Source organism: Neopelma chrysocephalum, unplaced genomic scaffold (assembly GCF_003984885.1).
Source record: "Neopelma chrysocephalum unplaced genomic scaffold, ASM398488v2 Primary Assembly neopelma1_26, whole genome shotgun sequence".
Lineage (NCBI taxonomy): Eukaryota > Metazoa > Chordata > Aves > Passeriformes > Pipridae > Neopelma > Neopelma chrysocephalum.
Window position 1 is genome coordinate 12,019,680 of NW_020897695.1, and position 60,989 is coordinate 12,080,668.

The following is a 60,989-nucleotide window of genomic DNA, read 5'->3' on the forward strand; positions in this document are numbered from 1 at the left end:
CCATACATTTAAGAAAGCATCCTACTCAAATCAATGATAATTTTGCTTTTGCAAGAATCAGACTCATGTGCAATGCATCGGCAAAACACAGTATGTACTTCTTACTGCCAGAAATATTTTCACTGAGAGTCAGGATACCTTCACTTATATATAGTTTCCAAATATTGAGTTTATTGAAATCATAAATAAAATTCTATTTTATCTTCTCCTTATGGAGAATGCCCTTGCTCATCCAGTGAAGCAAGAAAGCAAGAAGAACAAAGGAAAGTGCAGGGAGTGGAGTACTCTCTCCATATTCAGGAACCGCTGAGGTAACAGAACCAAAATATTTTTGGGTTTGTTGAGTTTGTTTCATACCTCCAAACAATGCTGCTTTATAAGGTCAAGTTCTGTTTCTTGATGGCGGTATCATTCCAGCCACCATAATTAGCTCTTAATCTCCTAAACCTTAGTGTGCTCTTTATCCGTGTGCCATCCATCTATAGGCATGTAGGGGACTTGGGTTCATTTAAACTGCACAGTTCAGAGTCTACACCCTGGCTCTCCCATATCATTGCTGATTCAGCTGAATCAGCACCAACAGCTCAAAATCTTGGTACCTACTTTGTCCACACAGGAGTGAAATGCAGCCAGTCCTAAGCAGTGATAGCTCCTAAGCCCAGTGTGCTCTGGTGGAAGTCAGTCTCAGAATTCGACCCGATATTAGCAGAATACTCCTCCAAGCCCCTCAGCCATCTTGTCTAAAATACCATATTTGCTTCTAGAGGTTTTCCAGAGCTTTGCTGTTTCCTTTATGCTGTCTGCTTCCAGCTTTATACCTACTGACAATTATTTGTCCACCTATTCAAAACAGAATGCAAACAAATGCAAAAAGTGCTTCCAAAGCTTTCTCCCCACAGTCAAAGAAGGTCTCTGATGATGAACAGCAGCCTGTTGTTCACTCTAGCTACAACGGTATGTTAATCCACTGAGGGTGACCAGGGAAACTGGGAGTTTTCTACTCTCATAAAAAACCTCAAGTGCCTAGAGGAAGCAAAACCCTCTCCAGTCATTTTATAACATCAATTAACTCTTTAAAAATTCTAAAGAAAATATGTAGCACATGTAACAATAATGTCAGACAGATGGAAAGAATGTATTCTATGGACACATACTCCAAGACCATGATGAAATATTTTCAGAATCTACTATCCACAGGAGACCACATTTTTTTTCTGTTATTCCTTGTTTGTTTCTTTTTTTGTTTTGACTTTTTTTTAATAGATCCCAGTTACTTAGAAGGTTTGGTAAAGACGTGCTCTAGTCAATGAGTACCAAAGTGTTGCCAGCACTAAATGGTTGATGACAGTGTATGATTTTTTCATCACAATTAAAACTAAAGGATTCTATATTTATTTGCAAACTTTGTATAGAAATGGTGGCATCCAGTGAAACGTGAAAAAAAACCCCACCCAAACCAGTCAACATTCAAATTGTATTTTCAGAATCACTCTCAAAGAACTGCATCTAGCATTATATTTAACTTTTGATGTCAGAAGTCTGTTTCAGCCCTGAAATATTTATCTTGGCCTACATTTCAGCAATATGGAACAGAACGTAAATACGATCTTTAAGGATCCTTAATATATGTTAAGCAGCAATTTAGTTATTTGAGTTGATTGAGGTGGCTACCTCTGTTACATTCCACCAAGTAGTGAAAAGATTTTTCCCAACAAAGGCTTTACTTTTGCTGGGATGACTGACATTGCCTTTCCCAAGCTAGTAAAATTGATAAAAATCTCCATCCAGCTTATCAGAGTTTATGAAGAAGTTATTAAATAAGTTTTATCAGAATAAAAATAAAGGAAAGCAACACACATGGAGCAGATAATGCATTTTTTTCTAGTGCAGTTTCCAAAAAGGAAAAATCTTGAACTTTTTTTATTGCTAAGAAATGAGAAAATATAGAAAATTATAAGGAAGTGTTGGTCAGCTATGGACCTAGTTGGAAACAGCATATTTTCCACTGAAGAAATTGATGTGTATGTAAACAGGCAATGATTCAATAATTAATGTCAATAATTAAATATTTCTGAAAGTAGTTTGTCACTACATAATTAAAGGGAGGAACAATTAATTCTAATTGATTATTTTTAAATGAAAAGTAGAATTGCACACTGACTTTTTGAAAATACGTAAGAAAAAATCCATTGCAGTGAATATTTGCATCTGATGACCCTGAGATTACTTTTGGAAGACACCCAGTTGTCTACAGATCAATGGAAAACAAACATTTGTTTTCAGTAGATGTTCCTGGCACTGTACTGCATGATTCAGCAAAGCATGCCAAGAAAATTCAGCTTGAAGGTTGCTTCCAAACTATGTAAGGCATCCCATTGCATTTCACAAGTCATGTGCCCACAACATGTGAAGTCCTATAACCTGTATTTCTGGGGACATTAAAATGCTTTTGAACTATTGAAAAAGTATACATTAGATTAATCACCAAAACTTAAGGTCACTTCGTCATTTTTCTGCATGGAGGATGAAAAAGTGAGGATGATGGAAACATGTACAGTGACTATGTATAAAATGTATTTCCTCAAGAGTCTTGAAAATGGGATGCTTTGATCTTATGGCTGCCTAAGCTGAAGTTCATGCAACTAATAAAGTCACAAGCATTGTGGCAAGAATTGATGATAAACTGCTTGCTCACAAGTTTTATTTAAAATCATTCATTTACCAAAGCCATGTAGAAAAAAAAAACAAACAAAGGAACTTAGTTTTCCAGTACACTTCAAGTATAAAACCAGCATAGCCTATTTCAGTTGCTGTGAAAGAAATGTCCTTTCAGAGAATCATATGCCTTACGGGAGGGTTAAAATCTGAAGAGGGGAAACAGTCTGCTTGTAGAAGGAGCTCGGCGCTGGGAGATAGTGTGCTGGGAGTGTTAGGAACCCCATGCCCCACATACCCCCCACACCCTGCCTCAGGAAGCACTCTCTTGTTTCAGTTTCAAACTCGCTTTCTCCCAGTCTTTTATATTCCATGGCCTTTATTAATCCCTACCTACATCTTTCACAGAATCACAGATGCATTTACACTGGAAAAGACCTCTGAGATCATCGAGTCCAATCTTTGACCAAACACCACGATGTCAACTAGACCACGGCAATAAGTGTCACATTCAGTCTTTTCTTAAACATTTCTGGGGATAGTGACTCCACCACCTTCCTGGACAGTCCATTCCAGTGTCTAATCACCCTTTCTGCGAAGAAATTCTTCTAGATGTACAACCTGAACCCCTCCTGCTGCAGCTTGAGAGGATGTCGTCTTGTCCCTTGACCTTAGGGATGAGGATTTTCCTTCTGCCAGCTGGTGAGGGAAGAAGGGGGAAATCCGCTGCTAGATTTATTGAGTCTGACTTTCACATTTGCTTCAGTTGTCCATGCAAAGAGCTTGATGAACTAATAAGCAAACCAGGAAAGAAAAAGAAAGAAAAAAAGAAAAAAAAAGAGAAAGAAAAAAGAAACCCCATCCATATTGAATAGTCCTAAAAGCAAGCAAGTTAGTATTATATTAAAAAGTTATTGTATTAAAACAAACAAACAAAAGTTATCATATGAAAAAATCTTTTCGGTGGTGCCTAGCAAAAGGATGAGGTGAAATGGCCTTAAACTAAAACACAGGAAGTTCACCTCAACATGAGGAAGAAATTCTTTCCACTGAGGGTGGCAGAACACCGGAACAGGCTGCCCAGGGAGGTCGTGGAGTCTCCCTCTCTGGAAACATCCAAAACCCATCTGGATGCGTTCCTGTGTCACCTACCCGAGGTGACCCTGCCTTGGCAGGGGGGTTGGATTGGGTGATCTCCAGAGGTGCCTTTCATCCCTAACATTCATGTAATTCTGTAAAAAGCGACCTTGCCTGAGGGTACCAGAAACATACCTCCTGAGAGGAAACCACCCCAACCCTGCAGCTGTAGCCGAAAGCAGCGATTTTTCCCCCCCACAGCCACTTAAACCCCTTCTCTTTTCACCACGGACCTTTCCCCCCACGGCCTCCGGGAGTCCCGGGCGGAGCTCCAGCCACCGCCTCGGGGGTGGGGAGGCCCGTCCAGCGGCCTCACGGGAGTTGTAGTCGGGCGGGGAGCGGCGGAGCCTCACCCCGGGCCGCCTCTCCGCGACATGGCGGCGGCGGCCGCCGCGCAGGTACCGAGCGACACCTCCCGCACACCCGCCGGGGGAGCGCGGCGGGGCCGGGGGGGAAGAGGCAGCGGCTGCCAGAGGGAGCGGGGGCGGGGGGGAAGTAACTTCGGCGGCTTCCACTTGTTGCTGCTCGGAGCTGGGTTTCGAGGGGTGGAGTCCCGGCGGGGAGAGAGGTGCCGGCGGCCTTTGGGGTGACGGGGTCGGCCTTGTGGCGGGGTGAGCACGGGCAGGGCAGGGCAGGGCAGGGCAGGGCAGGGGCACATCGGCCCGGGGTGGGCTGGTTGGTGGCCTGCGATACCCCCCGAACGGAGATTCCCCGGCCCTCAGGGGCACCGCCGAGGCGGACATCGGCCACCAGCCAGAGCCAGTCCCCTTAAGTGTCATCGTGTCCACCTGGTGAGGGATGACTTTATACCGACATGAACACCGTCCTCTGTTTTCTCCCCTCCTGCGGCTGTAGGAGGAGCGGAGTCACCCTGCTGGAAACCAAACACCCTCCCGTGTCCGTGCCCTCACCCCGCTATAAAGTGCTGACAGGCAAATATTTGCCGCTTGCCCCTAATCCCACTTTGCCCTTGTGTCGGCAAATCTCTGGCGGATGGAGAGGGAGAGAGTTTTGCTGGCACACGGGGCGGCTGGATCTGTCTCCAGAGCAGATGCCGGGTTTGCAGCCTCCTCCTCCGGCTTATGTTGATCCTGGTAATCCAGAGTGAGCAAGGAAAAGGGAAAAAAGAAAGGTTTTAGTGAACTGGTTGTCCGCCGCCTTTGTACTCTGGATTCTCCTCGGGTAGAGGTCCTGCGGTCGTGAGTTGGACTGTGGAGGGGCCGTGCCGTGTTTTGGAAGCTGGTGAATTCCTTGCTGCTGCAGCTGCCTGCCTCTTCAGGAGCTCAGGACCCGGGTGTTTTCTGCCTGGGTCATCGCACCCACCCTCCTGCTGATGTTTGCAAGGTTTGTTTCGCATACAGAGTTAGTCGGCTGCAGGTGTCACAATCCTGGTTCTGCTTCTCACTTGAAACCAAGTTTAAAGTTTTAAGTTTCAAGTTTAAACAGAGGGAGCAGTACCAGGCCTTTGCCTCTTTAATGCTGAAGATCGAAAGTGGATGTTTGATGTTATCCAGCTCAGACTTCATGCACACACAAGGCAAGCTAGGATGAAACTTTGAGGGTAAAACATGTTCTCTGTCTTGTCCGGAACAAGGCAACATGTTCTTTCGTGATGTTTTTCTTATTTTCAGTTCTGACACTGTGTTTCAGAACATGCAGCAGAGGAGATAGACTGCCTTGCAATAGTGTGTTTTATGTTTTCCAGATTTTATTGTGTACAAGGCAGTTTCCTGAAGTCTTTAAATGACCCTTGTGGGAGTGCTTGAATTTAAAAAATTTTCTAGATGATCCAAATAGTGTCTGCAAACATTCACATTCAGAAGACTGCACTGCAGTTAAAAAGTTGTATCTAAGATGCTTTGGTGCAAAACAAGTGATAGTCTATTTTGCTCTGCTTGTTGTAGTATATATATCTGTAGTATATATATTTGACAGCATTTGTTGTAAACATGGTTTCACTACTTCTTCTGAAGAGCCTGTTAGTTGGTTATGGAGTCTGATTTTCACGTATAAAAGAGTCTCTTATGTACACCATCTGATAACAGTGAGTGTATTGTATTTGCAGTCCCTCTCTCCACTGCTAGAGGGTTACATAAAAGGAATAGGAATTTGTCCTAATGTCCTGGAGGCCAGGATCCTCTAAGACTTGTTCTGTGAGTGATCCAGATCTAAACAAACAACTAGGGAGAGAAAACTCTTCAAGATGTAAAGAAAACTATGTAAAATTGTGGAAATTATGCGATGCACTCAAAGAAAAGTAGTGCTGATTTTTTATTTATCTCACATTGTTATTTGTTTTTCTTAGGTGATTACATTTAAAAATTAACAATTGCCTATTTGTCATATAAACCCTGAACTCTTCTAGTATTCTTTATATGTTGTTGAGATTATTAAACTGAAGGGAACTGTAAGAGCCCTGAGTGCTTTCATTGTTACATATTACTGGGTTTGTTTATTTATATGTATTACTATGTTTTTATGTGTTTGGTTTTGCCAAAGCAAGGAAACTTTTTAGCAGCTTGTATCCAGTCTAGTTCATATTTTCATGTAGTAATTCCTGTTTGTCTAGGGAGTGGTGGCTGTTTGTGTCCAAAAATTCTGTAGTAGTACTAATTTAAAGTACTTTGCCCAAATGTATTCTGAAGATGATTTTACATTTGTAACACTGGTAGAAGGAGCAGAGCCTTTTAGCAGAGTGCCTGGATCTCAGTGCTTGGTACAGTGCTGGGAAACTTGCTGCACAGGGCCTTGACTTGTATACCCTTCCCTGTGATTTAATATTTTTGTCCATCAGAGTATTCTGTGTTTGTTCATGGTATAGTGATCGCAGCAAAGATATTTATAAACAGTTAACCCCTGAATGTGCCCACCATGACATTTAATTTCCTGCTGGGAAGAAGGATGAGAACAGGAAAACTCTTGCTACTGCTACAAGCCAATTTAGGTTTTGAAAGTGAACTGGTTGGATCAGGGTATCCCTGAATAACTGGGCTCATCCCAAGCCTGCGTCATCTGTGAGCCTGTCTGTTCCCAGCCGGCCCAGCAGTGGCAGTCTCATACAGGCCTCTCTTCCAAACTTTGGGGCTTGAAACTCTGAAATTTCCCCTTCCCTACAAAATGGTGACCTACACTAGAAAACCCACAAGAAATGAGGGAGAGGAAATACTCTGTTCTTCCTGCTACAGAAGAAGGAAAACAAGAGTTCTTTCTGTTGGCTCTGGGGCAGCATGAATCACTTGGTGGCCTGTCAGTTTGGGTTGTCTCAGCGTGCTTTTCGCTTGCCTTGCCCTCTATTTGGTCTACATGTGTGTGGCCAAAACCTGTAATTTTCAGTGTTGCAGGTTGCTAGTTCACTGAGAAGTACATACAGGCCAGTTGTTGTCCTAGGGAGCTGCCACTGCTGTTGGACATGTGCAGTGCTACTGGTGGGCAAGTCTCAACACTCACTTGCCAAACTTCCCAAAACCATTAGGTGGAGAAAGCCTTTTCAAGTACTTTTGAAACTTTATCTTGGAAAGCCTGTGTGGAATGGTAGATACAGAGGTAAAAAATCCTGCTAAGGAAAGGTCCCATTCAGAGCCAGGATGTAATGGTTGTTGCTTTTAACCTATCCCGAAGTCTTGGAGGTGGCTGAAATGCTTTAGTCAGGCTGAGCTTGCTGAGGAAGTTAACAAAGCTCAGAGACCAACTTTGGAGACCTGAGGAACATGAGAGTTTTTGAAATCTCCAAGCTTGGACCATGAGCAAGTTGGGTGTCATGAATCACCAACACTCCTTTACAGCTGGAAGTCCTCCGCTTCTGTAGGTGTTCTGTAGGTTTCTATTTCTGTAGGTGTCTACAGGGTGCTCCTCAGAGTAGCACCTGAGCAGCCGGTGTGTGGCTTGAAGAACGTGTAAATAGTTGTGCGAGTTATGGAGAGGAAGAGCAGGTTTTGTAGCAGGGAGGGTACACGGGGACATGGGAAGAATAGTTTGGGAGTATGAGAGCACAAATGGGGAAAAACCTTTTAACTTCTGAATGAAATTTATCTTTTCAGCTCACCATACAGGCAGAGGGATACCTTCTCAAGGGGGAGTGAAATAGGATGGAAGCAGCTGAGAAGGAGCAAGTCTCTGGGAGAGTTACGGTTAGGTTAATTGGTAGATATTGGTGAACAAGGTAGAACTCCTGACATGGGGCGAGGTCTGGTGTGTTCTAAGGAAAAAGGGCAGACGAGTTTGTTAAAAGTGATACTAGTGCAATTCCTGTTATCGGAAAAGTGCTCTTCTCTTTGTAAACTGACTGCTTCCTCAAACAGGGAATTTCTCTCGTCATGAGATAGGGCTGAGACAGGGTTGTCTTTCTGAGATATGTACAAGCCTGTGATGTTGTTTGAAGAAAGTGATCGTTTGAGTTCATGTTGTTCAACAGGAGTCTCTGTCTCTCGTCTGATGCAAAGTCTGATCCCTCATCCTGTGTGGCAAAGTTCAGTGTAAGATTTTAAAGAGTTTTAAGCCAAGTCTTAGAGTGAAGGTGCAATTCAGTAGGTGCAGCATTAAAAAAATTGTTAGGGTTGCCAGCTTTGCCCACTTGAGGTTAAAAATTAACTCCGTCTCATGGAGTTCTTACTATACCACTTGTATAGTCATGTCTGTTGCCTAGTTTTGATCTTTTTCTAAGAACAGGTTGCAAATACAAGGAATAAGGCCGGCATGCAGGTCAGTTGTTCATAGAAAGGGAAGATTGCACAAAGAAATTTATAAAACTTTACTAATTCTTCTATGTCAGTCTCTCCTTCAGATTAAGGGGTACAAGCAGTGTTTTATGAATGTCGTTAGTTTGTGCACCTATGCTGTAAAATGCAAATATCCCTAGAGCACAAGAGCCTTCCCACAAAAACGGCTTTACTCTAAGGAGTCCTTAACTATAAAAATGCTTCTTCTCTGTGAGGCAATTGTGAAATACATGATTGTTTTTATGCACTTCATCTCGTTACTCCGTTCTGCTATGCCAAAATAAACTTCAAAACAAGGTTTGTGTGTATCAACATGTGGAAAATCCAGCATAGGTTTGCGGCATGGTCTCATGCTTGAGGTACTAGAAGAAATAAAAAACATTCCTCCAAAGCGGTTTTGTTTGTCATTGAAATGTGAAGGTTTGTTGGTGTTGAAAACGCAGGGGGAAGATTGATTTAGCAAGAAAATTTCACTTCTCAGAATGGAAACCCTAGCTGACATTCAGGCTGTGCCTGCCTTTTGTTTTTAATTGTCCTATGTAATATAGTCCAGTGTGTGTTTATATCAGTCACATTTCTTTGTATGCGGTGTTAAAGTACAAAGGTTTGAGTTGCCCAGTAAAAGCATGTGTGTGGTCATGACAGAAGAGTCACTCTGTCCTTTTTACAGCTCACTTCAGACCCTTACTTACAGCAAACAGTTCTTCAGCTTCATGGATATGCAGCTTTATGTACCTGCATGGTACAAAATGGGAAAAGCTAGCAGCACAGTTGCCAAGAATTCCACTGGGGCTCTGTTTCCTGTAACAACAAAGTACCAAGTAGTTTTTCCAGACAATTACTGGAATGAAATTATTTAGCTAAATCAGTGGTATTGCGGTCCTGAGAGTTAGGGATTTTCTTTTCCCAGTTCTTTCTTCATCTTTGCTGTGAGGTTTGTATTCAGTGTTCTTTTGTTAGTGTGTCTTGTAGCCAACTGTATGACCAGATAGGTTGGGGTTTTTTTCCACAAAGTGCTTTGCTGTTATCAGTCAGTGTCTGCTTTTATAGGACAAATCATGTTCACACCACACAAGGGAATAACACAGTTAGGGTTGTTGTGACTCACAAACATAAGTTTTATCTCACTATCCTCACTTGTCTGTTTTGTTTCATACAGAATGTTAGAACAGGCATAGGACTGCAGGCACCGAATATTTAAAGGTCTTATGATACCGTTGAGGGCATGTGATGAAGTGTCCTTGTTTATAATGGCTAGACCAGAGTAGTTATGTTAACAGGAAATATTTCTGTAAGCAGTACAAAGTAGTGGATCTTGATTTCCAATGAGCAGTTCTTTTAAGTCTGATTTACTACTTAGTTGAATTACAGCAAGTCTGCAGCGTGAGTTCTGCTCTTAGAGTACGCTGAAAATGCACGAGTGGGGAGTGGTTTCTCTGCTATCAGGCTATAACAGAGGTCTCACTGCAGCCTTTTTATCAATGAAGGGACACTCTGCTCATGGACTTCCTCCCAAATTACTCTTCTGATTGCACATGGGGGATTGTAATATTTTGAAGACAACTACCTTCTGTCGAAGTTGGCCAAAATTGACCAATGAAGTGAAAAAAAACGTACCTGCTGGAGATACAGACATGATGTAGAAAATTTTATACAATCAGATCAAAAGTAGGTCATTGTAGCTACTTCACTAACCAATTTAATTACAGTCATTAAACTTTGTTTCCTGTTTTATATGTCTCACTCCCCTTCAGGTAAATCTTTTCTTTTCCTGGACGTGGGCTATTTCCTTTCTGCTTCTTTCTTTAATCTCCAGGATATCCTCCTCTGTAAAGAAGATTGTCACCCCCACACTAGTACTTATGCCAGCAGGAGAGGCAGGAACCACCTTCAGAGATCAGCAGGCACAGCCCAAGAGTGTGAGGAGGGACTGATGACATGTCTTGCCTCCTCTGTGCCGCGTCCTTAGTGTAGCTGCACTGATGTCATGGCAGCTCTGCAGTTCTTGTGCAAGTTAATGCCATCAGCCTTAGTCCAGTGCTGTTATGTTGTTATGTAAGAGGTAACGATGCATCATCTGAAAAGCTTTTGACCCGCAGCAGGTCATTTGTGCCTGATGAATGTATCATGCTGTTTTCGCATAGCAGATATTTACAGGCGTGCATAATAGGATAGGAAATGCTGGAGGAACAGGGTTGTGCTCCAAAGAATTCTGTGATCAGGAAGGACTAGATCAGGTGTTTACGGAAGTTCTTCTGATTTTGAAACATTGAGAAAACAGCTAAGGTACGTTACCAGCTTTCTTTGCCACTGGAAGTGGGAGCTCTGCACCTTTCTGAGGGATGGACTGTGTTTTCTAAGAACACCTCTGGAAGGACCGTGGAGGGGAGAAGTACCTTTCTCCCCATTTTGCAGAGGAGAAGGCAAGTAAAAAAGTTTCAGCACATTTGCCTTATGTAATAGCCCAGGTCAAAAGATCCCTTTCACCTCTGGGAAGAGAAGGGGTTAAATGCATGTCTCAGGGTTGGGAGCTGATGCAAGGAGGGGGGAACTGTGAGACCTTGCTCCAGGTATTGAGAAAAGGAGTGACAGGGAATAGACAGAGGAGCGGGCTGTGCAGCTACATCCCTCCAGCTGACTTGTGGTCTCTGTTCAGGATTTTCACATTCTGCTTAGGAGATCCCAATGGGAATAAAGATGCATGTATTGGGCAGATTTGACGCAAGAGAATCAACCCAATGGGAACACACAGCCTTCCCCTGCGCTGTGCCACTGAGCTGTTGTGCACACAGTCATTTATCTGTGACTTCTGGACAAACACACTTACTTAAGCAGTGCTAGCGGTGCTGGGGAAACTCTAAACTCTAAAATGCCTCCAGTGAATATCTGACTGGGCACCCTGCTGGGAATTAGCACTTGGCAAGGTCCCGTGCATCCTCCTCCCTGCTGGTTATTGCAAAATAAGGGCTCAATTCCCAATTGCCTTCTCTTCCAGGCTCTCTGTACATGCCTGCTGTTGGCCTGGTCATTGCTTTCCTGTCATGCCTCTTTTTGCCTCTGAAGTCTTGAATGGGAGGTTGTTCTGGCCTTTGGGAAGGACAGGCAAGATCCCCTTGTTTGGTCCTTGCTCTTTTCCCTCTTTGTGTGAGGAAGAGCATTTGGTTTGGTCACACTTTTTAGCTTGCATTGCCCACATGGCACAATCTTCACACTTAATCTCCTTTCTGTAGCAGTTGCCAAACTGAACAGCTATGGCTGATGTTACTGTGTGTGCTTAGAAAAGGAAACATTGACTCAGATTGTTATTCTTGCTTTTTTTCATTGGTACCCAAACTCAGCAAGTTGCCAGGAAGTGTGGTACTTTGTATGTTCACTCAGTAGAATCACGATAGGAGTCTTGAGTATGTAATATTGTTGATTTAGGGTAAAAAATTGTTTGACACCACAGAAGGTTGTCTGGCCTTCTCTCCCCGAAGCAACCCAGTTGTGGTGGCCAAGGCCCTTCACCAGACAGCACATGGCCCATGTGACACTTGAGTCATAACAAAACAACTGCCATCAAAATATGGAAATGGAAACTAGCACGTAACAAAAGGCTAGTATTCAGAAAAACACACTGGTAAGCCTAGTTTCAGCCTTCTCTTTATACTTTATCATGTTTCTGTCTCTGTGGCTTTGTTAAGGTTTGCTTTGTTTCAAATGGAAAAGAATAGGGGATCGCATCAGGACCATTTCCTATCAATACCTTGATACATAGGGAAGGATGGTCCATTTGATTAATTCAGACACCTACATCAGCCATGCCAATTTAGTTCTTTTGGAAGTGAAAGAAAGGAAGGAGAAAGGAGATGTAATAATTTGACCTAGTCACATTAGATTTCAAAAATTTGTAAGATGTTTATTAAAACTTAATTTCATTGTGGTTAATCTTGAATTATAACAAAAGCACTGAAGTGTAACAGCAAATTTTCTAAAGATTCAGTACTTTGGGTGTTGTGCTTGCTTGAAGATTTGGCTGTACCACTGCAGATGGAATTCTGAACAACCTTTGAACAGGAAGCTTAGTAAGTTCCCTATGCGATTTCTGTGTGGCTTTTTTTTTTTAATGATTGTTCCCAGATTAGTGTTTGAAAGTTTGGATCCCCACGCATGGTTATTTTAGTAAAGTGGTTTAGGCTTTTAATTAATTTTACTTACAGAAGGATTTTCTATGAGTGCTGGGTATAACTCGTCGTTGTCCTAAGCAAGGGAGGTGGTGCAAGGTATGTTTATCCGGCCAGGGATGTTGTAACAGAGCTTAAAATAAAGTGGTGTCCTCTTACATGTGTTGGGAACAGTGGGTTCTGAGAAAGGGATGAGAGGTGTTTCTCGTGCTAAAACCAAGCTCCAGTACTACATCTTTTAGTAGCTCTTATGCATTAAAAGTACACTCCAGTGCCAGAGAATCAAGAATGCATCATTTTTTTGATTCCTTGGTCCCTGCCTACTCTATGTCTTGAAAGTCTCCCTGAAATGGAAAAGTTGTCATATCTTTTTACTCTGCAGCCTGTAGGGAAGATCTAGCAGAGGGCTTCGAGAGGGAAAATCACGTGTCATTGGAACCTCCATCAGGGTCACGAGATGGATTGCATGAAATGCCAGCCTGAGCTGGGCTGTACAACTGACTGTGTTGTGTCTACAGCAAGAGAAAATTGCTCTCTGAGGTTTGCTCAGTAGTTTTGAAAGATATAACTGAAGAAATAACTGAAATGGAAAGTGAAATCTAGAAGGAAATAAAAAAGGAGATTCCTGGAAAGGAGTTGGCCTTGGAATTCATCACTAAACAGGATCTAAAATGCCAAAGCACCTCTCTGATGCTCATTTGAGCTGATAAAAACTTTCATTTAATTTTTGATTTTTACAGTTGCAGGTGTTACAGAGAAAAATAAGCAGCGTCAACCCAATGGTCATCAAGGATATGAACTCTGCTGTTTTTATCTAGATGGATGAAAAAGTTAACAACCCAGAGGGGGAGTTCCTTTTGTTTTCAAGATGGCAGCAACGAGTGGTGAAAGCCAACTGCAGCGGATTATCAGAGACTTGCAAGGTACAGTACCATGCTGGCAGAGGCATTCTGTGGGCTGGACTGCATCCTCTGTGTTTTAGATAACACTGAGTAGGAGTTGTGTTTTCAGTTGTTACTCTTTCGTGCAGCCATTATAGCAACGTAATTCAAGGTGTGTGATGTGACTGATGTTTTTTTGTTGAGACAAATGCTGTACCTTTTGCAGGACCCTAAATTCCTGAATCCTACAAATTTAAACATACAAGATAAGAAATAAGAGATCTTTTTCATGCAAGATAAGAACTAGTTTTTAAATATAATTTTAAAAAAGGTGTCTGTGGAGTGTGCATTTTGAGCTAGGACTTTGTTGGCATGCCTAGAGCTATGCTGTTACAAGACTTCATATGAGATAAGAAGGCATGATTTTTAGACCCTTCCTTGATGGGAAGCTGATGTGGAGTTGCTGCTAATGTGGGAAGGGAAAAAAAACAGGAGGCCAAACCAAACTAGGAAGGGAGATCCAGAGGAAGAGTGCTGGCGAATTGAACCTGCTGTTCTTGCTGCAGTGGAACCCAACTTATCCTCCACTAGAAGCAGCTAACCTCATTTTCAACAGTTCTGTTGCAGGCAGAATTGGCAGCAGATTCTTAACAGTTTGCCTGCTCTCTGTCCTAATCAGCTGCTTATACAAAGATCCAGATATTTTTCCTTTAAATTTATATTAAATATAAAGTATTTGCACCAAAACTGGGAACCTAGATCTTCCCGCAGTATAAAAAAATGAGATCTATGTACCTGCTAACAAGAAGAGATTTTAATTTGCAAAGGTGATCAAGTCAGACTGGGAGCTGAGGCTCATTCAGTCACCTGAATTAAGTACAAAACCCAAGTGGAAAGCAAATTCAAAATCAGTAATTTCTGATGCTGAGAAGTACACCCGTTGGGGGTTACGGTGTCCAGGGGGACAACAGAGTTTGTTTTGACTTGAGTTTTACTCACCCACTATGGCTGTACATTTGAGGGAAGAGAAGTTGCTGTATGCTTTTTTTTATGTAAATTATTTTCCCCATTTGTGTTTGTAACCAGCACAAGCTGAACCTTCCTGAATAAAGCATGGAGAAGATAAATGTGCTGACCGAATGACTGTTCTCGTGTTACTGATCCCCTTTAGCAGATTACATGCTTTGTCCTTTCTAATCAGAATTCTGTTTGTTCTGTGGCAATACCTTAATGTGCACATGAAACAGCAAAAAGTTATTTCTCTTTCCTCTGCTGAGGTAGCAGTTAGCAATTGTCTGTTACCAGTTTTTGCTATGTGTCAGAAGTGCTAAGTGTCCTTTTAAGAAGAAGAAATAGTCCACACAGCAGATTGACATAGCTTGAGCTCTAGTTTTCTTACAGGTGGTCTTAAATTGCAAGCATATCAGTAGTTTTTTTGCCCTGTCATTAAGACATTTCAGCTAAAAGAAACTGAATACACATGCATAATGTCCATGAAGAAACCATTTATTTAGTTGTTTATGGATTCAGTACTATATATCATTTGCATTAGTTAACTATTTTGGTGTCTTGTTTCACAGATGCTGTGACTGAGTTAAGTAAAGAATTTAAAGAAGGAGGGGAACCGATCACAGATGATAGTGTCAACTTGCAAAAATTCTCCTACAAGCTTGAGTACCTTCTACAGGTAGAAAATTATATGTGTCGTTTGTAATCCACCAGCAAAGCTCAGCCTTGTTTTCTCTTACTACCTGTTCAATATGTGGGGTGTAACTCAAATAATCATAATTGTCCAACTGAGTCTCTTATTTTTTTTTTGTGTGTGTGTGGTAAGTGGACTGAAATGCATGCTGCTTATTGTACTTATTTCAAGTGAAAATAAATAAATGTAATCAAAAGGAAGAGCTGGCAGTTTGATTGAGGATGTAAGGCATTTCTTCATGGATCTGAAAGATCTGAGCTTGATTTTAGAGATATATCCTGCTAAGTTATCCTGGAAAAACTGTGGTAATGAGTTCTTGACAACATTTTGATGCAAAATAAATACTAGTGAGCTGTTCATGGTGCAAATATAATAGTGTGAGTAATTTACAGAATTTTTTGCAATTTCACTTCAGAAATTCTTTTTTATTGTATGGAAGGAAGGCTTAATGCAAAATGCTGATTTTTAATCTGGAATGCTATTTTTTTCCCATCCTCAAAATTTAAGTAAAAAAGGACATTGCTGGGCAAACTGAAATTCAGTTTGCATAGTGTCATGTCCATATATACTGTAATCATGTCACTGATTGCAACAAAGACATGTTAATCTAGCTTTAATCTAGGCAAGGGAGTTTTAATTGGGTTGCAGAGGCTTCAGCAGAAGCTGAAGAATCCTTCGGTATTTGAGTGGCCCAAGCTGCAACTGGTTGTTAGTTTATTGCTCTTGAACAGCTGCTGAATCTGTTGTAAATCTTTGTTTTGGCAGTTTTGAAAGGATGTCTGTATTTTAAAGAGACTCAGAACATTTTTATCTGTTACTGTCTGTAAAGTAGCTTTTGTAACTACTGGATTGCATCAGTACAATGCAATGTCTCCTTCCTTTGTGAATACACTGGCTAAAGCTAAGAGGAGTCATGAAAGCACATATTACTGGGAGAGGAACAGAATTCCAATAAGCTATATATAAATATATTTATATTTAAGTTTTGCTCATTGCATTTTGTTTTCCTCATTTAAGTTTGACCAGAAAGAAAAAAGCACATTGCTGGGCAACAGAAAAGATTACTGGGATTATTTCTGTGACTGTCTGGCAAAAATCAAAGGAGCTAATGATGGAATCCGCTTTGTCAAGTCTATCACAGAAGTAAGTATATCAGCTAAGTATTGTAATATGTGGTTTATGCTTTGGTAGGTCTTTTTAGAGAACATTAGAAACAAACCAAAAAACTCCACTGCTTTTAACATATAGCAAAAAAAATAGGGGATTTTTTTTGTTAATTCTCATGTAAAGTATAAAAATGCAAGGTTACCCTTTTTACTAGAGCATTAAATTATGTAGGATTAGATAGCTCGACTCCTGTTTTGAAGGCCACTTACAATAAGCGAACGGACCTGTTTGGTTGTGCCCTGCCTTTTCATAAACTTAGTGCCATTTTCTCTAAAAAGAAGTGAAAAATTAAGTCAAGGGTAGAGCCTGCCATCTTTAGCACAGCTTACAGCAGGACTTGGCTCTAAGAGTAAGATGAAAGGTTCACCGTATTTGGCATTTCTTAAGACCTTTTCAACTGGTCTGTAGAGTTGAGGAGGACTGACTGAGAGCAGCAATTTCATCTTCTGTCTCAACTTTGTTCCTCTGTGTGAAATAGCATGATGAAATGACTTGGAATGGTTGTCTTTATTACCTGGTTAAGCTGTTATGAACAGCACAAAAAGCCTTGTTTCTGTTATATACAGTAATAAAAGCTTAATCTTGTAAAAGCCATGTTATATCTTCAGCTCAATGAGTGGGTGAAATAAATACTATGAGAAGCTTTCTGTGTTGATCCTGTCTGAGTCCTTAGAATCGTTTGAAGATTTTCCTTGTGGGTAGAAGAGGCAGTGGTGTGGTGGTGCCGACCAGCATTGTCATGATGCTTGGTGCCATTATCTGTGAGCAGGGCTAACTTGTATTGGCAAGTTACTATTTACAGCAGATTTCCCTATTCTCTTAGCAATTCTTCCACAGCAGCTCTAGATAATGTTGTTTTGATCCATCTGAAAAAGAACCATGATACTGTAGCAGAGGCAGGCCCTGAGTTCTCTACCTTGCTTTCTTCTCCCTGCAACTTCAACAGTATTAAATTTTGCTGTTCCAAGGTGAACAATTCAAGGAAGGGCTCCAGTTTCTTTTACCACTGGGAAGGAAAAGAGGGGAGAGACATGGAAATTTGATTTGAATTTCCCATTACTTCCAGGAAGACTGGCAAAGTAAGGACAGTAACTGCTGCTGCAGGAAAGATCCTCTGACTATAGATAGTGACCCCTAAATTCTCGGTAGCAGTAGCCAATCTGATTTCTCTGCAAAGGTGATTGTGCTGTGGTCTTCAACAGTCTGTTGCCTGTGGTATCACCTGCGTATTACCACATGTAAAAACTGCTCTGCTTTTTCCTCCTTCAGTACCTCTGGCTGCTTGATTGTTAGCACAGTATCAGAAGTTATTGTTTGGAAGTAGAATACTTTCTATTTCAAATTATGTGCAACTATTGAATTTAGCTTGTGGAAGACTTCTTTTAACTTTATTAACTTGTGGTTTAGGAATATGAACACTTAAAAAAGAATCAATCAGCCATTTCAGATAACTGAGCTGGCAGACTTGGGTCCATGACACAAAAATATGTTTGTTATTTCCCTTCATTACAGGTAGAAATCATCAGCCAATCTTTGAACCTGGCTGGATAGAACACAAAGGTTTCCAAATGTCATTTATTTGATTGTGGAACAAGACTTTGACTTTCAAAGGTGGAAGTGAACAGAAAGGAAAGAGCCATGGCAGTTAATTTTAAGAATGATCAAACATTTAACAGCATAATACCTCCCCTTCTGATCTGCCTTTAGTACTTCTAATATTAGGGTGCATGATATGCTAGAGAGGTGGAGCAAGGAGGCAAATGGAATACCCTGGAAACTGTTATCTGTTAATAACAGAGGGCTTCATTCTTTATGGCAGTAGGTGAGCAGGGACTTCTGATCATTCTCCTTTTTCTTTCGAAAAGTGATTACACTGAATACACATCTTTCCAAATCTTGACAGCCATACATTGCACCTTAGCTACAGTGTTTGCTGTCTAAATGGAAACACCGCTAAAGCCAGACGCTACCTGCCTCCCTGATTGCTAGTAGGGCTCTAGCAGGTGGTGGCATGGTTTTGCTTCCTAGTCAAATAGTCTTTGGCTATTTGTAGCTGCATATACGTTTTCCTCTAGTCCTTATCATGTACATTTGTTCTGGTATCTCTATGCTTAAAAAAGGCATTGCAATTTAAATTGATAAGCCAATGGGAGTAAGGATAGGATTAATTCTGTGGCTTCCAGTGGGGTTTTTTTTGGACAGTTCTTAACGTATTCACCAAATATGCCTAGTTAAGAAAAACGCTTGTAAGCTTCTGTGCGCAGGGTGGGCATAGCATCTCCCTGAAGAAATCTTCAGACATCTCCAGAGTGAATGAAGGTGAAAACCTGTTGGTAAATTAAACTTGCTGTTTCTGGGGTACTTAGTGTTTGGGGATCATGTTTTTTGCATTTTGTGTCCTATAGAATTCAAAACAAAAAGCAGTAAAAACTGTTGCTTTCTTTGCTCCACATTTCATTTATGTTCCTTTTATAAAGAACATTTTTGTATGTAATGGGTTACTGAGCTAAATGAGGAACCTGTGTCTTACTTCAGAGCATAAGCCCAGTAACAGCAAAAACATGGAAGTTGAGTGTTTTAGGTATTGCTGTCACTTCACCACAGTGGAATATTGATCATCAGGAGAGAAAGCTTGTGTGGCTGTTGAGCCTTCTTTTACACTAACTTTTCAAGCAAAGTTTACGTTAATCTACCAACTTGTGCCTCAACCCCTCTAATATTTGTCTTATCTTCTATTTTAGATAATGAATTTATTTGCTTTGTTAGTTGGATGAGCAGTTTGGTGAGAAATTCTTTCCTCATGTTCCATTTCCTTTCCTAAATTGATTACTGATTTTGATGGAAAGAAAAAGTGAAACACTACTATTCAGAGTCTCACTATTTTGCAGGACAGAAAATGGTTCAGATGTAAAAGACAAAACAAAATATCAATCCCCGAAGTCAATAGCTATAACAAAATTCAGTGCTGAGTTTTGTGATTCCCCTTATGTTGACTTAACAGCTGTCTTCCTAAAAAGATCCATCAGTTTCAGTCATGCAGCTGCTCTTGGTCTGAAGTAAGAATTAGATTTTAATCAACTTAATGGCTAAGTATTAAGAAAGGCTTTTTGCATCATCTGGGGTTACTGTGTCCATGGGGATGTATATTTGTATATGTGTGCATCTTTGTTCTATGACTAGACCTTTCCTAAAGCTCTTCCAGCTGTGGCCATACACATCTTAAGTATCGTTTAGCAGTCACTTCTGGCTTTGCTGGGCATATTGAGATTTTGGCTTATATTGGGAATTGTCCTTAGCATAGTCAGGTACTCCATATATTGTATGATTCATTAGTCCTGTGATGCCTTTTTTGGTATTATAAAGTGGACAACAGCCAGCTGTAGAAAGAAATTCATCCTTCGAAAAAGATTCCACCCAATGACAGACTTGGGAGAAGGTGTCTCTCAGTGGCAGTTCTTCCTGCTTTCCTTGACAACTTTTTCCTTTACAGTGGCTTACTGTGAGGTTTTTTTATGGCGCTGTGTAGACTGTTCTGGCCATGTTTCTACATGATTACAAATGATATTTAGAATTTTCTTTTCTTGTGGTTTCTCCCTTCCAGCTAAGAACATCTCTTGGAAAAGGAAGAGCATTTCTTCGTTACTCCCTGGTTCACCAAAGACTAGCAGACACCTTGCAGCAATGTTTTATGAACACCAAGGTGACCAGGTGAATAGCAAAGTACCTTGTTAACTAATGGGTGTTTGCTCAGTGTGATCTAGCAACATCACCTAGTAGCTATTGAAAGAAGTTGAATCCCTTCCAAATAGGTGGCTTAGAGAGCTGGTAATAGGATATGAAGGATAATGGACCTTCTGGCCTAGGTCACTGGTTCGTATCTATCTTGGGCTTGTAAAGATTGAAAGTTATTACAGCTAAATATGTGTGGAATGGGTGGTACTGGTGCTTCCATGTGTCGATTTCAAAGGTCATGTTTTCATAAGTATGGAAGATCCTGGGTTTGATCAGCTGCACATCATGAGGGAGGATTAATTTGGATATGTTGCACAAAGCCCTAGAAAGCATTTCCATATGCCTTTGGATTGTCATACAGAGGAACAACTTACCTCTGGCCAGGGATCACCAAAGGTAGCTTGTAGTTGTTTGGAGGGACACCGCCAGGGCATTTAGAATAAGCCAACTATTGTCACAGTGTATTTTGCTCTGGATGCTGCTTTCTGTCCCTCATTTTTGATGTACTGAGTGAGTGCTTTAGGTATTTGCTATGTGATTTTCCCATATATAGCAAATATATTGTATTGTCAGTGATTTGCCCAAGCACTAGAGGAAAAAGTCTTCTGTGCAGGGGCTCCTCTGAAGATATTTATGTGGAATTAATTAAAGTTGTTTAATTTCTTTTACATCAAAGAGATGGGATGTAGTTTGGTGGGTCTAGTTGCTTTCAGTTTGTGTTTAGAATAGCGTATCCTAATTTTTTCTGGGTGGAGTAAATGATGATGTTGTTGAGGTTTTTTGCAAGAGAAACTGCTTCTTCTCTTGCTTATGAATGAGTATTAATTCTTTTTTGTTTGTTTGTTTTCAAGTGACTGGTACTATGCAAGAAGTCCATTTCTGAATTCCAAAATGAGTTCTGACATTGTGGGTCAGCTCTATGAGCTCACTGATGTTCAGTTTGACTTGGCATCAAGAGGCTATGATTTAGATGCTGCTTGGCCAGCATTTGCCAGGTAAGATAGAACCACTTTGTCATTTTATATTAACAGGGCCATAAACCACCTGCCTGCTAAAGAACCTGTAAAAGTTTATGCTTTTGAAGGTACAAATACTTGTGTTAGAGCAGGTATATACTTTTTCCATGTAATTATTCTATTAACAAATTTGCCTGTTTTTCCTTCTAGTATACTATGTCCCAGTGATCAGAGCTGATGCTCTGTAATACAGTACTTTCAGTAACGGCAGTTTAGGCCCAAATCCCAAGCCATTCTTGTCTATACAGGCACAAGAAGAAATGTTCTTGGCTTCTGTTTTAAGAACTGAGACATATTGTGGGTGGACAGGCTAGCAGTGTGCTTCACTTGCAGCAATGGTGATCCCACTGGACTTGGGGAATAACAAAAACAACTAGGTCTGGTCCAGATCTATTTGTATCAATGAGAATTTTCTAGGGCCACTTGCTGCCACCACCTGGTTGAGCTGCTGCCACACAGCAATACAATTCCTTAGAGTAAGACTGCACTGGTTCTTGTGGATATGGGAAGTCATGGCTACCATAATCTTTTATAGGTGCCTTCGATATCCCTATTTTATTTTTCATCAACTTCAGTGGTTGTTGGCCAAGGCAGCAGGTGCAGTTATGTCTTTTTGCATGTGGTAGATACCAGTAGATAAATCTTACATATACGAGTAGGAAGACATGTATATATGTGCTCAGAGTTATATATTGTTTCTCTGTGTGATCAACAGAAGGACACTGTCCTCTCTTGGATCTTCAGCATATTTATGGAAGCCCCCAAGTCGCAGTTCTAGCATGAGCAGTTTAGTGAGCAACTATTTGCAGGTAAGCAGATTGCAAATAAATATTTATGTGGCATGGTAGATCTTTAGTTGGCATAGTTCCAGAGAACTTGGTAGTTTTACCATGGTTGTGACTCTTATAGTGCTAAACTACAAAAAGGGTTCTTAATTAAAAGTAAAGGGAATTGTCTGGTAGCTGAATCAATTGAACGTGCAAATCTTGTAAAGGAAAAAAATATATTCAGAAGACTGCTTGCAGATAGGTATGTTTTCATCTATATTTTGGGAAAACAAGTCCCATTTCCTATAAGTAGATATCTTGTAGTGCTATGAACACAACGTAGAATGTTCACTGTGTGTTAAGATCTGAACTTGCATTTATGTACATGTTTAATACTACTTAAATGTTCTGGTTTTCCCCCTCTGTTCATTTAGGCCCAAGAGTTTCCCTCCAGCCCTGATGTAAATAGCTCGCTGAATGTTGAACACCTTGAGGGCTATGAAGAGATGCGTTTAGAACTTGACCAGGCTGAGCTGAGGCAGAGGGAACTTCAAGATCGTATTCACCAGCTAGAAATGGAAAACCAGGAGCTCCAGGCAGCTGTCAGCCTTCAAAAAGAGCAAGTACAGGTAGAAAAGGAGAAGAGCAATAACTACAGTGAGGAGAACTCCCGGCTAACAAAGATGATCACAGAGTTACAGAAGCAGTGTGAGGTCTCACACTCCACTCAGAACACTGTCCATGACCTGCAGAAGTGCCTACAGTCATTGGAATTAAATGCAGTGGAGCAGCAGAAAGAATATTCAACAAAAGTGGAGCAGCTGTTGACCAGCAAGGAAGACTATGCCTCAAAATTGCAGGTTTCAAATCAGGAGCTGGAGACCTCGAGGGCTTTGGTTGCTGTGAATAGTCTTTGCATCGATGAGCTCAAAGCCAAGCTGAGTTCTGCAGAACAGAAGAATCTCAGCCTCCTTGCGAAAGTTGATGCTGCCTTGGATGAAAAGGGGCAGCAAGCCACAGCCCAGTGTGACTCTGCCCTACAAATACACACACTGTTAGAGAAGCTTCAGGAGATGGAAAAGGAAAAGGCAGATATGCAAAGACTCAGTGATGAACGTGCATCTCAGCTGAAAGCAGCAAAGGAGGAGCTGCGGCTGAAAGAACAGGCACAGAAGGAACTGGAATCCAGATACAATCGCCTCACTGCTGACTCCAAAGAAGAAAGTGAAAAGCTGATTGGGAGCCTGGAAACTATGACAAAGGAAAAGGATGCACTTCAGAAGGCCCTGACTCTGAAAGGAAAGGAGATGGCTGAGCTCCAGACCCAGGTAATGGGGTCGCTGGCTCAGGTGGGGTCACTGGAAAAAAGTCTTGAGGAAGCCAGGAAAGAAAAAGAGAAACTTGAGGAGGAATATGGTAGGAGGGAAGGAGCACTGAAGCAGGAATCCCAGTCACAAGCAGAGCAACTTGCACTACAGGAGGGTCACTTAACAAAGGTGAGTCAGACTGTGTGTAGCCTTGAGGAGCAAAACCGCAAACTCATGTCTGAGAAAGAGCATCTCGGGCAGAAAGTCAAGGAGCTGGAGGAGCAGATGGAGCAGCAAAACTCTGCAGTGAGCGAATTGGATGAGGAGAGCAGGAAGCTGAAAGCAGAGAATGTGAATTTGCAGCAGTCCAAGAACGAGATGGAAGCGAAGCTGAAAAATCTGGAAGCTTCTAAAGCTTCCCTGGAAGCTGAGGTAGCCAGGCTGAGAGCCTCTGAGAAGCAACTTCAGAGTGAGATAGATGATGCCCTGGTGTCAGTTGATGAAAAAGAGAGAAAGCTCCGGGGCGAGAACAAACAGCTGGATGAAGACTTGCAGAATGCTAGGAGGCAAAGCCAAATTCTGGAGGAGAGGTTGGAGGCTCTGCACTCAGAATATGAAGAACTAAGGCAAAGAGAGGAAACCACCAAGGAGTCTTATGCCTCACTTGAAGGACAGCTAAAGAGTGCCAAACAGCATAGTTTAGAAATGGAAAAAAGCTTGGGCACCTTGAAGGAAAGCAAAGAGTGTCTCCAGTCACGGGTCACAGAGAAGGAAGTAGAACTGCAAGGCTTGGAGAGCCAGTGTGAGCAGCTGAGAGTAGAAGCTGAAAGACACAGAAAGAAAGCAGAGACTCTTGAGGCAGAAAAACTCAGTGTTGAAAAAACATGCCTTCATCAGACAAAGCTTATAGAATCCCTCACATCGGAAAAAGAATCAGTGGAAAAACAGCAACTACAGCAGGCAGCTTCCCTGGAGAAGGAGGCAAAAGAGCTGGCCTTCAGACTGACCATGAGCGAAGAGCAGTTGGAGGTCAGCCGAGGTGAAGTGTCTAGGCTGCAAGCAGAAGTCCTTGACCTGCGAGTCAAGCTTCAGCAGACCACTGATGAGAGAGAGAGGATGAGAGGTGAGCTGGCAGTCACTGTGACTGCCTTGAGTGAGCAGAAGGTGCTTGTTCAGCAGCTGAAAGAGCAGAGTGAGTGTCTCAACAGAAACCATGTGCAAGAACTGCTACAATGTAAAGAAAGGGAAGAAGTGCTGAAAAAAGATCAGGCGACAACAGCCTATCAAAAAGCTGAGCTGGAAAATAATTTGCTGAACCTGAAGGAAGAGCTATCCAAGGTTAAGCAGTACTTGGAAAATGCTAGAATGGAAAACGAAGAAAACAAAGATCTCCTCCACAGGACCAACACAGATATGGCTGAACTTGGTATTCAGATTTGTGGCTTGTCCTCTGAAAAGATGGATGCAGAAGAGCAGTTAGCCCAGGCCAGAGAAAGGCTCAAAGAACTGGAAGAACAGGCAGCAGAGCAACAGAAGATGCTGAAGCTTGACATCTCTAATCTCAAAGAGGAGAACAAGAGCCTGCAAGAGAAATTAGAGGAGGCTCAAATATGTGCCGCAGCTGTCCCAAATCTGCAATTGCAGCTGGAGACAGTAAAGAAACAGGCACAGAGTTTCCAAGAGACCAGCCAAGAAGAGCTATCTGCAATAAAATTTCAAATGAGCACAGAGATTCTAAATTATCAGACAAAATTCAAGGTAAATTAATGTAATTATTATAGCTGAGGGAGCTGCTTTAGCATCTGCTGCAGCAATTACTGCATGAAATCCTAAGTTTTGTGTAGGTCAGGCTCTGAGACTAGCACGCAACTAACCTTAGCCTGGGAATCTGAAAATGTCTCTACACTCATGACCTAGGCCTATCTGAGATAAAATAACTCTTCAGAGTGTTATGGACCTGTACAGTGTGGCCGTCCAAGCCCAGAGGAGAAGCCGTCCACTCCTTGAGAGGGTGATGATTTCTTATGTTGCCACTGAAGGTGGCATCTGCTGTAACTATTCCCTCTGGTTACAGCTGTGGTTGTTCTCTTTTTTGGTAGGAACATTGCAAGACCTGTTCCCCACACCCATAACACTGCTTCTCCTTAGAACTGATTCTAATGAATGCAGACTTAAATTGAAACCATATGCTTTTGCAGTTAATTCCCTCATATATTTTTGCTTTCAGCTGCTCAAGGTAGCAGTGGAGAAGATCAAAGTTTTGCTTCCAGAAAAACCTGAGTCAGCCCTGTATACGTGAAACAGCACACCTAAAGGCTGAAGATTTTATTGTGGATTATTTGCCATTCTGAGATAATGTCTAAGACGGGTAGTTGATCAGAGGCTTATGGCATTGCATGAGTTTGACCTTCTTTTTGTTCAGAATTGTAATAACCTATGGAAAGTAGCAGTAAAACACAGCTAATGTCACCACAGAGGGAGTTTCCTTGATTCCAAGTGTTGAGTGTCTTTTTAGCTGTCTTTCATAAGCCTGACAGTGGTGCTGCATTTATCACACGCATGGCACTAAGAGCACTCATGATTCACAATGGGGAATTTTGTAAATGAAGGGGTGGCCGCTAGAAGATTTCTAACTCCTGGCTCAATCTCTCTGCTAGGCAGTCAGTGAGGAGTGTGGGAAAGTGAGAGAGCAACTTGAGGAGCAGAAGCGACAACAGCATGCTGCGGAGGAAGAGATTACGGAGTTACAAGTAGGTGCTTGATCTGATTTAAAACCAGAGGCGTTTGTGTCAGCAGGCATTAGTGTTATAGCTGAGAAGGCAAGCAGCATTTCTGATGAAAGGCTGTGAGTCTGAGAATGCCCTTGAATAAATACACCATGCTGCAGACAAAATACTCAGCAGCTGACAGCCACCAAAGCAGAGATTATGAGAAACACAACTTCACTTAGGATTTGTTCTGTTTTGAAAGCTAGCCAGGTTTTCTGTAAGACCTGACTATGTGTTCTCTTCTTGAATGGGAGTGCAGGTTCAAAATATGTCTTTCTTAGGCCCTGCATGCCACTGTACGCAGTTACATGTCTGGATCCTTCTGTTTTCAGGCTTCAAAGGGCACTGAATCAGAGAGTTAATCTGTCTGAGAAATAACCCAGCCAGAAAAAAATAGAATTTTTGCAATAAATTTATTGAACAGTTGAGTTAGGAGGGTCGTACTGAGTTGTAAGGAATCCAGAAACAAGGAAGTTAAGGTTATTGAATGAGGCCCTGCCTGTTAGCAGAAATACACACACCTTTAGATGCAGTTGGATATGTTCCCTGAGGACTCCAAGTTTGGCATACTTGGCATACTCTGGAGAGGCTAGCTGTGAAAGAAGTTGGTTTTGTTGTCCATTGTTCTTCATATTCCATATGGCTTTAATAAACAGCATTTTTCTCCTACCTAATTTTTTACTTTTGAGTTTTTTAGGTGGTGAAAAAGCTTTCAGGGTGTATTCTTTTGCCATTATCTTTGAGAGATTTTCCTTGATAAAGAGGCAAAAGCTCAACTGACATGAACTAAGAAGAATTACAGGCTTAATGCTCTCTTAGTTTAGAGTTTATCCCTTATTCAGTGTGACAGAAGTAATCAGTCACTAGTACACAACTAATTACTGCCTGCTTATACAATAATATCTTAATTGGTTGTGTGGCTGTAACTGATTCTTCTGAAACATTGTTAGCTGTCCTGGTAATTGTCCTATGCATGGTAAAGTGTTATTTTTATGTGTAAGGAAATACAGTCGTTTATTCTACTAGGCTGCAAACACGAGTTTGTCCAGAAAGCTGGATGAAGCAAGAGAGCAGCTGTCTGAATCAGAATCTGCTCGGCTGCAGAGGGAAGAGGAGGTGACATCTCTTAGAGAACTCTTGGAAAGGTGAGAGCTAAGGTTCTTTACACAAGCCGTTACTTGTAAGCCCAGCAAGGGAACAATAACCAAAACATAATGAAAATCCCTGGGGTTTATGAAGTACCGTGTGCCACAGGGTTTGCATAGGGCAAATAGTGCATGGGCACTGACAAGGAATATCAGATTGACACTTCAGATAAGAAATAGATAAATTACACAGCATGCATGAATGAGCGGTTTAGATTTTACTGTATTGTTAGCTGAGGACATAAATTCATTGTATATCGTCCTTCATGAAACTTTAAGATGTTTTTATAACCTTCTTTTACCTTATGGGTTAAGCACAAAATTAAAACAATATTGGGGGGCCGGGTTGTAAGGAATGGAAAATTTAAGGGTTTGGGCTGTTTGTTTTTTCTCTCCATGAGCTTCAGGGAATCAGCAAGAATTATTTGAATGGAACCACATACTGCTTGTCTTTGCCAGGTTTCTTATCAGCTTTAATTATCTAACTCAGGCTGTGTTTTCAAGGTCTGTAATGTGGGCCTGTGTGGTGTGAATAATCTGGAAATCAGAAATAGAACTCTGAGGCGTGGACTCACACAGAGTCTAATGGGTTAACCAAAGCCTATGTATTTTTATGTTTTTTGCTGATATCATCTCTTTTATTCCCAGTGTGATAGCCGTCATAAGCTTTGCTATAAGCAGGCCATCCAAGAAATTGCTGGTTGCTGACTGTGTTCACTAGATGGTGGATCTATGTGCATTTTCAGTGATGCAGAAAACTGGAGAGATTCTGTCTAGCTCTAAAAAATTTGCACACTGAGAACACTTTCACTGAAACTACCTGTTTATCGGGGTGGAGGAGCCCTTTCTTCCGTGGGGAAGACTTAAATGGACATGAGCTAAAAATGATTCTTAATTGCCTTTATATTTGATCAGGATCCAAAAAGAAGCTGATGAAGCAAAAGAGAAGATCCTGGATTACACTGAGAAGCTCAGCAAGGTGGCAGCAGACAAAGATAGCAGTGACCAGAAATTATTTGCTGAACTGGATGACTTGACAAGAACAAAACACTTCCTTGAAGAGCGTTTGATAGAACTTATCAGGTTGGCATCAAAACAAACAGCAAACAGAAATTAAAATCCTAGCTTAGGATGTTGAGGGATACTGCCTAGGTGGTCCAGTCTTGTATTCCTGAATTAAAGATACAAGTAATAGCCAAATTCAGCAGCAGCTGAAATTTTGCATTTCCATAATACAGTAAAAAAATGTAACACCAAATGTTATCTCCTTAATTTGCTGTCTGTTTTGCAAAAATATGTAGTTCTCCACATGGCATCTGTTCTTCTCCCTGTCTTCCTAGAAGCTTCAGGAGGTTTTTTTACCTATCTTTATTTCTGAAAGCTCCTCAGAAATTTAGAGCAAAGGAATTTTTACTGTGAAGTTTTCATCAGCATTCCATTGAGGTTAGTTAACAGTAAACCAGCACTGATAACTTCTGTGTGTTTTTCTTTCCTTTAACTGTGTCTCTGCAGAGATAAGGATGCTTTGTGGCAAAAGTCCGATGCTCTGGAGTTCCAGCAGAAGCTTAGTGCAGAGCAGAGGTGGCAGGGGGACACAGAAGTTAATCACTGTCTGGACTGCCAGAGAGTGTTCTCATGGATGGTGCGCCGACACCACTGCAGGTCAGTTTGTTGAACTGTATTGCACTGTTCAAAAGCAAAATTCAGTATGATCATCTACATGGATGAAAGATTTCTTAATGTTTGTACTTCAATGATCAAAATCATTGATATATGACATTATACAGGCTGAAAGAACACACGAGCTTAGAAGGGGGTAAGAGACATTAATGGAAAGGTCCCTTGAAAGGCAAAGATCTGGATGCAACTCTGACCTGGGGAGTCTGTTAGTATCTCATTTCTGGAAACAAAGATAATCACACCCGACCTGGTGTGTTTCTTTGAAGGACTGTGCACTTCTCTCTTCATGCTCTAAACAGTATTCACTAGGATGGTTTTGCTATTGTGATGTAAGTATTCCAGAACAAATTCCAACCTGCTGTGCAAATGTAAATTTTTTTATTTACACTAGATATGTTGAGAGATAATTACCAAATGCAGAGTAATCTCTTTTTTTTAAAGTTGATAATAAATTATTTCCCTTACAGTTAGTATTATTTATCTGATCTAGATTTATTAAAATATATTTAAGTGGATACATTTCAGGGTCCCAGTGATATGTTTGGTTTGACTCTTCACTGTTCCTTATTCTCATGACCTGATTTGTCATGTAAGGAAAGAAGTACTGGGACTGTTTCAACTGCATATAAATGTAAACAGCCTTCCATGGGGACTAGTGAATAATGAAGTCATTTTAGGTAAAAACTTCCAAATTACTCATTTCTACTAAAATCTGTGAAAGGTATTCTTGTTTTCACCTGCTAATGATTTAAATGATTATGAAAAACAAAACCATTAAAACTTCATGAGTAGCAGTCATCCCTGCTGGGTGCTTTTCTTCATGAAAATCTTTAAATGCTCATTAAAAAATAGTTGACAGTTTGATACTGAGAGACTTCAGAGTGGAGAGGGCAGGAGGGCTGAATGTACATGTATGACTCCAATACTGGTTTTTCTTTCTTGTCTGAAGGGGAGAGGGGTCATTATGAAGCAGAGACATATAGATGTGTTCTTACAGTCCTTACAATCAAGTAGAGTTTTGCTGTACCTTAGTATGAGATTTGGCCTGTGTGATATTATTAAGCTCATTTCCTTTCTATGTACTTAGTATAAATATTATTTATTTGTATTGCATATTTGTGTGCAATTTATTGTTTTATGTCTTTATATTTAAATGTAATTTTATTTCTTTTTTAGTATTTTTAGATTTTTCTGTTTTCTCTGCTTATTAAGGTAGCAAAGTGTGAATGTGAATTTCTGTCCTGTGCTTGTCAAGAAGACTTGTTTCACTTCAGAAAGGAGCACAGTCTGTATAATGAGTTCTGCCACGGATGTAGTTTTCACTCTTTTGAAGAAAACAAGACTGTTATGACAAAGCCCCAGACTCTGTCACGTAGATATGTTCCAGCTGTATGTGGTGCTTTTCTAACACCTTTGGTTTTGAATCATTTCTAGAATGTGTGGTCGCATTTTCTGCTACTACTGCTGCAACAACTACATGGTGACAAAACCTGGTGGAAAAAAGGAGCGTTGCTGCAGAGCTTGCTTTAGTAAGCCTAGAGTCATCGTGGACAGTACAGATGACTCTGGGTCCAGTGCCAACCAGGAAGGATCACCAGCTTCATTGGAATCGCCTGTGTCACCATCTGAGAGGACTTTTGGTTAGTTTATTGTTTGCATGCTGTGGAGAAATAAGTAGGGTTCTTTGACAGTCTCCAAGAAACCACATGGTCACCTCCTGCTCCAAGGACCTGCAGGAGGTCATGGAGTGTTTTCAGGGTGTGACTGATCCCATCTTTGAATTTGATTGGTATTGACAGAAACATGTATGTATATTAAATGAGTGTCAGTCAGCCCAAGGTTTTATATTAGTTCTGATAGTTACTTAATGCTTCTGTAAAGGTAAAGGAATGGCCCAGTCTTCCCCTTTAAGGGCTTTGCTTGTTTATTTTCCAGACAACCAGCTAATATTGTTTATGTTTATTTTCATGTCCTTTTATGGCACAGTTGCAAGTGAAGCCTCTAAGCCACCAGATGATGCAGCATTTGATATAATCACTGATGAGGAGCTGTGCCAAGTACAGGAAACAGACTCTCTCCACAATGAAAGTCAGTTGGAAAGAGTGTCTCTGGATCAAAGCATGACAGATTTGTGAGTAAACAGCTGTTCATGGAGAGGGGACTCTTTTGGGTTTGCTTTAGAATGTTCTTTTTTTTTCCCATTGAGAACCTCTGCATAAAGAGAAGACACCTCTGTTCCGAGGCCACATGTTCATTAGACCAACACAGCATAATTTTGACCTATTTGAATAGTCAGCATCAAATCTAGTAAATATAAACAGCTCCATCCTCTCCCTCCACCTGTTTCTCCACAGCACAGGGGAGTAGTCCCAGCTCTGTGCTGTCATCAGGCCAACTGTCACCTTTAAAGCAGCATTCAGACCACGCTGGATCACTGGTCATGCACACACAACTTGTAATAAGAGCTAAGTGATACTGTCAGACTCACCACTGCGTAGTATCAACAGAACAAGGAGGTGGAGAAAAGGAAAGATGTGCTCTTTTTATGACAGGCTTCATTGAACTAAATGTGAAAGAACCTGTCTGTGTCCATAGGATTCCTTTTTACCTTAAGATGACAGCTCACACAAAAGGAAAAGAACAATTGTGTAGCTAAATCTGGCACAAGTTTGTTATTTCTTTCTTAAGAAAAGAAGAGTGAATGTGGATTTCAGTAATTTTTTTTTACATCTATTTCTACATTGAATTAGCAATGAAGAGGATCTCATCTGAATATCTAAATACTTGGTTTGCAAATTATGTTGTAGTATTATAGTGTAAGGGACCCCTGGTGGCCTAGTGGTTAGCATGCAGGACTCTCACTGCTGCGACCCAGGTTCGATTCCTCGGTCCCCCAGGCAGATGGAGCCCGTTAGCCCTGTGAGGCCATCCATCTATGAGAAGGTCACTCTAAACAAACCTACGTCCTGAGGACCTCACTGCCATTGTCCAAACTTGCTTGGCCCCGGCAGATGAACCTTAGGATTAAAGGGTGGGCTCAGTTCAGCGCAGGCTGTGTCTCACCTAAAAAATCCATTGCGCAGGCTGGAAAGGTAAAAGACCTTCCCCAAAATCTTCGTTCATGAAGACTGGCCATTATTATAGTGTAATATATATTGAGATTTATACAAAATGTTGATTTACTATTCTTCAAATATTTCAAGTATTTTACAAAACTTCTGTAAAATATATTATTTTTTGAGAAGAAAAAAGAAAGACAAATTTCATCTAAATTATGCACTTGCTTTGCTTCTGAGCAGAAAAATAAACTTGATAAATCTAAATGCTAAACTGAAAATAGCCACAGGGTAACCAGTCTGTTGCTGAGAAAGCAGTCCTAGACTCTTTTGCTTTCAGCAGACCCATTTCTGATATAAACCACAGTGACTTGCAGTTTGTTTATTTGGTAAAAAAAACTTTTCGAAATTCTATATTTTTGTTTCTTGGTAGATAACTTGTCTGTATTCTGCCTATTTTGTATACTGTTAACACTGACAGTATATTTCTGCTTGTGATGTGCTGGGCATACATGAATGAACTGAGCTCCACAATGCTCTTATGAATTTAGTATTGCCTTTGTTTTGCAAAGGGGCAGTTTGTGGTGGTGCGTTTTTGTATGTTTGTTTGTTTTATAAAGAAAAAAGTGTAATGTACTACTAATTTGAATTTGTGCTGTCTGCAGAGGGTATATCACAGGTGAATTAGCTCTGGAGAAAACAACCAGAAGAAATAAGTGTGGGTCACCATTTGTTTCAGTTTGGGATTGATCTAGGTTCATCTTGTCCCACAAAGTATTCAAGCTAGAAGGAAGGATTGCCACTAACAATGGAATACTATTCTTGAAGAGTCCCCATGCAACAACCTACTTGCACCATGTAAACTTTTGCAGGTTGTCCATCTCCCCTTGTTCACATATTATAGGCAGGATAGCCAGGAAATAGTGTTTTATCTCTGCTGCTCTTGGTTATCAGTTTCATGAGCAGGTGGGAGAGTCCTACTATGGTCATACTTGGAGCGAGAATGGCCTTCTTACATTGCAGATGACTTGATCACCTTGTGTTGATTGTGTGGTTTTGTGTTATGGGAGATATCTAGAAACTGATAAATGAGTCAAGTGGTGGTGTGGTGCCGGTGGTCCGTGTTGAGGGGAAAAAAGCAGAGCACAGTGTTGATTGTGACAGCACAGTTTTCTCACTTGTTTCTGTGGTGAGGGGTGTACGTGTACCTGAGGCTTGAGTGTCGCTTAGCACATGAGCAGATAATGCAGCACAAGATGCTTTGGGGGTTTGAGAGTAAATGTGCCAGTGGCACTATACTGAGAACAAGCAAAGATTCTGCTAACCCTCTGTTCTGTCTTTGACAGCAGCCCATGGCAGATGTACTGAAAATTTCCCATATTTCAAGGATCTGCAGTTCAGTTACTTTCTGAATTCCTTTGCTGCAGATTTCTTGGCTGTACTGGACTGAACACCCTGAACTTCATATAGACCTATAGTTCTTTTATTGTTTTTTGAAAGTATCCAGCTAAATGTGGCCTAATGGAAACTTTTGATAGTCTCCACTGGCATTCCAATAATGTTCTCTTTGCATGAAATTGAATACTTTGAGCAGAATTTACTTTGATATTGTGCCTGGGGAAGACGCAAAGGATCCAATATTGTGCTTGCTAGATGCAGATCTGAGGAATACATACAAATAAGTAAGTTTTCAGGCCAGACTTCTTTGTTGAGATCTCCTGAAAATAATCCAGTCTAGTTGGGTTTTGCCAGAGATGTGAACTAATATTGGTGCAACTCTGTAAATGAGGGAGATAAGCAGCCAAGAGAGGGAAGAGAAGGGAAGCTTGGTGTCCAAATAGAAGATCTGCGATAGACATGCTCTGTTGACATAGTTTCTTATGACCTTACTCTGACTGACTGGCAGTCACGCTGACCGCTTCTATTCTAGGTGTGAGTCCTTTCTGGATTGGCAATGTGAGTTTCTGCTCAAAGAAGTGAATTATCTTAAAGGACATTCCTGTTTCTATTTGTCATCCTTTTGGTGCCTACTGTACTGTTACTCTATTTTTCACTTGTTTTCTTCACCTAGCCTGCCACTGTAGTTCTTTCCTTGAAGTGACACGAAGTAATTACAACAAAAATATTTCATAACAGCAAATTTTGAGAGTCTGCCTTTACTGGTATAGGTCAGTTGAGAATCAATTAAAACTCAACTTGGTCATGAACTGCACAGATGTGTGATAAGATAGTTGATGTACCAGCATAACTCTGGCTGACCTTGAAGCAACTCTTTCCTACAGGTTAGGATTAAGCAGCAGTTGCTTCATTCTTTCAAGTCTGTTATGTGTGTTTGGAGCAACCTGATAAAAATCTTAATGTGAGAAGCTAAGTTGTGTAATTGTGGTAGATCCCACTAGTTCAAGGCTCATGGGTTTTCTTTTGAAGTGTTGTATTTTTAAACTCTTTTATTTCTAAAGCATTCACATTTGCAGACTGTGTTCTAAAACAGAGGTCAGGGTAGTGTATAGCAGTGGATCAAAGTCCTCAGGGTAAACCAGTGCACTGTGTTTCCATTTTTACATATCATAGACATTACATGCCTGCTATACATGTTGCAGCAGCAGAACCAAGATCATAGACAGCAGAATAAAAAAAAACAACAAAAAAAACCCCTTGCCACCACCCTGGTACAGAAACAAGGAGTTTATTCACACCTTGGTAGCGGTAGAAAGAACATCTGCACTGTGATTGCTTTGGTTTGCATTCTTCTTTTTCTTAAAAAAGACTCATAACACTCTTTGCTGACCTAATTACTACTAACATGGCCAGGTGCCAGTGTAGCCAAAAGGGGGAACTGAATGTGGCAAAGCATTCACTGTGCAGAACCAGCCAGGAAGGAGTGGGGACAGGAGAACCTCTTGCCATCCTCTTGCTGGTAAAACCTGCCTTGCTGTCTATGGGGATAGCAGTTTTACTTGCCGCACACATGTGAAAGCACAACATGTTCCTTCCTGGTTTTATTTTAAGGATATTTCACTATGGGAGGAACGAGAGATTGTGTAGTAAGGAAAGGATTGCCTAAGCACCTGTTTTCTAAGGGGGAAAAGGGACATGGACGCAATGAGTCAGGTACCACTGAGCTGCACTGCTCTGGTAAGAAAGACTGAGAGTTAATGGGGAGAAAAGGAACATCCAGAGTGAGTGTGATTGTTTAAAAAATGGTTTGAAACAGTTTAAACTGGTATTTTAAAGCTGTAATGCAAAGGACTTTCAGCCTTTGGGCCAGACCCAACCCTGCCTTCATCACAGCTGCATAAAGCCTCCCTCTGCTCCTCTCCAACATCCCTTCTTTTTCCTATTCCAGTCTGTTCTCCAGCCTGTTCTACTCTCTGCAAGAGCTTTTGCATACTTTTGGTCCCAATCTGCACTGCTCCCTGCACACCTTTTTGCCTCCCACTAGGAAGTGAAAAGGCCAGAGGTGGAAAGGGAGGACGGGAGGAACAAGGTTGGAAAACAACTAAGGAATCCACAGCTTCATGGCAAGGGAACCAGGTTGCCAGGAAAAACAGACTGGAAAGATGTCATGGGACAAAAAATGTGTGGGAATGGGGATGTGAGAGTTTGGATCTAGGGAAGCAGTGCTTAGTGTTGGAGACCACATGTGACATGATGTCCCTTGTGTTTACAAGGGGTCTGGTCAACTGGCACCATGAGCTCTGTTATCAGAAGTAAGATACATAGATGTGTAGGGGACGTTCAGACCATGAACCTGATATTAGATGAAAGGCAGATGAAAATGCTGCTTTATTACAGAAATTTTAGACAAATACTAAAGGATTATGTGTAGAGAACTTCTCCCAAATGGGAAAAAAAAACCCACCCAAAAAAACCCAATCACACAGGAAACCCAGCATGAAGATTGAAATGTATGTGTTTTTAATCCAGGAATTCTCATGAAATGAGAAATGAAAGGCTGAACTAAAATATGTAATATATTTGAAACAAAACTCATAAAAGCTTTTATTAACAAATACCATTCATGGAAAAACTGCATGCCAAAGGTTTAGAAGTCAGGAAATTCAAGTTAGCTATATGTCATGAAGCACGGGCTCTGCATAGCTAACTCAGGTACCAGCTTTGGCTGGAAAAGCAGGAGATATTGAAGTATCATGATTAAGATAGGTTGGTCTAAAGTTGATCACAATGTTTACTAATGGCATTGTATTTCCTCTTTCACTCAGGCTACCTATCTCAGTATTTACAAAAAAACAATGTGAAACAGAAACGGTGAAATAGTTGACAGATTTTCTAGGCAGTTTTTGTAGCTTTTGGCATCTGCATTATTTGAAGCAGTAGGTTGAGAGTCTCCCTGTTCAGTGGTTTGCCACTGTTTAGCCATAACTTGTTGTTTGATACATCTTGAGATTTTAATAATTTTTGGTAAGTACCTTCTGATTTTCATCCCCATGAAGAAATGCAGAACAGGGTTAAGACAGCCATGGAAATAAGCAAGAGTTCCTGTTATGATAATTGCATATTTGAAACTGCTTTTCAAGTTAAAGTTCCAGTCTATGTTAATTATCAGTCTCAAGAAGGTATAGGGTAACTGAGAGGGGATAAACGGGACAACTACAGAAAATATTTTTTATAGATTTGTTCTTTTGAAGAATTCTGGCATGCAGTAAAGTTCTAATAATTAGTGAGTAGCCAATGATCATGGCTAGCATAGGAATACAATACGCAAGAGTCACCTGGATCACTTCAAGAGCCAATTCTGTGCAATGGTTTGGCTATTCTTCCTTACATAATGCCTTATCAATATTAAACACCTCACTAAAAAGTATGGTGTGGCAAATGCTAGCGTGATCACTGAGATCAAGACACAGATTAATTTGCCCCATGTCATTTGTTGTTTGGTTTGACACATACGTGTTTCGGTGGCAAAAGTGATAGCAATAAGCCAGTCAAAGGTGATAGACATTAGAGTTAACACTGAAGTGTATACAAGCTCCATATAATACAACGTGCCATGGTGCCTAAAGTCCACTCCTGAGCAACAGAATATCCCCAGAGTGGCAGCATCCCAAGGAAGACCTGTCAGCTATAGCCAAGTTCACCAAAAACACGTCTGTCAGCATCTTCAGTTTCATGTGGAAAACTAGTATGGCAAAGACCAGTGCATTTTCTGCTAGGCCAAGGATGAAAACAACTGAATACATACAGAGCAGGAAGACTCTTGTAAATATGAAAATTCTCACTTCTGTTTTCACTGGGACCAGTGATGGAGAAGTTATAATAAAAGTTAGCAGCCTCTGTAGTTGCCATGTTGCCTTCTTTTTAAAGGCAGCCTGTAAGGAGACACATTGAGATTTTTTTTACTCAGCAAATAATTAAATACTAATGCATCCAGGAGACAGGAAAAATCCTAAGTGCTAACAGATAAGAGTTGTAGTAAAGCATCCATGACAGACAAAAGCAAATCTGTTTATTTGCTTAAGAGGATCGGCTTGACAATCAAGACCCAAACACAACAGCTGGTGGATTTGAATACATCATCTGTTACCAGATTTATACTGTTGGAGACTCAAAAGCATACTCAAAAGACAATTACAAAGAAGCTTCTGAAAATAGTGTAAGGATTAAGCTTTCAAATACATCAGTGCTTAGTGTTTGAATTGAGGGCTTCTGGGGAAACCCATGAGAGAAACAGAATTCATTTGGCCAAATCTAGCCTTTGGACTCAGGTTGCAGGCTCTGAGTGTCAGAGTCATTTGTCTTGGGTTGGACCTGTCCTGAAAGGCATGGTTTGAGTCTCAGCAAGTGAGCACCTGTGGTTGTTCAGCCTCATCCTGTTTTTTAGATGTTAGTCACATCATCAGATGGTGGCACTTCTTCCTTTCCCCTTCTCAAGTGACTTACTGGAAACATGGAGGATTTTCATTAATGTATTTCTAACAACCGTCTTTACAAGTTGTTTACCTGGTAAATTAAATCTTTCGTAAGACAGGTCTTTAAAGATTTAGTCCAAAAGTTAAATGTCCTCTCTCTTGAGCTACAGAGAATGTTTCTGTGAGACTAATCCTACTACAAGATATTACTCAGCATAAGATTAGCAGAATTCACCTCTGAATCATCAACATTGGCTGAAAGGCCTTAACTGGTGTGTCGTAATGTACAGCAGTTCGAATGTTTCTTGATTCTGCAAGGGAGGGAAACAGTATTCAGAGAAAGCAGCCCATGCAGTTACATCTTTCCAGCAGCCTGTGGTACCATTGCTGCAGTGCTTCTGGGACTCTGACTTGTAGAGCAGTGTGCTTGTACCTCTGAGTACTTGAGTTTGGAACCTGTGAATATGTATATAAAAAAACCCAAACAACCCCAAATTTGACTTAATCCTGCAGCATCATTTACTAAAATAAGACTACTGACACAAAGCTCTGTGATGCCCTTTAAAATTGAGTTGTTCCTTGTGCTTCATTGCATGTGGTAGCAATTTCTCTGCCTCTGAGAAAGAAACTTGGAGCAAGGTGCTAAATATTCACAAACTGCTCCTGTCAAACAGAGTAGCAACGGGTTGTGAAAACCACTTGCTTTTATCAGTTATTTTCAGATGCAGAACAGAGTATGAGGATGATACAGCAGTGGCTAAGCTATGTGGTAGCATCTGTACCCTAAAGCAGTATGAATGTCTGCCTTGAGAAAAGATAAAGTTCCCACTGTGCTGCAGAGGGCCAGTGATTGGCTCTTTCTAACAACAAGGCCCATTTAAACTCTTAAAACCAGAAAATGTCACTTTTGAAATGTCTTAATCATGCATTTATGGAGAGCTCATCTAAACTACTCTGGTCAGCCTAGTTCACAGTGACCTCAAGTTACCAGAGATGCTCCTTTCTCAGACTGTATGGGCAGGGATGGCCTTCCCATGGAGACCACTACTCTTCCTCCCAACATCCGTTTGCCCTTATCCGTACACGATAAATCTTGGGATCAATTCTGTAACTTTTAATAAACTCTTTACCAAAGATGACTGCAGTATCAGCAGTATTCAACCCTTAGTCCTGCATTCGAGATCAAAAGAAACTCATACATACTTCATTTCTGCTTGCTAACCTACCCGTAATTTGACCTGTTTCCTCTTTTGTTTCATAATCTGTGTTTCCATATAATATCTTTTTGATGGACTGCTCAAAGAAGCCCTCTCTGGCATAGAAATGGTGAAAACGGAGGTGGACTGTGTGAGTTCACCTCAGGTGGTGGGCTGTGAGATTAGCTGTTACTTCTGTACAGGTCAGTCTGAAAACATTTAATTGTATAGCTGTGAAGCTCCCTGTGTGCAGAAACCACACCGGCTGCAGGGAACCTGCAGGCTCTGGGATGGAGCAGCCTCTGTGGAGGTACAGGCTGGGCACAGAGGGCTAGGGAGCAGCTCTGCTGAAAGGACCTGGGATCCTGGTGGATAGTGATGTAAACCCATGCCAGAAACAGCCTCTGCTATACCTCTCCTATAATTCTGCCTCAGTTTCCTTGTAGTAGCCTCTAAAGAACTGTGCAAAGAAAAAATTCAATGGTATTTAAGCTAGTGTTACCCACAGAGGTGGCTGTAGCCTTGGTGATCTACAGACTGTGCAGTATTTGGGATATTTGGGCAGCAACTTGCCAGTGTTTGTAGTGTTGGTTCTCATAGTCATCTGTTTGCTGCCTCCTGCTGGGGAGGGGACTTGAAAGTACCCTGGTAATCCCTAATCACTTATTCTATACCTTTTGCAAATGAGCATTTGAAAGCTGTCTGCATCTCAGAGCCTTTGCCAAACCTCTTCCCTATCACAATACTGAAAAAAGAACCATCATAAGATTTTGCATGTTGTCCCTTGGAGCATGGAAATATCCCTTTGTCATGATTGTTTCCCTAGCTTGCTTTTTTTGTATTGCCTCTGGTCTTACAGATAGAGTGTAACCAATTTTAAAACCAATTTTAAGGCAGGAGAGTCCTTTTGTATTGTTTCTTCTTTTGTTGTTTTTTTTTGTGGTTTGTGTTTTGTAGTTAAATCATACAGAGTTTTTTTTTAAGAAATAGATGGAATTTCCTATGTACCAATAAGCAGGTCACCCACAGCACATGGTGGTAGATCTTCATGTCCATCCATGGTTTTTTCCCATCGGTTATCTGTGTGATGCTTTCCCATCTCAACATATGTCAGAGTTTGCTCATAACCTTCCCATCCCTTTCCCACCCATACTGACACTGTCATGCACCCTGTTAAAAACAGTGAGCTCTGTATCCCCCATGCTCCACTCCAAATCATGCCTCTTTTCCTGCCCTTGTCAGGGACAGTCTATGGCATCCTTTCTTCTGACCCTTCACCATCTTCTTTCTTTTTCTTGTTCTTTGTTGGGCTGGAGGGGAAGGCTAATAACTAAGTTAGGGTGCTTGGGGTGGTTCTGACCTGCTAGATAACAGCAGGCCCAGGGAATCATTGGTGCACTTCAGCATAATGCCTTTGATTGTTTCTTTGCATTTTCAGATGTGTTTGCTGGGCTAAGCAGCTGTTAGGGGCTCTGTACAGCCTCCACTCTCCGTTTCAGGTTTCTGGCTTTCACAGAATTCGGTAAGATTCTCACCCTGGATGACTGAGGTTCTCTCCAGAAATCACCGCGCTGCTGACAGGCAGATGGCTTTTGGGATTTCACTGCTTAGCCATGTGAAGCCAACACCTCAGACACATAGCTATAGCTGTCAGAGCTCAGGTGTTTATGAAAGCAGAAAATTGCCAAGTGCAGAGTTGAACCAGCTTCCTTCAGGATTTAATTCTGAAAGGGACTTCTAACTCTCAAAGCCACTTATGATGTTGACCACAGCATTTTTAGTATCATTTGTTAGAAATGCTTTCCATATATAAGAACAGGCATACTGGACAAGACCATCCACCTGAGGGACAGTGACCAACAGCAGGTGCCTGAGGAAGAGCATAAGAACAGGACAGGCATGAAGTGATACTTCAAAATGCTCCACCAGCCTGTGACAACCCGTGTCTTGAGGATTTACTGAATCAGAGCTGTTCTCTTCCTCCTGTAGTGTCTTTTCCATGCTTCAGTTCTTCCTGCTTTTCATCCCCACTTCATTTCACTTAAAAAAAAACAAAAAGAGAAGAAAAAAGTCCAGACTCTTTAAATAGATAGAGGATACATACTCATAAGCTGGGGACGTGGCAAGCTGGAGGAACATCTTAATGCTGCCACATAGGGTGAATAGGTCATGCAAGAATAAATTCTCTGGTCAGGGGAACAAGAGCTTCAGTTAAATCCTGAGACTGTTTCTTATATTTTCCACATAGGCTAGCAGACCTCAGTTTTAGACTGTTGGACTCAATGGGATATCATAAAGAGAAGGAGGATTTGCTTTGTGATTATAATGACCTTTGGTTTAATACACAAAGTGAGAGACTTAGCATTTCCTTAGCCTATAGTGAGTAGATGTGTGGTGAATTTATTTGCTGGAGCAGCCAAGTGGAAAGCTAACCACCTAACCACGTACTGGGTTGCAGCAGCAGGAATAAGGAAAATCATGTGTTAGAGGAGAACATGGAAAATATATTGGTCCTGGGATTTAATTTACATTTCAGAGTTCCAAACAAAAGGTGAAATTAATTAATTAAATACTGAACTGTAATGGTATTTTGTAATAAATAATGGAGTTTGACACTTCCGGGAAGCCTGTAGTCATGTAGTTCTCTTTGTCTACATTAATTCAAGGCTGTGAAATTAAAGCTGTGTAGCTATCGTGGTGGGAAGGGAGACTTATATGGATCACAGCATGAAATCTGTTGCTGTTACCACTATGCAAGCAAAATATACATATAGGTTTACAACCTACAGTTTAGTTTTCTAGGTGTTGGGTTTTTTTTCCAGAATCAGTTTTCTTATCTAGTTGTATAAAGATAGTTAACAATGAAATTATTTTTATCACTTGCTAAGTATTTTCATAGATGTTGCATTAACCTTTATGGGCCAGCTTATAGTATGTCATTTCTACATTTCAACTGGGAGGTAGTGTTTGGTTATAGCTCAAGTTCTGGCACTTAATTACAGCTGTGAGTGTTCTGTACGTATCCCAACTGTCTCTTTAGGGTATTAACAGTAGTGGCATGAATCTGAAGAAATCAAAAGTTATCCAAGTGGCTACAGGAATAAGAAAACAGGAATAACAGAACATGAATTCTGCAGGTAACAGTGCTTTGACTTCAGGAAATATGTAGACAGTGGGTGCAGCTTTTTTTTTGCTGCATTCATTTGCTGCATATTGCAGTCATAAAAGTAAATTCTTCATGTTTCCAACCAATAATACCACTACACTAGACTTACACCTGGTTCCATGTGCTGCCACAGTATATTCAGATGCTGCTAGTGACAAACTGAAGGAGTTGTTACCTGGAGATATTTTCTCCTGCTCTTGTGGAGAAATGTCCCATTGGATTTAAAAGAAAATGCTGAACTGTGCAATGCTTTTGAGAATTGCTCTACAGCAAGTAAGGCAATTATGCCCTTTTGGGGCGTGATTACACTTGGTGGTTCAGAAGTGCGTATGGTATTACATTTTATTAGATTCCACTGGTTTTTGGAAGGAACTGACCAGTTGGTTTCCTGTATATAAGAATCCTTGGCATTTTTTCTGGGAATGACAGCCTTATTGTCTCAGTTATCAACCTGCTGAAATGCTGAGAAGCAAAACAAGAACTAGTTAGAGAAGCTCTAACTTAATTGGAAACTATCAGCATTTGTTTACTGACTCTCAAACTCATCCTACTCCCTGTGTCCAGCCCTGTAATTTCTAACTGATGCTACTCCATTGTTCACCCAGAGCATACACCCTTTCAGAGGTAAGGAGTGGATAGCAGGTTCTTCCATCCTCTTCCTCTGCTCTTCTGGACACATCATGGTATGGAGGAGAGGTCCTGCTTTGTCATCTTGTAGCAGCTTCTTTAGTGTATTTGTGTTCAAATCAAACAGTATTCCTTGTATGAAAAGAAGACACACGGTAGTTATTCTATAGTGATAAAATATGTGTACAATTGTCAGAGTAAGGAAATGGATAATATGCTCAAACACCTTACAGATTAAATCCAGGGAAATGTCTTATCCCTTTGCCAGCTTTGATTAAGGGACAAGTGCAGACTGTTTTGCTTGTGTCTGCCCTCCATGAAGTTTCCACCTGCCAGGGAATCTTTAAAACCTGACAGCATCTCAGTAGTGAATTTATCTTATGATTGCAGAAGAGATGTTTTGGATGTACTTATGTATTCTTCTTAGCTCATGAAACCAGGATAGGAACAGTTTTACGTTTGTGCCCAGTGGTAAGCGAACAGGGCTGCAGTTTTGCCCAGGCACTTTTGTCACTAGAATGTGCAAAATAAGAACCCTAGAATTTGGTATTAGAACTATCAAAGTGTTTCTATTTTAGGAAGGCATCAGCATGCAGATGGTATTTGACCACATACTACTCAGGTAATCATGATTTTCCTTTTTTCCCTTGTTCTAGAAACAGTACATGTAATTCTTCAACCTTTGATGAATCTGAAGAGTGGCAACTTGCTCAAGATGCTGAGATATGCTTGTTGAAGTCAGGAGAAATCATGTAAGCAGAACAGTTTCGTTACCTCCAGGCTGAAAGAATAAAGGCTGAGATCAGATATCAGCTATGTGAGCACAAGCCTTGCAGGCTCCTGGAAGAGCTGATCCCTTGTGTCCTACAGTAGAATTTGATCTGAGGAGGATGAGAGAGTGTAACTCAACTACACAGAGCAGCAGCAATGAGCCAGGTCCTCCCTCTTCAGTCCTACAAAACTTTAATGCAAGTGGGGAACGAGAAGGAAAGATGTAGGTCCACATCACACCAGAAAATCTTCCTTTCTATTCTTAGAAGGAGGTACTGTCAACAGGAAGGGGGCTTAGAGGGCTGTGCAGTTCTAGCAGTCACTGAAAGAGACTGCAGGGATAAGTCGGGGAGTGCAGTGCTAGTTGGACCTGTTTGCAGTCTGAAATAGATATCTGAATGAGGTCAGCTCATATAATGCTTTAGGACTCTAGCACCTAGATAATGCTTCATCTAGGTGCTAAGAACTTCCTTTTTAATTGGAAGTATTTTGAGGCAGCTTTTTTACAGCTTGTTTGGGTAAAATAGACCAAGATGTAGCATTAAGTGCTTCAGAGGATCTAGCAGGATCTGTTCACATTTCATCCATCCATCCCCTCTGTACTCTTGATCCCCATTTCCTGTACAAATTATACCGAGAAAGGTGAATAAATTGGTTAACTTATTTTTCGTTTAAATTTATGTTTAAAAATAACAGTAGAGGGCAGCAGACTCCTTTTTTAATTGTAGTGACTCTAAAAGGCTTTATTCCAGCACTGGTTTTCTCCAGCTGAAATGAAATAAATAAGTGAACAAAATCCACATTTGCCAGAGCAGTGAAAGTTCCTAATATTAGTCGGCTTTTCTGTAGTTTTTGCCTTCCTCTAAGGCTGAATTTTCATGCATTTTGTGGACCTGTCCTAAATATGCTGTGGAATCTGCCCCAAATAGATGCAAAATAAAAAGCAATGGTTAGTGGGTTTGTCTGATTAAGTGGATTGGATCTCTTCAAGTAATTGTATTTTTCTCACTCACAGGATCAAATTACCCCTTACAGTGGAAGAGATCATAAACTTTGGAGAAAGCAACAAAGAGCTGTTCATTAAATCCAGCACCTACAGTATCATTCCCATCACCGTTACAGAGATGGGGCTAACAATTAGCTGGATCTTTTCATCAGACCCCAAAAGCATATCCTTCAGCGTTGTCTACCAAGAATCTGAAGACACGCCACTGGATCAGTGCAAAGTAAGACCTTTGTTTCCTTACTACCTTAGAGACTGTAGTACTCTACAGTGGGCTGCCTAAAGGAATCAGCAAGTATCACTAGGAGGTCTCACCAAAATGCCAGTTGCTATTGCATTAAGGATTTGTTTCTCCAGTTAAGCTGCAGTTCTGCTAAAGGCAGGGCTACATCCGTAGTTATTTAATGTTACCTGCAAAAGTTCAGTTGAAAAGCACTGTAGCTTCTACTGGTTGCATCTGAAATTCACCCACTATTATTAAACAAAACTAAAAGTTCCAAGCCTGCAAAATTCTTCTTTTTTTCCCCTTTTTCAAACTTTCTTAATTTTAAGCCCTTTAGGGCAAATTTGCCAGATCTTGAGCAGAAGCCACAAGAAAACATAAATTGCTTGGGTTATCTACATTTCTTGCAATGAAGCATAAGCTTGATGGTGTTCAAAATTGCTTTGCCAGTGACCAAGGTATCAGTTTTTATATGTGCTGTCCATATTTCATGAGGATTATGGATTAAGTGAATCTATTTTACTCAAGTAATTGCAAAGTTTTACTGAAGACAAGGCAGCTGCTGGTTTAATCCACCATGGTAGGGGGAACTCTACAGCTGTGATTTACTAGGGGAATAAGACAATTATAGAGCATGTGTTAATTCACTCCATGGTTACCAATTCCATGTAAAATATCTCTTAATCTGAAAGCCGAATGAAGTGTGAATGTTGCTTTTGTCTCGATACATTTATTTGATATAACTTCTGAGTTTTATGGGGTCATTCTTGATCTATGTCAGGTGCTCTTCTGACAACTGTGCTAGGGTTTTACAGCAAGACACATAGAATCATAGATACACATGCTTTTGCTGTAAGCTCAGATAAACAATTAAGATTTGCTGAGAAAGCTTGTTTTATAATACAGGGAGTATAAAAGCATATATTAAAAGACATATTTAGCTAAATCTTGCTCTTCGATATATGGATTTAAGGCAGTGTTAGTAAAGTTGCTTAGATTAACATTTAAAAGATCAGGATTTGATTCTATCTCCAGAGCAGAGATTATAGGTTATTGCTGTAAAGAGATTATCAGAGGAAAACACTGTGAGATTTTAGTTTGGGTGAGGTTTTAATGCTCATTAGTTAAAATAATTAGTTTTGCAGGAATATATGCACTTTGGGACTTTCAAGATGGCTGAAGTATAAATACTTTTCTGAAGGCAAATGTCAATTTATAGGGCAAATAGCAAGCTTCATTTCGATTTGTATTGAATTCCAGGTTCTTATCCCTATGACTCGCTGCAACTCTCATAAGGAAACAATCAGAGGACAGGTGAAAGTCAGAAACCCTGGAATCTACACACTGATATTTGACAACACATTCTCTAGGTAAGTCCTAGCTGGATGTAAAAGGTGAAATAAGCTTGGTTTTAGAGACTGTGGAACTGATCAGATGTATCATTATTCTTCCATTCAGAAGTAAGTATGAGAAATTGGCCAAGAGATCTTCAAGATTGAGTTTTGGTTCTTGTTCTTGTTTGGGTTTTTCTCCTCCCAGAACAGAATTCTGCTATTCTGTTTCCACCCTTGGGAAGGTAAACAGAAGTAAGCAAGGTAGTTTGGTCAGGATTGTCATCTTATTAACAGGAGGCCTGACAGCCCTTGCACAGGCAGACTTTCTTTTGACAACAGTCAATTTTTTACTTATGTATAAACTGAAAGACTGAATACACTTCTAAGGCTTCTTGCCTAGTTGACTTCAGCTAACATGATCTTTTTGCTCTCTCTTCTTCCTTGACAGGTTTATCTCAAAAAGAGTGTTTTATCACTTGGCTGTTGAGCGACCCGTCATCTATGATGGAAGTGATTTTCCATAGCCTTGACTATACTGTGTTATTTTTAATTAAATTTTAAAGAAATTATATTATTTATGTACATGTAAGCAGACTGATTACCACTGTGTTTGAAGACTCTGAAACTATGCAATAGTTATAATGCACTTAAGAAGAGATGGATACACTAAAAAATGGAAGCCTTTTCAGGAACACTAATGGTTCTGTACTGTGTACAGATTGCTGAAAAGCCAATGTTTGATTTAACAGGTCAATAATAACCAATTTTTTTTTCAGTGGGGAGAAAAATAAGTGTGTGGGTGTCTAAATGCAAACTGAAATTCTCTGCTGAATTATCGCATTATTTTTCTTCCAAAAATATCCTTCAAAAGGAAATTTAAAGAAAAAAGTGTATTTTTGACCTCTTCACTGAGGAGTAAACATAACCATTTCTGTTCTGCTACTCTTACAGTCAGAACAACAATTATGCAATATTTCAATCTTCACAGGCCTATATTGTAATCCATCTAGAATTTTTTATCTTTTCCAAGTTTTATAAACAGCAAACATAGGAGTTTTTTACATTCTGGGCTAAGATTTGGTAAGCCTTAGCTGGCTTTTACAAATGCTTTATCACTACCAGTTACAAAACAATACAACATGAAGCAGCAACTCCTTTCACTTTCGCTCACCATACTCTGTACATTGGTCCATTCTTACAGTGAGTACCAGTGGCAGAACAAGGAGTATCCTCTGTAAAGTACTGCTCACTGTAGGAGGAAGAAAATTCCTTTTTCCTGCCTTAGCACCTTAGTCATCAGCAGTCATAGGAAAGCACAGTTTCTGAGGACATGAGCAGTGTCTCTCTCTCTCTAGACCACATGGAAGGCAGCAATAATGTTTGAACTGGTCTCAAAACGTCCATCCAAACTGAATGAATATCCAGGCCTGAGGAGCTCTCCACCCAGTGTTAGCGTATTCTCTCCCTTTCCTAAACCTTGCAGTTGCCCTATCCAACTGCTAACTTTTGGTCTTGGATCTGGAGAAAGAGCTGGCTGTAAACACTGCCTCTTAAGGGAAGACTGGGTTCTCATTTATACAGAATTTCTACACAAACCATCTGCTTTCTATATAGAATTTTATCCTTTTGTTTTTATCTGAAAGCAGATTTTTTTGTTTTAAAATCCTGTCCTCTGATGGAATGGCAAAACATTTGGCAGGATAAAGGAGAAAAGCTCTTTCTCCCAACTAGCCTTCCTCATCATTTTAGGTGTGTCTGATTTCTCATGTCATTGTTCTCCCAAGGAAACCTCAGACCTGGAAGGTTTTAGTGCCACAGTTGGTAGAAGACCAGCACAGCCTGTCAGGAACCCTGTAGAAACCTGGTGGCAGCTGTAGCTGATATACAGGGGTCATTGTGAGAGACAGAAAGTAAAACATAAGGGGAAAGAAGAAAAAGGGGCAAGCTGAAGCTGAAGCAAATGGTTTAGGGGAGGGTAAGGAGGCAAACCTGTAAATGTAAAAGCAAGGGCAGGGAATTGGAAGGATCAACTTGACTAGGGAAGAAAGTCAGGGAAGTCCAGATGGTGTTTACGTGTTGCTGGTCCAATCCATTGGATTTCCGACATCAAAAGACTGGTTGGTTGTTTAAAAGATGGCCATCACAAACAAGTGTTGGACATTTATATAGTAGCAGCTGAGGTAAGAGGGAATTTTATGATCATAGGAAAGAAAAGAATTGCAGATAAAGCTAAAGGTTGCTTATTTGTTCCAGTTGTTAACAATATATAAGTGCAGTGATCTTGAAAAAGACTGTGAAAGAATACTTTTCATGGAGCACCTAGATTTTAGGTGTTTGGTTAATGGATAGCGTTCCCCTCCCTTCAGCTGCCTTCTTGCCCATACTAGTGGTGTGCTCCCCAGCCTCTGCCAGGCAGAGGGGTCAGTGCAAAGTACAAGCAGATTTACTCCTCCTCCTGAGGGCTACAGTGCAATTAAACCTGTACCTGGCTGTGTGCATGAAAATGAGATGGACAAGAGATGGACATGGGCAATAAACAGGCCATAAATAGCCCATGGATCGGTTCAGGAATTATGGCATATTTCAGTGTTGAAGCTATATTTTATATTTAATTAGGCAAGAAGAGATTATTTATTGCTTAAAAATGGAGCACTGTGTACCATATGCTATGCAATTTCACTGAGCTGTTACTGAAGTCTGCTGCAGTTTTCCTTTAAGCTTTTAGGTGTGGTTTTTAAAAGCATTTTGCTGTTCTTAGGTAGAATACTAATCTTACTGGGATATCTTTCTTAAAATGCCAAATGTAAGGTAAAGGGACACTGTCAAGTAGCTTGGGCCAAAATATGACATCTCTGTTCAAAAGTATTTGAAGTCTCTCTATTCAAAATTATTTGACAGCCTTGCCTCTTCATTTCTTCTCCACATCCAGTTCTTAACATTTTTTCATACTGTGGCAAATATTTTTAAGCCACCGTTTATGTAAATCTTAAAGTAATTGTCTCCATCAGGTAAGCTAGATGTTTCCCTGAAGGTCTTTCATGTTGACAGTCCTGAGACTGGCTAAAGCATATGTTTGGAAGGAGGGGAATAAAACCACTGGATTGTTTTCATTTAGCATTTGAGTCTTTATGGTACCTTTTCTTCAGGTTTTCCTGCCCCTTGAGAGTAGTTTTATGGCTTTTTTTTTCCTCTCTGAAAGAGGACTAAGAGTGGAAGCCAGAACCTGTAGTTTAAAGGTCAAAAGGTTTGCTCCTAACCAAGGAGAGTATTTAAGGAGAAAAAGTTTCAAATGATGAAATACTCAGGATGCTAAGGTACAGGAGTGCTAAGGTACAGCTAAGGACAAGAGTGCAGCTGTTCAAAACCAGCTGGTCAACAACCAGAATCCCATCATACCAGCTAGAAGAGGCTGTGCAGAGAAGATAGTAAAGAACCTGACATTAGTACTGACCTTTTGTTTGAATGCCACTGGCAGTTTATTTCTGGAGCTATGGAAACCCAATAAAGGACTTCACACAAGTGCAGGTTTGTGCAAGAGATTATTTCATTCAAGCACCTTATACCTCCGTTCATAAGGCACTTGTTTGTGTGAGCTGTGCCAGTGATGCTGAAAAGTCTGTTTATTTACAGGTGCTCAGGTGATTTGTTGAATTAGGCTTTTTATTACCTGCAGGAATGCAATTAGGAGAAAAGAAATATTTAAAATTGATCATAAAATTAATTGAAGGGGATATCTCACTCGTAGGACAAAGAGATTATATACTGTGGTCAGCATAAGCAATCAGATGATTTTCCTGGGTGCTGGAAAGGGTAAGGAGGTATGGAGGGTAAGATTTTTGTTATACAGAGGTTTATGTGAAGAAAAGAATGTAGTTTCTTTAAGAAAATGACAGTGTTCCTTTACTCAATCTTACTCAATGTTTCTTAATGAAAAATGACAGAGATGTATTGCACGAGAACGTACCATGTTACAAAATAGCAAAGCTACAAAAGCCTGACTTTGCTCCTTCCTCAAAATTGAAATTGCACTATAGTGTTAATCATGCTCAATCACTGAGGTTGTAACTTGTTCAGAAGCATCTTTTGGTCTTAACTGCCAAAGAATTGCAAACCCTGTTCACATCAAACTTCCTGCTCCAGATATGGGAAAAATTATGTATACCAGTGTCTGTTACAGAGATGTAGACGGTTGTGTACTGGAATGTTTCTTGATGCTTTCTTTCCCCTTTTTTAACCTCAGGAATTAAAAAATAAAATTCTTTATCGTTGTGAATATGTGTCCCTTTCCTGCCTTGTAGAGATAGCTTTGTGTGGAAGATAAATCTGATGATTGTATGGTCTATTTCTAAGCGGGAAAAGCTTTTACAAAATAAGGAAAATAGAAAATAGATTGTCAGCTATTTCACAAATAGTGGTGAAAGGCCACATCTGTACAGTACAACAGAGGAACAGTGGAGATCCTTAAGTGAGCCAGTCCTCAGAGGTAGAACCAGAGCAGCCTCAAGGACAGCAAGTACAGTCACTGTTGTCCCTGACAGTGAGCAGCATGGTCCTTTGGCTTAGGGCTCCTGTCTGCTTTTCCCCAGGTCCTAGCTGGCTCTGTATGCCTGGGTTATGTGGCATGGCAGCGAGAGGCCAAGAAGTGCTGTGTGAGTCACAGTCACTCTTTGGGTGTCACCTCAGTGTTTGCATCTGTAATCCCAGCCCCGGGACACATGGTAAACACATGGGCTGCTGGGGCCATCCAGATGGGTCGGGAGGACAGCAGGCCACATTGCCACCAGTCATTGCTTCTTTTGTCAGCTAGTTCTGTTTCCCCACAGGAGTTTGCTCCTGGGGTGGAGGCTGCGATGCATCCTGTCCCCACATTCCAGCAGGTATATATGTGACATGAGTCTGTGTTTCAGACTGATCTGTGTTTGTGGAATCTTCCTTCTTCTTCCCATCTTCCTCAAGTTTTGTTTTTATTATTCGTATATTAAATTAAAATATGAAATTCAAGGTTATCCTCATATTGTGCCATTCCTCATTTCAAAGCTACAATTACAAACAGAAGTCTCAGAGCATCTCCAGGAGCATCTCCAGAGGATGACACAAAGCAGCCTTTTATTTTCAATGACTATGTGAAGAATTTAGATACTGCATGTGTCTTATGAATATTCCTGATTTTGCTTAAGTCTAGAGTTATCTTGCTCTGCAGAAACATCAGAGAGTGAAATTCATTCTGCTGCCTGGTAGTGCACATTGTCACTTTATCACTGCTGAAGTGATAAAGTCCCAGTTCCACACTCAGAAGCTTCTCTCTAGGACAGGGTCTCCAGCAAAACCTAATCTGGAGCACAAGGGATCTGCCAAGACTGAGTTTTACGAATACACAATACATGTGTAAGTGACCTTACCTTGCTGCACATCAGCTCTGCAGGGGAGGCTGTAGCTATTGAAAACCTTTGTGTACATTTCCAGTAATCCATTTTTACCCATACTGCTTACCACCTCCCTTCCTTGGTGCTAGCGGCAAGGCTCTCCCAACCATACTTCTGCCTTATATTTCTATTTTGCTGTGAGGAACGTGTGAAGCTGCCACAAGACAGCAGTACCCTCTGCATTAGTCCTTCAAGTGTCACGGGAATGCTTTGAAGCCCAAGTATAAGGTTTAAAAACATATGGCCCAGGAGACTTGGAAAAATCAGGCAGCACTTGAAGGCACTGGGAACCACAGTATCTGTTCAGTTAAATAAAGGATAATTGATTCAGGGCATACTTGGGTCTGCACATACTGAACTCAGATCAATGGCTGACTTTACCATCACTTGAGTGATGCTTGCAGCTTTAATTGCTGTGCTCTCACACCCTTCCATCACTTCCCTGCTCTCTGGAAGAGGCACTTGTATAAAGCATGTCTGTTTCAGGCAGGAGCAGGCATCAGGAAGGCAGGTTTGCCTGCGAGAGTGAAAGTTTTTTATCGGCTCTCCCAGCTTCCTCTCCCAGTACCACAAGCAGTGTGGAGCTGTGCTATGTGACTGCCTGCACCTTGGTCTCTGGGTGACAATACTTAGGGCAGACAAAGTCAGGCTACCCCTTTAAAGAAAAGCAACAGCAGAGGAGACTACGACCCAAAACTGGGAAAATCTATGAAAAAATGGCCTCGAAGAGAGCAGAGGGGAACCAAGCCATGGAAGATCTTAGGCCTCTCCTGGGGCTTCCAACAAGTGCTTAGTGACCATCCTGCTAGAGCTGTGGGTAAGGCATGAGCAGTGTCCCACAGGAGGTGTGAAGGGACAGGGGCAGGGGAGGCAATACCCTTTGCCTTCACGGAAAACTCCCCTCCTGGAAAAGTGCATCAGCTGAAGGCTGGGGACAGCCTAGTGAGGCATGAGAGCGATTTTGGTAGGATAAATTCAACTAAAACATCAGGGCAGAGGGACGGAGGAGCCCCAGGAGGGCTTGACCACAAGGAGCTATGCTGCTGGCAGATGGAGGCCCCCAGCAGATGGAAGAGGGGGTAATGACAGCAAACATTTCCATGACTGAGCCCCTGCTCTGTGATGGCCAGCACCAAGGGACCTCACCAGTGAGAGAGCCAGAGAGCCTGAAGCTAGGCAGCTTCCCTGCAAATACATGAGGCACCAACACTAGCAGCTGCTGGACTGCAGGCAGCCGTGGTGGAACAAGCCCAATGAGGGAAAATGCACCCCAGAGGGGCTGGGCCCTGGCAAAGCAGCAGGGAGCAGCCTGACAGAGCAGGATGTGCATGACCCAGAGATGACCCCATCACTCCAAACTGCTCCAATTTCATTGTTGCTTCACCACCCTCAGCAATTTCACCTGCTGATCAAGCATGAATATTTCCCATGGCATTCTGGGGAGTGAAGAAGCTTTTATCTTCTCTGAGAAGGCCACAAAATTCAAGTTCCCGAGGCCGGTGAGATGCTATGCAGGGAAGAGGAGCTTGAGGCCCCCAGGCAGGACCAGAGGTTGGCAGCCCCTAAAGTTTGCACACTTGTTTGTTTGCATAACTCGAGGGCTCTTTTGGGGCCAGGAGGATCCTCCTCTGGCTAGGAGCACCCTCAGCCATGGGAAGAACTTCTATAGGAAAGCATCTGCCCCCAGTGTGCTCCCTCCTCTCCTGCCCTCAGAAACCTGCCTTCCCTCCCAGAACTCCACCCCACCCCTCGCCTCAGGAGCCTAAACCCACTGCTGCCCGTGGGGTTCTCAGCTGCATCCCAAGGGTTAGATATGTGAAGTAAACCCTGTTAGCAAAGCTTTCCTTTGGCCTTTTTGAGATGGGTAAATCCTGTCATTGGAAACAGGTCATGTGTATGGATCCAAACCTGGGAAAGATGTGTAGGCAAGAAACAACCAGTTCATCCTCTCGGGATATGTGACAGTGCCTTTGTTTAGCAGAATTTCAGCTTCTGTTTGCTGAAAACAGATTGCAAAAAACCCCCAAACCCTTCTTGCATATACAGTAAAAAATATGTACATCTTTGACCATTTTTTTTTCCTAAGGAAAAGTTAAAAAAATATTTTAAAGTCCAATTAATGTATACAGAACCCCATCTGCTTAGATGTACCCTATCCACTAGAAAAGCAGTGCCAAATGACACAGAAAGCTTGCGTTCATCAACACTCTTTAATGATAAATGCACAATGAAACCACCTTTTACCTGGAAGAAATAATTAACCAGAAGGCAAACTAGGTTAAATGAGATTATTTAAAACAAAACCTCCTGAGCACTATGACTTGCAATTGAAGACTGGGAAGTGGAGGCTTGCAGTCAGGCAGGACAGGCAATGCCACGTCCCTGTGAGGGGATGAGTGAGGCGCAATGGACACAGGCACTGTTACAGCACCAACACTGGCACTCCAAAAGTCCTATAGAAGTTGTGGGGTGCATTACAGCACACCATTTTGGGAACTGCTGCCTCTGCCAACCTGAAGTCTCATTCCGAATGTTGCTAAGTTTGACACTTAATAATGCTCTGTCTTACTGGCACCAGGCTAAATATATTTTGTCACTGTTAACAAAGATACCAGCACATAACTGGCAGCCAGCTGAACCACAGGTTTGGTTTTTGTGTTCTGGTTTACTACAGCTTTGCACCACTCAGAAAATATCCCTGGGACAGACAGTGCAGTGTCTCTGATATCCTTGAATTTTTACTGTGAGGTGTGATTTGTTTCCAGTACCAAAGTAGGAGCCATAGCATAAATTGTACCAAATTTCACCTGACATCACACAGCTAAACTGTAGGAGAAAGGCAGGTCAAATTCTGCAATGACCAGTTTATGAACACAGATGACTGGCTTTTCTTTGCAATAAGAACCACATGAGCAGCCAAACAGAGTTGCATTTGCCCAGGCACAGAGAGCAGCATTTGCCCCCTGCAACAAACCAGTGTCGGAGCTAAAGGCCGTTCTCCTTTACAGGGGAGGGGATCTGGTGCAGGAGTCTGGCAGGGCACTGGAGTCTGGCCACCTGCATAGGAGACCCTGGCATCACAGCAAATGAAGGCTGAACTCCCTCCTGCTGCTTCCTGTGAGGAGGACGGGTGGTTCATCCTGCTTTTTCTGCCTCTGTTGCTGCTGTAACTGGGTTTATCACCTCCCTGTAAGACTTGTTATTTCAGGCTGTGGTCTGAGCTGCAGATGGGCCAGCTATTTACAGCTGTCACAAAGATAGCTTTTGTCCTCTGTCAGTTCTGCTTATAGCAAGTATGGTTCCACTTTGCTGCTCTCTGCCAAAGGTTTCCTATCTTTTCAGCAAGCAAACCTTGGTTGGGTCCCACACGTCAAGGACAGGGCTGCCAACCCTTCCTGCTCCTCTGGGACAGTCTTTGAGGTACACAGGTGGTTTCCAAAGAGTCTCATGTTCCTCTGGAGAGGAGAGAGTGAGGACTAACTTACAAGAGGACTTGGCAAGGAGGGGACATAACAGAGGAGGTCAAGCGAGTGCTAAGGATCAGGGAGTTCCTCACCCGTTGCCTCCCCAGCATGGTAAAGGACCAGTTTGAGCTGTGCTCCTGGCTGTCGCAGGCAGGGGAGACCTGCTTTTGGACCCTGCTTTGGCAGCAGCCACTGCTTTGCACCATCCTGCCCAGCGCCATTCTGAAGCGCTCACCAGCAAAGACATAGAGGAAGGGGTTGAGGCAGCTGTGGAGGAAGGCAATGGTCTGGGTGACCTGCAGCCCGACGTCCAGCCGGTTGGCAGCCTGACAACTGTACACTGCCCCAGTGTAGGTGTTGATGGCTTTGACCAGCAAAACAATATTGTACGGGAACTGAGAGAGGAGGAAAGCCGTGATGATCATGGTGATGATCTTCACCGACTTCTGTTTTTGGGATCTTTTGGTTTGTAGGAGGGTCTTGATGATGAGGGCATAACAAATAACCATGACGAGGAGCGGGAAGAAGAATCCGATTGTGACTTTCAAGACCAGGACAGTAACTCTGAAGATCCTGCTGACATTTGGTGGGTACGTAATTTTGCAAACTGTTATGTCACCCACCTGCATGGTTTGGCTGTATATGATTTCTGGGATGCATAGGCCCATCGCTGTCAGCCAGACGGCCAAGCACATGAGGTTACTGCGCAGGAGCCACCTTCGCTTAGAAGTTTTAGCTTTCATTGCCTGGACAATAGTGATGTACCTGTCAAAGCTGATGCAGGTCAGAAGCAAGCTGCAGCCATAGAAGTTGATCTTATATAGACTGTTGACGACTTTACACATGAAGTCCTTGAAGATCCAGCCATCAGAAGCAGCCTTGGCCCAGAAAGGGAGGGTGAAAAGGAGCAGCAGGTCTGCAATGGCCAGGTGCAGCAGGTACCGATCCATCATACTTCTCCTGAAGTGGTATTTGCAATAGACAAGCACAACCAAAGCATTTCCTACTGTGCCCACAGTGAAGATAAGCCAGAAAAACACCGGCAGGAAGACTTGAGAGAACTGCCTGACCTGCCTCTTGTCGCACATAAAGTCTGTGTTGTTCACTGGGTTTCCACACAGGAGCAGCACTGCGCTGTCATTCCTGTAGTAATCCAGGCTGGTCTTGTCAGGGTGGGTGACCTGAAATAGGACATCTGGTAAATTCATGTTGAGACGCTCAGTAAAGCATGCATTTGCCCCTCTCCACCAGATGCATTTGAAGATGCCTAACATATTCAATTTAAATGGGAAAGTGCAAAGACTGCCAGGGAAACAGTGTGTTTCAGACTGCTTGAAGTGTTCAGCACAGCAGAGACTTATAAAAAAGACCCACTGAGTAACATACGCTTTACAAAAGAGTAGTTCACCACCTCCAGCCAACTTCAGTTATTAAAATGGCAGGTGGTGAAAGCATTTTCTCTGTCAGATCATTCAAAACATGGTTGGATTGGCAACTTCAAATACATAACAAAATGCAAAATGACCAACTTGGAAAGAGGTGGGGAAGAAGGCTTCGTTTTACTGCTACAGTGGAATGGCACCACTGGCTTGAAAGAGGCAGAAAACTGATGGAGGGAAAGAGGGGGGAGAGGAAAACAGTGATGAACAGTAACATAGCTGTGTACTCACTATGCTTGCAGCTGCCATCTTCAGCCAGATCGTTACTCAGTATTGAAGGAGGCTCCGTATCCTGAAGAGGAAAGATCAGGGAAAACAACTGATTTGAAACAGCTCTGAAGTAGAACTGTGACTTTTTTCTTTCTTCCTCTTCTTCTTCTACTTTTAATAAAAACCTCAACTCTATGAAACAAGTCTGGCCGGAAGACGAACAAACCACACAGAAATTGATGTTACTGATTTGAATTATTTAGCTGTTTCCATTTTACAGATTTACACTTATCCTACTTTAGGTCTTCAACTTCTCTATGGCACTGTGCTGATTAAGTCCTTTGATGTACTACAGTCACTGCAATCTCATTTTTAACAAGCTGTAGACTCCCCAGTGTGCACATGTAAGAAAGAAGTAATCTGAAAGCACCATATCTTCAGAAAGATTCAGGAGAAAAAATGAAATATGTCTCTTAAATATCTAGCAACTAATAAGGAAAAGCACTTGCCTTTAAGGTAGTTTGCAATCTTAAATATTTGCATCCTCTGCAGCAACTGATTAACCTCTGCCTGCAACTTCTCTTTCTCATCTGTGACCCTGAGATCACCTCAGTTGGTTAGAGTATGGTGCTAATAATGCCAGGGTTTGGGATTTGACTGCTGTATGGGCCTTTCATTTAAGAGTCGGACTTGATGATCCATGTGTGTCCCTTCCAATTCAGACCACTCTGCGATTCTGAGTTTAGGCACAGTGGTCATTGCTGTTGGCTTGGGAAACCTATGCCCTGGTAAACAAGTAAATATTGTTTTTTTATGCTGCAGATTGTTTTTCTGGTCAGTCCACCATCACAAAAGGTAGCTGAGCCTCACAGGCTTGATGCAAAACACATGCACCCAAGTATTATTCAACATGGTCTGCACTAGCCTGTCTGTGACAGTGCCTGGGGATGAAGCCTGGGGCTACTGGGAACCCTCAAACAGCACAGATCTTCCCTCCAGAACCCTTCAAAAGCAGGTCATGTAACCAACCGAGAGGCCACCTTGCAGAGCCAAACCTCTCGCCACAGCAGAAGCTGGACAGAGCCGAACCTTCTCCATGGAGAAATGGCCCATGTTCATGCTCTGGCTTCCCTCTGGCTGCTTGTTGCCTGTTGACTAAAAGCACCTGTGACTGTGGCTGGCACAGGCGGTCAGTGAGCTACTGATTTCTCCCCGTACCCATTTCTAACATGTTGTTGCAGCATCTGCTGAAGAGTGCGGAGCTGTGCATGCCCAAGGGGCTTTTTAATTTCATTTTCTTTTAGCTATCAGACCTATCCTAAATTGCAATCAAAGAGATCATTGTAACTGGGCCAGTTGAATGGCAAAAAAAAAGCTGATTGCAATTCTGTTTCCTTTCCATGAAGGTTGAACGTGGGAAAGACAGATATGAATAGTGGAGAAGGCAGGGGACTCCGTTATGAAGACAGGCTTGAGAGAGTTGGGGCTGTGTGGCCTGGAGAAGAGAAGGTTGTGTGGAGACCTCACAGCAGTGTTCCAGTATCTGAAGGGGGCCTACAGGGAAGCCAGAGGGGGACTCCTTGTCAGGAATGGTAGTGACAGAACAAGGAGAGTAATGTGTACAAATTGAAAGAGGGTAAATTTAGGCTGGAAGAATTTTTTTACTGTTAGGGTAGTGAGATACTGGAAGAGGTTGCCCAGGGAGGTTGTGTGTGCCCCAACCCTGGCAGTGTTCAAGGCCAGGTTGAAAAAGGCCATGAAACCTGGCCTAGTAGGAAGTGTCCCTGCCCATGGCAGGGGGAGGTGGGACTAGGCAATCTTCAAGGTTCCTTCCAACCCTTAACATTCTATGAGTGTGACTCACCAGCACGGTCACTGGGGGGGGAGGAACAGGCAGCCTGGACTCGGTGCCCAGCAGCCACAGCTCTGCATGTTTGCTTTTTAAACCTATAATCAACCTTTGGGCTTTTTGTAGGCTGAGCTGGGTGTGTGCTCCTGGGACCCCAGGCTGATTAGACCTGTCACAGACTGTTCACTCTGTGGTTTGCACGGTTTACGTGGCTCAAACACAGATGGCAATCTTCCTTCTTTTTTTTTTTCCTTTTTTCCTGGTTATCTCTTTCAATAGCAAAAGGACAACATCGCATACCATCGTTTTTCTGCTCATGTGCATCATCTAGCACAGGGCAAATCAGAGGCTGCTCCCAGGCTGTGTCCTGCTGCAAAACGCTTTCACTGGAGGAAAAAAATATGCTGGAACAAGAACTGGGTCTCTCTGGGCAACCGCCAGTGTAGCCTGGGGAAGCTGCAGCAGGAAGGAGGGTCTAGTCCTGCCTGCTTCAGGCTGACCCACAGGCACAGCTTCCCATTGCTGCACACCAAGGCTGCGAGCAAGCAGGAGCCAGGGTAGCAGGAACTGCATCATGCCTCACAGAAACTGGTGCTTTGCAAGCAACAGCAAAATGGAGCAAAACAAAATTACACCACTTTCTAGAGGAAAGGCCAGGCCATTCCTGCTGCAGAAAGTGGAGAGACCCAGGACAGGACCGCAGGTAGTCATGTAAAGTTCCTACTGGTGACGACCATCCAGAAGAGTGACAGGAAATATTTTGAAGAGGAAGGCAGTGAGAAGTGGTTAATAAATATATGAATTTGCACATCTTATGTCTTCTTTCTGGTAAGCTGACATGCAAATTATTCTGATTTATGTTCCTGTTTCTGCAGGAAGTCCAAGCACCACAGTATTTTACTTTAATGATACCATTCAGCTATGACTGGTGCTCGTTCGACTCACACTTCAAGGAAACTTCCAAATTGCAGTTCAGGCTCAGTTCCAGTTAAGGAGAAAACAATAATTCTGGCTAGGTTTTGGGTTGGGCTCCACTGTTACTTGGCACTATGCTCCAGTGTCAACAGTGTGGCATCTTCTTCCAAAGGGAAGGAGCCCCAGCTGCTCCACGCTCCACCACTAAGGTGTCTGCATATGTTTAATACTTAGTTGTCATCCTGAAACTCTTCCTGAAACAGGTGTAGGTTTGTATGCGATGATACCTCCGTACGACACTTGGCCTCTCTCACAGCCTGGGCCCTCCAGTAGGAAAACAGAAGCGAGGGAGTAGTCTCAGCTAAACTCCAGGGTTCCTGCTAAGGAAAGCACAGGTGTGAAAGCACAGGCATAGTCTCTGGGCTCTGGCACAAGTTACTCTGGGCTGGCAAATGGCTGCCTGACAGGGGATCTATGGTAATTATTCCTAATTCAGACTTGTTCGGCCCTTGGTGTAATGCAAGCTGATTCAGCATTGAGAGAGCTACATTAACTTCAGTAGGGTAAAGGCATGCCCATGGGTAAAGTCTCTGATGCAAAGGATCCTCACATTCTTTGGTCTCTCCTTCATGAATCTGAGCCCTCATGTTCAGGATTTAAGTGACTTTAATCAGACTTAATTTAATTCTCCCTAGAGGCAAAGTCATAAATTTATCTTTTCCCACCACTTTACACAGCCAGTTCCACTGTATTAAAACTCCCTGGGGTAGATAAATGTCCAGACCAGAGCACAGGGAGCTGCTCATCTTGTTCATTACTTTTCTGTCAAATGCCATTTGTTAAGTGAGTGTTGCTGACTGCAGCAGCTTTTTTGCCCCCGAGGGTGGGAACAGAAGCAGAACGGTGTGAACGTTTGTCCATTTGCCAAATTTCTGCAAAACTTGGTCCTTATTTGTATCTTCGCTCAGTGGCATCCACAGTTAGTTCCTTTCAAACAAAAACTGAGACAACGTGGTCAGTTCTTGCAATAACAGCATGCATCATGAGATAACTTGTGATTAACCTTCAGCTTATATCATTACAAAACTAAGCATCTCTCTTTTTCTTACAAATATGTTATTTTCATGTTCATCAAGAGGACTTGCAAGTGTAACACTTTTTTGTTTGTTAGTTTAAAGTAAACAGGAAAATTAAAACCACCAGCATTTCCTATATGTCTTCTTTTTAAATTCAGAGTACTTAATACTAAGCACAACTTGGGATGATTTTTAAAGGTCCTCATTTATTGCATGTAGTAATGGTAGAGATGTACCCAGCTTGATGTGCTGATCAGGCTCTGGAAAGATTTTGCAGAAATAGAACAAAACTTGGGATTATACCCTCTGCTGAGGCTGACCAAGAAGTTTCCTTTTGTCACAGTGAAAACTGCACTGTGTTTACATTAAATCTGGCTTTTAATATATCTATTTTCCACTTCTCAGTTAAGAGGACATTAACCTGCTTCTTTCCAAGCAGGCTATTTTAGAGGTTCAACAACCCCTCAGATGGTCTGTTTAGGAGAGGCTGTGGCTGCAATTCACTGTCCTCTATGAGCAAGATATTTTACAG

The 60,989-nt window shown here is 41.7% G+C and overlaps 3 protein-coding genes across 8 annotated transcripts; 1 reads left to right on the forward strand and 2 right to left on the reverse strand.

Moving 5' to 3' along the window:
• The first annotated feature begins 4,090 nt into the window (after window positions 1-4,090).
• Window positions 4,091-50,355, forward strand: FYCO1 (FYVE and coiled-coil domain containing 1). 6 transcript variants are annotated; one of them, XM_027675565.1, is made up of 20 exons: window positions 4,741-4,974; window positions 6,366-6,367; window positions 13,411-13,593; window positions 15,132-15,238; window positions 16,271-16,396; window positions 20,022-20,128; window positions 21,004-21,147; window positions 21,884-21,977; window positions 22,370-25,000; window positions 25,900-25,992; window positions 27,037-27,155; window positions 28,071-28,238; window positions 28,668-28,817; window positions 30,270-30,475; window positions 30,822-30,966; window positions 40,396-40,479; window positions 43,407-43,502; window positions 44,537-44,747; window positions 46,008-46,117; window positions 46,530-50,355. In XM_027675565.1, the coding sequence occupies exons 3-20, from the start codon at window positions 13,539-13,541 to the stop codon at window positions 46,603-46,605; spliced, it is 4,722 nt and encodes a 1,573-aa protein (XP_027531366.1). In that variant the 5' UTR covers window positions 4,741-4,974; window positions 6,366-6,367; window positions 13,411-13,538; the 3' UTR covers window positions 46,606-50,355. The 6 variants fall into 6 exon arrangements, with proteins under 6 accessions (XP_027531365.1, XP_027531366.1, XP_027531364.1 ...); XM_027675564.1 differs by lacking the exons at window positions 4,741-4,974; window positions 6,366-6,367 and adding an exon at window positions 4,091-4,190; XM_027675563.1 differs by lacking the exon at window positions 6,366-6,367 and having other exon boundaries at window positions 4,741-5,136.
• On the reverse strand, window positions 35,722-37,344 carry LOC113963963 (C-X-C chemokine receptor type 6-like). The gene is given in 6 exon segments (XM_027675569.1): window positions 35,722-36,519; window positions 36,521-36,716; window positions 36,719-36,898; window positions 36,901-36,969; window positions 36,972-37,117; window positions 37,119-37,344. Coding segments are annotated over 6 exon segments (1,059 nt in total). The 5' UTR covers window positions 37,199-37,344; the 3' UTR covers window positions 35,722-36,131.
• Window positions 50,356-54,634: 4,279 nt separating the features above from the next.
• On the reverse strand, window positions 54,635-56,176 carry CCR9 (C-C motif chemokine receptor 9). Its single transcript, XM_027676127.1, has one exon. The coding sequence runs from the start codon at window positions 56,174-56,176 to the stop codon at window positions 54,986-54,988; it is 1,191 nt and encodes a 396-aa protein (XP_027531928.1). The 3' UTR covers window positions 54,635-54,985.
• Between the last annotated feature and the right edge of the window lie 4,813 nt (window positions 56,177-60,989).

Excerpts from the sequence above, each read along its gene's own strand:
- FYCO1 (XM_027675564.1), top strand. The coding sequence starts at position 13,539 with ATGGCAGCAACGAGTGGTGAAAGCCAACTGCAGCGGATTATCAGAGAC. Across the intron at positions 25,993-27,036 it reads AAGAGATTACGGAGTTACAA|GCTGCAAACACGAGTTTGTC; the intron begins GTAGGTGCTTGA and ends TTATTCTACTAG. Across the intron at positions 40,480-43,406 it reads TCTGGCTTTCACAGAATTCG|AAACAGTACATGTAATTCTT; the intron begins GTAAGATTCTCA and ends CCCTTGTTCTAG.
- CCR9 (XM_027676127.1), bottom strand. The coding sequence starts at position 56,176 with ATGAATTTACCAGATGTCCTATTTCAGGTCACCCACCCTGACAAGACC.